We start from the raw sequence: 66,476 nt of genomic DNA, 5'->3' as shown, positions 1-66,476 counted from the left end.
GGAGCGTGAGAAGATTGAGGGTATCAAGAAGACTGTCGTCACGCAGATTGTGCATCAGGGACAACAGCAGGATGATGATGGTGAATCTACTGCCGAGGAGCATAATGACCGTGCAGTTAGCGAGGCGAGCTCGACTAAGCATTTGCATCAGCGGAATTATAGCGGTGTTTAGACAAGACATATATGGTAGAGGATTGATACACACGAGGGATATACCCAATAGAATATTTATATAGATTTTTTTTAATGTTAATGATTAGCCAAAGGCTTATTGATCTTCAAATCTGTTCACTATTGATGTCTCGGGACGCCTCGAGGCGATGCAGTCGAGGAGCAATTGTCATGTTGAAACCCCTTGAGCTATGACTCTTGATGAAGATAACGGAATTGGGTCTCGATGGAGGTGACCTCACGGAACATTCCGACCCCGCCGAAGTAATCGTAGCATCCGAGGCCTTCGCCGAACGCTTCAAGCCACAATCATCACAACAATCAATAAATCAGCTAAACTAGTCAGGACGTTGCAGAATTCTAGGCAACCAGACTCAAAACTCTCTAAGTAAAACAGGGTCTACCCTCCATCATGACTCTCGCCGCGCGTCCCGTGATTTTAGCACTGAACTAAGAGATCTAAGCTATTTTCTCCCCGGTCCAATCGTTGAAGTGGTGCAAAGCCTCATTGAGCTCTAGTGCTTATTGGTCAGGTTTACGATGTACGCGGAATACGCTGCGATACGCTGCTTACATACGCTGGAGGGTGTGATTGGTCCATTTTGATTATTTGTCAATTGAGGTGAGTTTGAGGCCGTAAAGAAGGTATCGCCAACTGAGGCTATGCTGAGGGCATTGTCGCATACGCAGATTTGCGCAAGATCGCAAATTATCGTACTTGTAGACGCGATGTAGAAATCAAGATGTTTTCTATAAAGGCTCGGATAGCATCGTCTTCAATAGACAATCTCTATACTCACCATTAGTTCTCAAGACATCGCGACTTCAATCACTTCATCTTTGACTACTACATAATACCTAAGTAACAACAACCAAATACCTTTACCAAATAATACAATACAATCGCAGATCATCAAAATGGGCCTTTTCAAGACTGCCGATCTTCGTGAGGAGTGCGAAAAGAGCGCTCGTATCCTCAAGAGCTTCGTCGGTATGCTTACCTCGACCCATCAACGGCTTCTCATCTAACAAACAACAGACAAGAACAAAATCCCCTCCAACGTCATCAGCAACGCCAAAGGCCTCGCCATCTTCACCGGCTTCCGAGCAGGAATGTATTTCGCCGGCGCAGGCGGCTCAGGCATTGTAATCGCCCGTCTCCCCGACGGATCATGGTCTTCACCCTCTGCCTTTTCCGTCCGCAGCGGTAGTGTCGGTCTCGTCTACGGCATAGACGTGTACGACTGTATCTGTGTCCTCAACACCCAAGACGCAGTCGACGCTTATAAAAATTCAGAAGTCAACCTTGGAGGCGCCGTTGCTCTTGCAGCTGGACCGCTCGGTGGAAACGTCAACGTGGGAGAGGTGAAGCCTGTTTGGACGTATACCAAGTCTCGTGGTATTTATGGTGGTTTGACTGTTGATGGGACAGTTATTAAGGAGAAGAGAGATGTTAATGCTGAGTTTTATGGAGCGCAGGTTTCGTCGGCGCAGATTCTGGAGGGAAAGGCCAATGGGGGTTGGTCACCGAGGATTATTGAATTGTTAGAGGTTGTTAAGACGGCGGAGGGGAAGAGTGCTGATAAAAGTGTTTTGCAGGGGATTAGCACTGAGCCTACTCCCGGTGACTTGACGGAGTAGTTGCAGCAGTTGGATCCTCTGGTGGTGTTTGGCTCGGAGTTTGATAGACGGGGAGGATTTTTTGCTTTGCATATAGACATGAAATGAATACTTGAAACTCCTCTTTGCGTCTCTAATGCACTATGGCTGTCATTTCAAGGTATAGTCAGAAGATATTAATACCTTTACGGTGGCATGAGTATCCTTTCATTTTAAAAGAGATTACTTAATCGTCTCTTATGAAAGAGCTAAACAACTAGTTTAAGGGTATATCTCAGAAGTCAGACAGTAAACATAACTCTTATAAGTAAGCTACTATGCTGTCTTTATAAGCTCTTTAAATTGTGAAGCTCAAGATATAATAAGGGGTTGATCTGTTTGCCGGAACCTTCCCCTTCAGGGGTCTTCTATAACTACTCCAAATCCGACTCTTCCTCTTGGGACTTGTATGGTGTCCATGATGTTGACCTCCGCGTATATTCTCACATCAGCACTTCCCATCATTTCGTTTGAAAGATACCCGTGTTCGCTCAAGGCAAGATCCATTTGGTCGGAAATCCCCATCTTCGTCAATTGCAAAAGTTCCGCCCAAACCCCCGATACGGTAACCCTTCTAGTCGTAATGATTGAATTGACCCAGTACTCGCTATATGGCAGTATGAAAGACCGGATGTATAAGGACGAGTAGGGAGCCAGCTTAAGAAGAAACGGGACCTACCACTCCTCCATCTCCAGTATCTCATCGTCTTGGGTGGTCCACGACGTTCGCCCAATCTCCCATGCCTTCGGCATAGACCGGCTCAAAAAGTTCCTTCAAAAAGTTATTCTGATAGCCTGGAAGCCTGAGGTATGTATCTCTTACTACCATAACCTTCTACTCCCATAGACTGTTCATTATCGTGGAGCAGTGTGACAACCAAATTCGACTTCCATGTCTCGCGAACGTAACTACACTGGCCGCGGATCAGCATGCATTTGTACAAAGAAAGATGGAGAGACAGATCATGTACAATTCGGGAGGTCATTTGTCACTCATCAACTGCATCTTGGTGCATACATGTCACCCATATCTGCAATGCTCAGTAAGAAATACCACGTTCTCCGCATTCTGGATGCTGGATGCTGGATGCTGCATGGTACAGGGTGAGCTGACGGTCAAGTCAGGCAGTTGTCTTTGCTATCTTGCTCAGTACGATTATCATGCAAACATGAGCAATTCTTCAATATGAGTCGGCATGGAAGAGCAGGATTGGCAGAATGTGACATACCTATACTAAAGCTATGATTGATTTTAACATCGATTGCTGTATTTTCTAAATGCTATCATAGGATCGCCGTGCATGATTACTCAGAAATCGGAAGTGGCAAGTTCCACTATGGTCAGCATCAGCGTCTCTATCAAGCAACCTCCAAAGCAATGCGACACTATGGTCAGACCAATGTATCCCAACAAGTTCCTCTGCAGTTCAATGAAACACATGCAATTCATTTCCTCCTACGCATTCCCAATCCCAACAATCATCCGCCCCAATAATAACACGGGCATTATCGGAGCAGTAATCTGCTCGGGATCAGCGGAACAGCATTTACATTGTGTAAATCAATGCACCCATGAAACCACAAGACCTCACGAGCTTTCAAGATATCCATTCTTCGCCGCCTTCCCCCAGGATTCATTACACGGCGACCGCCGCGTCGCCGCACGACTTATCAATCTGCGGGCCGCACCACGCCGCAGCGGCGAAAGAGTGGACTATCAGACGATTACGCCGCCACGGACATTTTCGGTAAGGCCTCTCCGGCAATTCTCCATGTGCGGTAGATCTTGGTGTACTGATTCTATTGGCTGAAAGGTCTGGTATGCATGGATGCTGTATGTGACGGTATACATCATGGTGCAGATATCATGAAGGTCGTGCAGATACGGGAGAGCTCGGTGGTTCGGACTGCAACGTTCATGAGATAACAGTCAGTGCTTTGTATACATGTACTGATGCTCATTGTTGTATAAATATGATGGTGCATCGCTCGAGTTTGGTCTCACTCATCATCTCACAGAACTTCATCGCAAACACCAATCTCATCAACAACCATCTTGACAACCTTCAACATGGCTATCACCAAGTACAAGGCCGCTGCTGTCACCTCCGAGCCTGGAGTGAGTTTCAATATACCAAATACTCAAACACAACTGACAACATCTAGTGGTTCGATCTTGAGGGCGGTGTTCGCAAGACCATTGACTTCATCAACGAGGCCGGTCAAGCTGGCTGCAAGCTCGTCGCCTTCCCCGAAGTTTGTAAGTCTCATCTCATCCCCTCACTTCAACCTCACTACTAACAACCACCAGGGATCCCTGGATATCCCTACTGGATGTGGAAGGTCACCTACCTCCAATCCCTCCCCATGCTGAAGCGCTACCGCGAGAACTCCATGGCCGTTGACTCTGAGGAATTTCGCCGCATCCGTCGCGCAGCTCGGGATAACCAGATCTACGTCTCCCTTGGCTTCTCTGAGATCGACCACGCAACTCTGTACCTTACTCAAGCCCTCATCGGCCCCGATGGTGCCGTCATCAACCTCCGTCGCAAGATCAAGCCCACTCACGTTGAGAAGCTTGTCTACGGCGATGGCTCTGGTGATACCTTCATGTCCGTTAGCGAGACTGACATTGGACGTGTTGGACAGCTCAACTGCTGGGAGAACATGAACCCCTTCCTCAAGTCTCTCAACGTCTCTGCTGGTGAGCAGGTTCACGTCGCCGCTTGGCCTGTCTACCCTGGAAAGGAGCGTCAGGTCGCTCCTGATCCTGCTACCAACTACGCCGATCCTGCTTCTGACCTGGTCACTCCCGAGTACGCTATTGAGACAGGTACCTGGACCCTTGCTCCTTTCCAGCGCTTGTCTGTTGAGGGTCTCAAGATCAACACTCCCGAGGGTGTTGAGCCAGAGACCGATCCCTCTGTTTACAACGGCCATGCTCGTATCTACCGCCCTGATGGTAGCTTGGTCGTCAAGCCTGAGAAGGACTTTGATGGTCTTCTCTTTGTTGACATTGATCTCAACGAGACTCACCTCACCAAGGTTCTCGCTGACTTTGCCGGTCACTACATGCGCCCTGACCTCATCCGCCTTCTGGTTGATACTCGTCGCAAGGAGCTCATCACTGAGGCTGATGCCAATGGATCTATCGCTACCTACAGCACTCGTCAGCGCCTTGGTCTTGACAAGCCTCTTGATGATAAGAAGAGTGAGCAGGAGACCCCCGAGGTCCTCTGATTCTGGGCAAGCTGGAGACATGCGTCTCAATTGGAATAAACTCCCTTTCTGGTGGTCGGATGTAAGATAGATGTGTTAGATACAAATTGAAAATCTGAATTGTGGATGAAATTACCACTATTGCTTGAACCTCGTCTTGTACATGAAGTGAAGCGTATATGGAGCAGGAACTGTAGCTGAATTTCCCCATGTGATGGCACTAAAATACAATAAAGAGCCACCGGTTTAAGCCATCGTCTTAGCGTATACCCTTGCTGTCTTCTCTTCCTAGAACGAAGTCGTCCCTGTCGGACCTCATATGATTGGCTGGTAATCGCGAACGTAACGAGTCGAATCCTGACAACTATCGTTGAAGATGAAACTTAGTACGCGTCAACGACAGGTGACTAATGTACTCACAATGGTCTTTTAACAGTCGTAGTAGCATACGTCGTCGTCCAAACCTTTCCCAGTACAACCTCCATTGTCACAACCCTCTGAACACTTGCGTGGAGGTGAGTAAAGGCATTTATTGGCTTCTACTGCATGGAGCCCAGCAGCCAGGAAGAGGAAGATAGTGGCTAACTTGATCTGCATTGTCGGTCTATGCTGAGCAATAGGATAGTGTCTGGTAAAGAAACCACAGGCCAAGTAAGATGTTCTGTAGGCTGAAGTCGGTAGGTTGAAAGACATGCGCTCATTCCAGGCTTATATATGTTTCTTGTATGGGGCACAGCTGTTCCTTTTACATTTTGCCGATGTCTTTCGACGGGGCAGTGGTGGATATAGGCATCTCGCTTGCACTTCTTGAGATAGTTATGATAAGCAGTTCTCATACCCTGAGCGGAGAAGAGGATTATAAAATACTCCACGGCCCCATTGTAGACTGTCAGGTGTATATAGTAAAAGCCTTGGCAAAAGTTTAAATGCTATGATTCAAGGAAGGGAGCGAGGCGTTGTGACTCTTAAACTTTATAGATCCTGGGAGGTTATACTCAATCTGGAACAGGGACACGCAAGTCTGTTGTCTTCACTTACTCAAAGGGTGCAGTACGGCTTGTATACCCATGAGTTTATGAGGAGCATAGCTCCAAGTCAGTGGGAACAAACGACCTGCTAGTCAATCTCATGCCTGTGAATTACCAAGCAATTCATCCATAAGCTCACGTCTGAAGCCAGAATGTCATCCAATAAGATCAGGCCGCGTGGCCTAATGGCTAAGGCGCTAGATTTCGGTCCTCAGCAACTGATCCCTCTAGAGATTCCAGGTTCGACTCCTGGCGTGGTCGATTGACAAAGCTGATGAATTGTTTTTGCAACTGTCTTGATTTTTTAATTACCCAGTTGGAAATTTACTTTTTTTATATCCTTCGATCCCATTAGCAACACTTGATATATGTAACTTGTGTCAAGATGCAGAATTTAAACATATCCATCTTAAAGAATGCCTATCCTCCCTTGAGAAATCTCCACCTTTTTGCTTGGAATGCGGCATCAATCATGACGCGACATATTGTCAGTAAAAGCTGCATCAGGCGTTAGACATGTCTTGGAGTCCCTCACCTTAAGTTCTGTCCATGCCCAGCTTATTCGAAAAGATGGCCGTCTCGCCAAGAACGCCATTTCTCACCTTCAACATACAAGCTTTTTTCCATTCCCTTCACGTTGTTCGCATCGCGATGAAGTTCACAGTTATCGCAGTGGCTTGCTCTGCAGCCTCGGTCTCTGCTCGATACTTACACATCCAAGAAGAAATTGGCCGCTGTCACAATCGAACCGATGCGCGAAGAGACGCACGCGCTGCAGGGTGCATGCACGTCAGTAATTACGATATCAGTGGGACATTATGCAATCCGTCTGGGTGCAATTGTGATTGGGGATGTATTGAGAGCGACGGCGTCTATGACACATGGAGATCACATATATGCCCCGACAGAGTAGGAGTAAGTTGACCCCCAAGACAATCGAGTGCTGGGAGGTTCCTGACATTGCATTATTGCAGAGCGACGTTTGTGGTGATCACTGGGCCTCCGTATTCTAGGCGAAGCGGAAATGGGATGAGTTGCGAGTAGCCTCCCTGTATTTGTTTCTGAGATGGAATGCTACCAGACGCCATTACGCATGTTGACTGTGGAGGTGGAGCCGCATACCAAAATTAGCATAATTTAAGCTTATGAAGAAGACCTGCCTAAGATTGGCATGAAACGAAATGCCATCATCATTTATCCGTTTCCCTTGAAGAGGCTGAGATCTAAAACAGAATTGATCCACCTGACATGCTCCCGCCAGTCTTTGGAATCTTCAATAAGCCAAGCCCAACAAGATCCTGAGCCAGCCTGGGCACAAGCCCATCGCACCCTCTGGCTACCATGATATTAACACTAACGGGCAAGCTCTCATTTCTACCGGTGATATCGCTGAATTGCGATACTTCCCCAATTGGATACACGCTGTCAGGTGCTTCGCTGAAGATGGAAATCCTACTTAATGACCATCCGAATGGAACGCTCGGGGGATCTAAGTAGACATCGCGGCGGCTGAAGATCCCTGGGCCCTGGGTATACAGCAAGATACTAGAAGAGCATCTTTGTGAGTCTTTGTCTTTCGGAAGAACGTTTTGGTTGAACCAATCCATGAAGATGGTTTTGTTATGAATGGCGTCATCAAGAATGGAGTCTGGTTGGCTTTCTCCCCATGCCCATCGCGCGCTGGGTGCTGGATCTACGTAAGGCGTGCGGCCATCATGAGCGGCTACAAAATTCTCGAGTTAGCCATGAAATCTAGTTGTCTTGTATATATCTGCACATACCAGCGTAATCTTTAAAGAACGGCTCTTTGACTAAAGCAATCTGTTGCTTGGTGATGAGAGCAGCATAGGTTACGTTCAGTAAGTCTGCCAATGGAGTATTTCGCACAGACTCCGGCCCTGTTGAATCCCACTGCCCGCTAATGTTATACTCAGTTACATTGGTGGCGAGAAAGTCAGCGAGATCGTTGGCAAATTGGTGCAGTATTACGCCCTCAGGTGTATCGTTGGCCGGAAACCCTGCCGTGTAAATCGTCCGCGGGTACTTGACTTTCTCCTTTGAAAATGCCGTGTAGTTCTTCTTGTACATAGCGGCTTGTGCTGCACTCCAGATCTCGGGATCCCGAGTCAGGAAACCCGCTGTGTCCATCTTGGGTGAAAGCGGCATCACGTTATCCAGACTGACAAGGCCGTGAGTAGGTCTATTGCCGAAAATGCCTGAGACTCCGGCAGGTCCGCGGATAGAACCTCCTGTGTCACTTCCAACAGCAAGGTCAAGCCACGGATAAGATGCTACAGACGCTCCCGCACCCGATGAGGATGATGATGGACCTTGGTAACCATCTCCGCGGGGGTTGAACGGCGCAACGTACGAGACCCAATCTGCAGTTGGATTCTCCCCATTTGCGAACTGTGAGAGCTTCTGCGTACCGACAATAACGGCTCCTGCGTTGATCAGGTTTTGGATGGCCGGTGCTGTTTTATTCGCCGCGGGGTAAAGGTTGTACCAAGCTCGGTTGCCGCGCGAGCTTTTCACACCTTTGAGGTCATAAAGGTCCTTGACTCCAACTCTAACACCAGCTAGAGGCCTTTCTTTGGTGCGAGTAAAATATAAGCGCGACGGAACTCCTATGGTGAGAGAACTGCTACCCGGAGCGTGCGCCGACAGAGTCTGAAAGGTCCCGTCTGGGGATTGGAGAATCGACTCAAGAAAGCTACCGGAGAAGTCATCGTAGAGCCGGTACACTTGATGCAGGCTCCCTCTGTATGGATCTAGGAAGTAGGGCCCTGATGGGACTTCGGGGGCTTTGTGCCAGCAAGAAATAGCTGATTTGATACCACTGAAGGTAGTCGTTGTTGATTTACAACCAGGCGACTTCAAAAGCACCACCAATTCACAGAATGCAGGTTGCCAAACGTCGTCCTTTTGGGCCCAGCCTTTGAACACCTTGGTGAAGTCCTTTTGAGCGGTGTTGTTGCCAACGATGGTAATGGGCATAAATGCCAAAGAATCTGTAGTGATGCTTGCTGGAATGAGGCTTTTTGGTAAAGTCGCTTGAACAGATGGCGATAAGAAATAGTTCGTCCCGTTCAGGCTCAAGGATATGCCATTGGGACGGAGTAGCCCTGCCACTGCTGAGACGGACAGGCTCAGTAACGCGATCAACTTCATAATGGGCAATAAATATGTATAAAAGTCCGCAATGCGGTGAAAGGGAATACGTGAAGTTGCGAAATGGAAGCCTAATTCTTATAGGACAAGAGAGAGTCGGTCAAATAAATGCCGATTATACTAGGATGCTGATAGGTATTTACTTTGCCCGGGTATGTCGGATCAATACTACCGTTTATTTCTATTACATAAATTGGAGCGATATAACATTGACATGGTAGATCTTGTCCTTATTGAGTATACTTTTGATAAGGTTGCATCTTGGCGATGAACTAGCTTCAATTGAGCGAGTAAGTAGAGATAAGAGGCTTATCGCTAGAATATCTATGGGATGACTGCAGCCCAGTTCCTGTTCAAGAAGCCGACCCCTCCACGCTCAACGCTCCCTACCAACGATCCGGCTTCGAGCTATCGAAAGGATACTTCAGGACGCTAACACTGTTGGAGTAGTTTGACAGATCGGGGTTGAGCTGAGCCTGCAGAAGACAAATTAGCGCTGTACAGAAGAAAGAAGGTAAAGGACATACCAGGTCAACAGGGCACGTTGCTTCTTTAGCTCCATATCTCGTAATCTCAGGCTTGCCGTCCGTAGTCTTGATGAGAACCTGCTGCGAACTAGCCTGCGATGGGTCACCTAGGAGATAGTTCATAGGCTCAATCAACATAGAGGAGTGAGCGGTTGAGAAGACTGTGTTGGGGAGATCGCCTGTGTGAGGCATATGATGCATTCCTAGGTTGAACCAAACGACACTGGTCTCATCAGCTTCGATCCAAGGTGTAAGGGATGAGGGTAACTTACATGTCTTCTTGGTCGAGGGACTCGCCGTTGAAGTACTTGTCAAAATCAACCTGGGGGTCTTCGGGTGTGAGAGAGTTGTAGGCGCCAGCGGCGTATGTCTCGTTGTCTTTTTGGCGGGTGACGTAGAGATGGTGTGTTGTGTGATGGGCTGCGTTCCCGGTGATGCTGGAGTTTTGGACGGTGAGGTATGCCACGCCAGATGCTATTCATGTCAGTGGCCGAATCAAGTTGCAGAGGCAATCAGAGGAGCTTACCTGGTACGATTCTGTATCCTGGGTTTTCACCGTAAGGATTCTTCTCATCCTTGTTGACAACAGCATACATCGCTCCACCATTAGGCGACCAGTTAATCTTGCCGTCATCCTCAGTCTTGATGAAGCTCTTAACCGCCTTCATGGTGCTACGCGTCTCGCCCTCCGACCACTTATACCTAACCCAACAATCAGTAACCCTACTCCACTCAAGCATATCTAAACTTACTTCTCAACTGTAGGCTCAATAGCAACCTTCTGCAGCGAATTCTTCTCACCCAAGATATCGAAATCAGCCTTGAAGGTAATAACATGATCATGCAGAGACCCAGAAAGACTATCATGGATCTTGAAGCCGTAGTCTTCGTTCTCGGCGTAGAATGCAGATGAGATGTAGCCCGATGCTCTGACGTCGATCTCGATGGAGCCGTCGAGATGGAATTGGTAGGTGGTCATGTAGTCGTAGTTTCCGATGGTGTAGATGGCGCGGATGTTGAAGGCGATGTTCTTTGTCACGGTTGTGTGGCCGGCCCAGGAGTGGCGTTGGATGGGGAAGCCCTTGTCGATCTCAAACATGCCTTTGTCTGTTAGATTGTGCGGATGATGGGAGGTGGTAACTTACAGAGGCCGTCTTTCTGGGTATATGTTGTCTCGCCTGTGGTCTGGGTGACGTTGACATAGTGAGAGTATGCGGGGCAGTCGTAGCCTGGCTATGTCAGTCATGAGCGGTTCCAGGGTCAGGCTGGGTCTTACCCTTGACGAGAGAGATCATGGTGGGACCAAAGCCATTCATGCTGTCGAAGTAGCTAAGAGGTGCGCGTTAGTACAGCAAGAGTCGTAGAAGATCGGATATCACTCACCAAGTTCCAGACTGCACGGGATCAATGCCGCTATAGTGTTGTTAGTAACAAAGTGACGCGAGATCGCATAGCACCACTCACGCATAGTGGGCGATAGCCTCATCAAGTCCAAGCTAAACAGAATTAGTCAAAGCCGCGAAAGGCTCGAGATGAGAACACATACCTCATACATGATCCTCTTGCCCTTGTATCGAATGTCGTAAAGTCGTAGTCCGTTATCACGCGTAATACTAACATAGAAAGCGAAGTCCACTAACACAGTCTGTCAGCAAGGTATCATGGTAGAGTCCAGTATCAGGCTCACTCCAAGTAACATAGCTCTCCTCAGCATCAACAGAAAATCTCTCCTTGCCAGACTGAACAGACGCAGGTGGAGGGCTGTCGTCCAGAGGGAGAGCATCACCATGCTTGTTAGTATGCGCCCAAGGCTGGTCCAGGTTGGCTCCCAGGGGCTTGAAGTCAGGCTCGGCAATGACCTTGCGGAAAGCATCGAGGTCTTTGTAGAACGTGTTGTTGTACACCCAGCCTGTCACCTTCCACTTGCTGGGATCACGGCCTGTGATATCTGACCTCATGTACAAACCCAGAGGAAGCAGCGAGATTGTGTCGTAGATGCTGGTTACGGGTGCGTTGAAGCCCTGCCACATGATGACCTTGTCTTCTGTCACTGTGAGGGGAGCTGCGAAAGCCAGCGGCATCTGGAGTCCATCCTCCACGGTCTTTGCTCTGTCAGCTGACTGCACACAGGGCATTCAAGACCATGACTTACCAAATTCCAGAGTCGTTTTGTGACGTCCTCTGCGCCCTTCATGATCTCAAGATTGAAGTTGGCATAGTCCTCAGCGTCGGGGTTGACAACTGGGATCTTGCCATCACCTCGTGTGTTTGTAAAGGTGTATGGCATAACATACGAGGCGTTGGTGATAGGCAGGGGGCCAACCTTGAACTCTTGAACGTAGGCACTTTCAGCTGCCCCAAACATGAGAGAAGCCAGGGCATAACGCTCTGGGGTGCCGGTGCTGTCCGAGAGGAGTGGGAGGACATCGGTCTTGTTGGGCATCATGAGCTCAACAGACATGCTGCAACCGTGGTTAGTTCGTGATGTCAGTTATGGCCTGCAAGACTTACATCTTATTATCCCGGCTGTGAACGATGTTAGTCATTTTCGGCGATACTAGGATTCGCAACATACCTCCCAGCATCCGCTGCGGCAGTCAAGTTGAAGCCTGTTGCATTGCTATGTAGAAGAGCAAGCACATCCTTCGTTTCCTGGGTAGTCAGACTACCCCAGAAGTTCTTGTGAGGAGCACTCGCGGTGGTCTGGTTGAGAGAACAATCAGTTCCATGGCCTTTCTTTCGACTCTCGAGCCTCCCAGTAGAGAAGGCTGCGCCGAGAGCGAGATTCCCCAGAGAGGCTGAGACAAAGAAGTTTGAGAAGCGCATCTTGTCAGCTGGATGTCTGAGTGCGAATAGACAGACGAGGATGGGTTGATTCTTTTCATATTGACGACGAACATGGTGATATATATAGGGATATACAGATCCATAGAGATATATCTTGACTCGTGTGATATGCCTATACCATGTCGGTGAGAATATCCCCACGCTGTTTATCGTGGAGATAACACATGATCCGACTACTAGACTCCTCCAAAAAGCTCTTTCCAAGACCCTTGGCATTATCACGACTAAGTGAAGTCCCTTCATTCCTCTTCAGCTCCCAAAATATCGACAAGGGTTATAAGAACTAATCCCCACGTTCTATATGATATCTGATAAGGTTCATGCTGACAAGGCTACAGTGCATATCGCAGTCCCCTCAAGCCACATGTTAAGCGAGCGCAGTAGGTACCTTCGGGTTCGCGGAGGTTGCAATCCGGAACAGATACAGACAAAGATAACCGATATATTCGGGCCACTCATGATTCACGCATCGGGAGTCTTATCTTCCGGATCGTTAGGCTAGTTTTTTTGAGTTTAACAGTGGGAAACAATGGCGTTTCAGGAGATGGAGAGCGTGCATGTTGGAATAAACGATACCACGTGGGACCGGTACTGCGAGTACATGATCCGGCCGGGCCTTTTTGGTGGGTGGTACTGAGGGATCGGAACCCGGAACTACTCGGAATGGGTATTGGTAGAGGGCCTGGTGATGATAATTACAGTTTTTTCAGCTTAGATTGGTGATTCTAAGAAAATCCTTGCTGAGAATACAGATCTTATCATACTGATACTGGTAGAGCCCCTAATATGCTGTAGCTTATATGCTGTTATCTTAAGCTTGAATGGAATTTGTTATTGTCCCGTAGTTACTCTCGCTACCGAGAGTCTTCCAAACGAACCCCACAAACCGATCTTCACTGTGGAGTCTTCAATATGCACGTCTAATTGCTCTTATTGGCTGGACCGTATTGAAGTCGGTTCCTATTTGCTCTCTGTTGGTCTGACTCCACATGTCACCCTAGACCGGGACCGGGGAGATGGGAACAACAAGTCATGATGAGAATGGAAGCGTTCATCAAACAATTTCATTAGATGCGTTACTCCATAGATAGAGTTACATCATAACAGGAACACTTGAGCAAGCCACTTCTCTAACCGATGTGCATTCTCGTTATTTCAGCCAGTGAATGATCTGGGTTAAAGCAGGGTACCTGAATGCAACCGTTTTGCTCCGCAGCTTCTTTCTTTCTAAGCACCTTTGTACCCGGCACTGACATCAGAACATACGATTGTGACAAACTGCAGACTTGCTCTTGACCTTCTCTCTCTAAATATAGATGAGCAATGACACTGTAGCATGCTTCAATATGATGCGGAGATTAAGTAATAGCAACAACCTTGCTCCAGTTCACAACGGAAGAGATCCACGCCACTGACTCAAACAAACAGTGACATAACTGAATTGAGTTCAATTCTATCTCCGCGTGATCTCCCAGCAGTGAGAGAACTATAGAATATGTTAACCGACTTCGACCTAGCAAGCCCGGCAGCACCGGAGGAGCGATTATGCAGTCACAATCTTGGTACTCGATAGAGAATTTATGTCTCGTAATTGAATCAACACAAGCTAGATCGTATCTCTTTACTATCAGCTCCTTATCAGTTGATATCAAGAGATTGCTGTTCGGCCCTGTTGAGATGTTAGCTTCTTAAGACGACATATGTAGCATCTGGATGCTTACAAAGTATGCTTATCTCCTGCGACCCCGGGCTAGAGAGATAAGATTGACGATCTTGGACGAAAAGGCTAATTGTCACTCGTTAAGCTTCGTTCATGGTGCACTAAAGAGACGCGGGGTAATATCGGAAACGGGAGGCTCATATCCACTTCCGAATAATGGTTCCGAGCATATTTAATATCTAGAAGCAGCACAGTCGAAAGCATTATGTATGGTAAAAATGCGATCTGTATTTATCCTGTCATTTTTCCTTTTGACGCGACTATTGAATGCAATGACACTGTAAAACCTTTTCGCTGCTTAAGAAGGACTATTCTTTATAGGGTAGCTATAAAATTTGTGATTTTGCCATGATTAAGTTTTATGCTCTAGCGATTAAGACCGATGATGAATTGACGACATATATCGTTTCTCACAGCTGGCGCGTGAGCACCTATCAATGAACTCGGCTCTCGGCTGATTGCTGAACTCGAGGTCATTATCTGACATCTCGGAGTATCGTAGACTCATGACCATGATCGTCAGGAGCGTTCCACTATGCACGGTCCGTGCAAGATGTACCAGACACGCCGATCAAAGAGCTGACAGGTTCAAGGTCACTGGACAAGCTGAATGACAACTAGCCGTGACTCCCCCTCAGATCCCGTCCTCGATCTTGGCATGTATAGATCTAGATTGTCGATGCTCTAGCGATCGGATTGTTGTCTGAATGTGGAAATTGGACGTTAGCATGAATGGTTGTAGGGCTGAGACTATCAGCAAACTGCATCTCTAGCTTACCCAGAGATGGGTTGCGGCCGTTATGAGGACGATCAGCCACTAAGCTTCGCCAGACAGATTGCGTCTACGAGTGACGCATGGACTCTTCCCTCAAGGTCGGAGCGCTGAAGCTGACAGGCTGCTGCACTGTTGATCGACGTGATTGAGTTTATACGGTGCGTGAGTTTGCAAGGGCTGCGACCAACTGCCATGCATGCGTCCCTACGAAGAAGTGGAAATTAATACGAGAATACCACAAAGGGGAATTCTTTATCAAAGACTTCCCTGCATGATCCAATTTCCACCATGCCATTATTCGATTTCTGTCAATGAAAAGTGGCGCCCCAGATTCCAAGACTGTTCAAAGTGGCGTTGTGGCGTCTCCCTGAATAGCGGCGCTTCTTTGATCCTCCTCCGCCCTTGACGCCTCCTAGTTTGACATCTCAAAGCTCGGGTATCGCGGCGCCATGACCTAGCAAAATACCTGTTTCTATTCTGGGTAAGTGAGGGGAAGAAGAATGTTTGCTCAATGCAAGGTCTGTGCTTTTCAGCTGTGTGTAGCCTCAAGAGCGAGATGGAGTGATAATCCCCTTGACCAATCACAGCTAGGCTATATTGTTCCTGGATCGAGAGTTAGTGTAAGGCACAGGGGAGAGAAGGAAGCGGGCCAACGGGTTCAAGACCGGTAGATGATTATGCGAGTTGGCGGGTCAGGATACCGTCTCTCGCTAAGGGAATAGCTCTGTGAGTGTGATCAACAGGAGGAATTGGGTAAAGGACATGCAAGGAGGCTGGACTCCAACAACACAGGGTAGGAGGCATATGTCCACTAGTTGTCGAACCCGGCTGATTCTACACGACAAGGCGATGATACATGCAAATGCGACGCAGATGATCAAGAAATAGTCAAAAATATCTGTACACCTGCCTGCCCTAAGGATTCCACGAGACAAGAGGATGATACCTGCAAGTGTAATGCAGACGGCTACGAGATAGTCAAGGGTACTTGTGTACCAGAGTGTCCTGAAAACTTGAGTCGCCAAGAGGACGGCACTTGCAAATGCGACGAAGATGGTTTTGAGATCGTGAAGGACACATGTACAGCTGAATGTCCCAGAGACTCGAAGCGTCAAGATGATGGATCCTGTGATTGTGACGCCGAAGGTTATGAGATTGTCAAGGGTACCTGTGTTCCAGGGTGTCCGAAAGATTCAACCCGTCAAGAGGACGATACCTGCAAATGCGATACCGAAGGCTTTGAGATTGTCAATGGCGAATGTAAGGCGGAATGCCCCAAAGACTCGGAACGACAGGAAGACCAGTCTTGCAAGTGTACTACCGATGGCTACGAGATCGTCAGTGGGGAGTGCAAGCCTGAATGTCCTGAGAGATCTACTCGTCAACAGGATGAAACCTGTAAGTGCGATACCGACAGCTATGAACTGGTTAAGGAAGAGTGTAAGCCCGCATGTCCCGAAGGTAGCACTCGCCAAGAGGATGGAACATGCAAGTGTACTACAGACGGTCAGGAAATTGTTGGTAATGAGTGCAAACCGGTATGTCCTGAAGGATCTACCCGCCAGCAAGACAACACCTGCAAGTGCGATACCGCTGGATACGAGATTCTCGCAGGAGAATGCAAGCCTGAATGCCCCAAGGATTCCACTCGTCAGGAAGACGGCTCCTGCAAATGCACCGCAGCCGGTCATGAAATTGTCAACGGCGAGTGTAAGCCAGAATGTCCCAAAGGATCCACTCGCAACGACAAAAACATCTGCATCTGCGACGACGCCCTCGCTGAGCTAGACTCTAAAAACACTTGCACCTGCAAGCCCGGCAACGAACCCGTCAAAGACAAATGCACACCCAAATGCTCCGACGGTTCAACCCGCGACACCGAAGGCAACTGTATCTGCGACAAGCCCAACACCGTCCTATCCGACAAAAAGTGCGTCTGCAAAGACGGCTACAAACCCACCAAGAAGGGCTGCAAGAAAGACTGTGGCTCACACGCTTACGACAAGGACGATGTTTGCGTTTGCAAAAAGGCAGGTCAGACGTTTAATGATGACAATACATGCACGTGTCCTACTGATACACGCTGGAACGGCAAAATGTGCGCTTCGAACTGTGGCTCCGACGCATGTTGGAGCAACTCCGCCAAAGGATGCGTGTGAAACAAAGACGGTATGAATTTCGACAGTGCCACGAAAACATGCTCTTGTCCTGATAAGCTAGTCTGGTCTGACGGACAGTGCCATATCGACTGTGGGAAGCTCGCCACACGGCACAAAAAGTCCCAGACCTGCGTTTGTGCTAAAAAGGGCCAGACTTTTAACCCAACTACCCTCAGCTGCGGATGCACAGGCGGTAAGATCTGGAGTGGCAAAGAGTGTATCACCGACTGTGGAGACTACGCGTCCTATAACTCTCGGTCTGATACGTGTATTTGTGATAAGAAGGGGCAAGTGTTTGATGCAGATGATAAGACTTGTGGATGTCCTGATGGCAAGGTTTGGTCGAAGAACCAGTGCACTGTTGACTGTGGAGATGCGGCGAGTTGGGATGGGTATGCGAGGAAGTGTGTTTGTGATAATGGGAACCTTGTGTGGGCAGATAAGAAGTGTACTTGTGGAAGTGGACGGAAGATGAGTGGCAAAGGATGTGTTAGATCTAGGTTTTAAGTGGCTGATGGATGGGGATGGGTGATACGTCGGTGGCGATGAGTTGGTGGGATCCCTTGTTATTCTTCTTAACTTTCTATGTTGTATTACTACTACCTCTTTACTTAGATTCCATCTCTATTCTGATTTGCGAACCTGGGCTTTGACTTTTCAACGATCCACGTGAGCTCTGAAGTACAGTTTGAAACCGAAACACTAAACATCGCAGGCAGTCAAAGTCAGCTGAAAGGTTGGCGATTAGGCAGCATCAGCATGACGCGGTAACTGTCAAATCATAAAGAAGGTGAGGCCGAATCTAAAAAGAATCTGCTCATGCGTGAAATTACCTGCCCAATCGAGGAGTCAAGTTGCATGTTGGCTATCTTTGAGTCTTTTACGAACTCTATTGGTAGTCATTTTGACTTCAAACCCAGAAATTAAACATGCAGTGTTGCCGAACCAATCGAGAGTGCGGCTCTGCAAATGCACTTAAACTCCAGATTAGCAGTGTTGTTTCTGAAGGTTGACCGTATCCGCCGTCGTGAACAGAAAGCTTACGGCGCATACCCAATAAGACTTTGATCCGACACATGGCGGTATGAAAATAAAGCCACGAAGACACTGCGGTAAGACGTCAAGCTTCTTCACAATGAGCAAGTTATCCATAGGTGGTAGTGAGGGCAGAGAGTATTTTGCCCGTATGTGTTTATTGGTGTCCTTTGTGCCCTGGTGGCTGAAGCCTCTTTTAAAACCCTTATCTTACGCCAGCAAAGTTATCTTGATAATAAATGTCACAGTGATCTTTTCTCCCTATAAATAGCCAGCTTCCCAGCTCCATCCTCCAAGAATTTCCTTTCCTTTAATTATTCCTTTCAGTATTTCCCAGACTCACTTTCTTCAAGTCTTCACACAAATTTCTTATTTCTCTTATAAGTATACTTCTTCACCTCACAAATCACCATAACAAATCTTTATCTCCTCTACCCAACCCTCTCCCCCACCACCACCTTCACCACCTTCAAAATGTCTCTCTCTGTTGACCAAAAGGTCCGTCTCCTCGCCCGCCAGGTCCAGCGCTTCCACGAATACAGCGCTGGGACAGGCCTGCCCAACAGCAAGATCATCAAGGCACCTGACGTCGAGCTCGCTGCTGACCTTGAGCCGGCCTTTGGCTTGTACGAGTCTGGCGGCACAAAGTCCACGGATGAGTCGTGACCGTTGTACTGGCAGTTGCATGGCAAGGCACGTCTCCTCACGCGAGACTTGGAATGGTTCAGATATATGGGCTACAAGCTGCTCTACAATGGCAAGGTGGGCGCTTCAGACTTGCCCAAGTTGAACTACGAGGAGCCGCCTAAGGAGAACTGGGATGGGTTGTACGGGCCTCCGGCCCCCCAGCAAACCGAACTAGAGCGGGAGGCGATGTGGGATGCGACTGGGAATCAGACATGGCCTCGCGTGAACGAAAAGCCAAAACCACAAGTTACAGGTTTCGAAAGCAGAGACCAATATACTCGGGATAACCAACCTTCCTCAGATCTGGTTGATCTGTCTGAAGATGGCGATCTCATCTCGCTGGCCACCGACATCGTGCCCATCAACAAAGCTCTTTGCGACTTTGAGCCACTATGCTTCCTATAAGTCAATAACAAAGATACTGGAGGAGTTCCGAATGAGATCAATTGGGTTAATAGATGCGAGGAAAAATGTACAAGGAGTCTACAGCATATTGGAGTTTCGAGTTCGGCAAGAAGAGATGTTAAAGGCATATGATTGCTAGAGTTACAACATGATATAGAGAAATACTAAAAGTTATTTTCCTTCTTAACTAAATGTTCCTGATTGTGAAAATGCTTGACCCTGATAAAAATCTCTTTTATGCTATTACGCTTTAAATGCCTAGTCTTATCATGAACTCCCTGATCGAGTATAATGCATGAGCAAAAGTTCATTTGATGTCAAATTAGTAAGTCATTCAAAATGCAGAATTTTCCCCTTGCAGAAACACGAGCTGCAGTCTCGGAGAAAATTAAGCATCTTTACCTAAGAGCCTCAATGCCGGGGTGATCAATATCTCGGCCCGGGCGGCCACTACCGGCTTATTCAGTGGGTGGAGTGGGGCAGTGCAGTAATGTTGCATCTGGTTATGGCTGTGCTCAATGGACTACAGAGGAATGTACCAAGCCTTCTCATCCGGTTGTTTCAGAGACTTGAATAATGTATTTCAAGCCGGAAGCTATCCCCGAGACAAGACATTATCTAGCTAAGTTGATGAATTTTAAAGTCTCTCCTTGCTAGTCATAAATTACCTATGACGCTACTGTCTTATTCCTCCCTTCACGAGGCCTCATGACCATCTTGGCATTGGTGGATCCTTGAACATCGAATGTCATATTGCGGCGTGTACTTTTATGAAAACTTTAAACATCCGTTACCAAGAAAGATTGATCAGATGGCATGTGAATGTAACAGGAATAAACTCTATATAAGACCTATGCTTCCGCAGCTTCCGCAGCATCTCGTTCTCTGCTCCTTACCTTCACACCTCGCTCACAATCTCACCTACTACCAGCAATCTATCTATCACGCATTCAAAATGAAGTACTCTCTCTCCCTCATCGCCCTCTTCGTCGCTGGCTCCATTGCCATTCCTGCCGCTACTACTCCGAAATGCAAAGCTGTAAGCATTTCTCTCCTCGACTTTGTTTCTTTATTTAACACAGATCTATAGGGTGAACAGTTCATTGAATGCGGCACGGCTTGTCCCTTGACTTGCAATGAGCCTGAGCCCCGACCGTGCACCCAGCAGTGCGTTCCTGGCTGCTTCTGCAAGGAGGGTACTATTCGAAGCCAGGTGAGTTTGAATCCTCGCAATTACGACTTCAACTAATGCAACTTAACAGTCCGGATCTTGTGTCAAGCGCAACAAGTGCGGTGCTTACTAGAGGTTTTGCTCCTGCCCGCATCAATGGATTGCAGGCCTATAGTGGGAAAAGTTGGAAAAGTTACTTGACGCATCTTGGAAATTCCTTTCTGTATGATATGCTCCGTATTACAGACAAGACGTACGGCATATCTTTAATAATTACTTATTCACTATTTGATCTGTTGTGATTGAGCGTGACTCCATATACGATAAAATGCTAAGAGTCTCCATAGGACCCAGAGAGAGATCCATTGAATGCATGCTACACCGGCCTCATTGACAGTATGCTTAAGACCCATAAAAAGGCAATTTAATCTAGATTGCCTCAACCTCAGTCTGTCCGGTAAGCCTTCGCTTCCCATCAATCAACTTGACTTCCCAGAGAATCACATTCGTCTTCTTCGTCTCCTCGCCTGTTTCTTTATGCTTGGTTCTCCATTTACTCAAAACAGCAACAACACCATCTCCCTTCTCTCGATCCTCCCATGTGAGGATCTCACTGAATTCGTCTTGGACAGCTGTAGTCGAACCACGGACGTAGAGGAGACCTCCTTTGAACTGCTCGTAGGTGTACACATTGTGATTAATCCTGGGACGTCACAGGTCAGATAGGTTGTCTCGAACGTTGCGAACGAGTGATCTTACTTGGTGACAAGGCTTGGGTCAACCTGTTGGTCTATAGCCTTGATAGCGATTTCATCGTTGGGTTGAATGAAGAGGGTATCATTGAGCTTGGCAATCCACTCAAACAGGGAGCCTTGTTTAGCCGGCATTGTTGGTAATTATATGGTAAACAGTAGTGAATTGATGAATGGATGATAAGTGAGTTCGAGAGTATGTAGCGTCGAGACAAGAAGCTCCTTTTATCATTATAGATCCCGACACTGTCGGCACCGTGCTCCTTTGTAAACTCACCTTTCTCCGACTCCACACATTACTCCACGTCTTTGTTTCACGAGATACGAAGTCCTTGCCGACTTCGCCAGGCACATCCAGATTTCTCATTACCATGAGGGGCAATCAACGCCTTGAAACTCGACGCCGATTGGAGATAGTCTTGCAGTGGACTTGCAGTGGAGTTGGCGCGGAGTAAGTGGAGATGAATCGGAGTGGTCCCACCTGCGACAGCCCGACCAGTCCGAGAGGAGTGCAGCCGGTCCCCGAGTGAAGACGGGGGCCACCTGTCAATGTCTCCATCATTAGTGAAGATCTTTTTAGCAGACATTAACAGCTACTCCGAGAAATGAGCCAGGGCTCTCAGACTTGTCCACATTCTTCAGGGTGCTTTGTAAGACATTCTTTGTTGAAGAAGACTTAGTTTCCGAAAAGGTTTATAAACGAGCATAGACAACCAAGGAGGTTTTTTTTAATTTGATAGTGATTGGAGTTTGAGTAACTCCAATTCTGCATTTGCTCGTTCTAGTATACAGCAGAAACCTCGTCTCCAGTTCTCACAGCCCAAGTCTCTACCTTTTCTAAACCCCACATAATAGTGAACAAGTGTCGCGCAAATTCATCAACCTGGGCAGCACCAACACCTCTATCCAGCAGCATCTGACCTTTTAGGGAATAGATAAACAACGGATCGGTCTGTCGCGCAACAGCTTCCCATCGTGCAGATGAAGAAGCCTTCCAAAACTTGGCTTGTGCTGTAATGTGGATGTCGCCACCACATGACTGTATGTTGCTGCCTTTCAAGCCACCATATACACCGGTGGCAATGTTACACAGTAGCCCGGTACGGCGGATAGACTCGGAGAGGATGAAAGAGCGGTACAGGCTGGGGACAGGATCTAGTTCCCCGACAGCTGTTCCACCAGAAGTCGCCATGATCGGCAATGGTGAGGCTAGTGTGCTATCGTTTGTTGCAGACTCCCATAGCTGATTCTTCCAAGAATGTAGAAGGCTAATGAGATTCTCACCTCTTCCACGACGTTCAATTGAGGGAGAGAACAGCGCGAGGAGGATGTGGATGAGAAGAGCTTGGGTGCGGGCCAGATGATCCCTAGTGGAGATGATATTCGGGCCCCTAGTTGGTTGAGCATTCAGTAGATTCGTGATGTGAGTAGCAGAAATTGCATTGACGATCGTTTCATTCTCGCTTGTGGCAGAGCTGGAGATAACGCATGCTGAGTACGCATCTTGAATGCATTGCGGATATCCGGAGTCGGAGTACAGATGTCGGTGGATAAATGGGTTGTGCCCTGTCTGGACAAAACGGGTCAACCAGTTCTGCAAGCCGCGGATGAAATTGGTAAAGACGGAAGCTGGAGGTATCACATCTGGGGCGTTGTAGTGATATCCTATAGTCCATGCCTGAGGTCCCAAAAACCAGCCCAAGTCCCGGGATGTATACGCCAGCTGACCAGAAGCCTCAGCTATCCCATTCGAGGATGAACCTGGTAATGACGATGGATCTGATAAAGACGGCGTCCATGATGGTATCGAGGGACAATTTAGACCGGCGCTGAAGACGGGATCCAGAAGCCATGGCTCGGAGATTTCTCCTACCAACGCAAGGCTATTTGCATCAGCCGCAGAAGTCCACATATCTCCGAAGCCTATATCTGGCGCAGCTTCTCCCTTAGTAAAGTCGAGAGCTTGTCGTCTTGGTAGTGGCGGATAAGTGCAGACCGACTCCCGATCGAGACAGCGCGAGCATGAGGGATATCGCTTGTCGCAGCGGCGCTTGGTCTCAACGCAAGCGAAGCATGACTTTTGCTTGGTTTTGCGACCCATTGTGGATGTGCTTGAATGATCTGGAGATGAGTAGATGGTCTAGTTCGGGTTTTGGTTGCGGAGGTGCGGTGGAGATGAGATGGAGGCTAGCGGAGCTGGATCGGAGATGCTAAGTTAAGCTTCGTTAGAGCGACACTTGGGGCACTGACGGTGGGGGCATAGTGTTACATTGAATGACGTGCTGGGGTTAGATATAGAAGCTATACATCTGACATACGTAAAGCACCGGTGACTGTTTAAATATGTCTTTACTCTGCAGAAGGTTAATTTTCACTGGTTTGTCATCCTTACAGTCCTCGACCTTTACCCCATCTCGATTCTATCCGCAGCTTGGTAGCCAAGACACAATGGGAACACGGCAATGGAATCCCTCCACAGATATGCCAGATCTGAACGGCAAAGTCGCTGTCGTGACTGGCGGCAGGTGAGTGTAAGCTCTACGGTTGATACTGTACGACGACTGACACAGCTCCAGCTCGGGAATTGGCCTCGAGACAGTTAGGTTCCTGGCTCTCAAGGGAGCAAAAGTGTACTTGACCACACGAAGCGAAGCGAGAGCACGACAAGCAATAGACAAACTCACCGAAGACACCGGTATCAATGCTAGAAATGTTCAACATTTGGTCATGGATCTGTATGATCCCGTCAGCATCACTCATGCTGTCGAAGACCTGAAGCGGAAAGAGACCAAACTGCATATTCTGAGTATGTTTAGGATAGTCCTCTTCCCTGATGATAACTGACGATGTCGAAGTCAACAATGCAGCCGCATCGACGTCCTCTACTATGTTAGTTGACGGTAAATACGAACAACACATGGTTGCCAAGTATGTGAACCCTGAACCACCAATTTAAGGGTAAACAGATCACTAACCTCCGTAGCCACATGGGACCTTTTATCCTAACCAACCGTCTTCTACCCCTTCTCAAAGCCGCCGCCAAGAATCCAGATGCTGACGTCAGGGTCATAAACCTCAGCTCCACGGCGATGAACAGCATGCTCCCAGCTAGCTTCAAGTTCAGCTTCGACTCCCCCACATGCTTCAAGGAACCAGTTGCGTCATACCCTTGGCAATGGCGATACTTAGGAAGATTCATGTTTGGCTTCGACATGATTCGATACGCTGTGTCCAAGACAGCCGTGGTGCTGTTCACACAAGAGCTCCAGGCAAGACTTGAGCAACAGAATCTGCCTATTACTTGCGTAGCTGTACATCCTGGGAAGGTACTCACAGAGGGTGTCCTGTCTATCAATAACTTTGTTGTCCGGGCTATAGCTCGGGCGTCTTTTTTGAGTGCTGAGCAGGGTGCTGCCAATTCTTTGTTCGCAGCGACGGCGGAGGATGCTCTGGAGTTCAAGGGGAAGTTTATAGTCCCGTTGGGAAAGTTGGAGGAGCCTAATCCTGTAACCAAAGATGATCACCAGGTGAAGGGACTCTGGGAGAACACAGTGGTTGAGGTGAATAAGTGGCTCGCGGAGAAGAAGCTTGCTCTGATGGAGGCTTGGTAATTATTATACTAGGTAGTATAAAGGTAATATGGCTTTCTATGTAACCCTCCGAGAAGATACAGTATAGTGTCAGAGTCACATACATCACTCTGTGTGGCAGACAGGGCTCGGCAAGAAGGAGTACTTCTCTTGGTGGAACGAGCTCTTTCTTCATGACTAGCGCGCTGGAAATGTTGTCATATGCACTAAAATATAACTACCTACCCATAATGATATACCCCGTCATTACTCAAGCCAACGCATTGCCACCAAGCTTCGTGTGTTCGGCGCATGATGCGAGCCCTCAACTGTGGGGAATATCAACTCAAAATAGCACTCTTGTAAAAGCCAATCCGGGCAGTTTACCAGCAGCAAGTTTCTATAGAAGTGACTTCTCGAGTAGAAAGGAAGGGTTAAGTCCGGCGCTATTACATCATATTATATCCCCTCTCTAGATTATATCCTCAACCCCTAACTAAACACCAAAGGCCGGATACACCCTCTTGCCGACGAAAGAAGTCTGGCTCAAGCTCGGAGCTTCTCAAATCGCCGACGAAACGGAAGTAGCTCGAAACCGTTCGTCACCGGTAACTCATTCCGGAGAAGCAGTCCAATCTCGCTGGGGTGATACCAGTTCATCCAAACCATGACAATCCAGATCAGAGTAGCATCGAAGACGAAGAGGAAGGCCTCTAGGTTCTCTCTGCCGGAATAAGCTCACAGCCACAAATCTCAACTGCAAATAACACTTCTAGCCCACAATTTGAGGAAGGCCTCAGTCCTCATGAGATATCCGTCGTTACCATCGAGGTACTCAATGACCCGGAACAAACTCCTAACCCAAATGAAGCCGCTTGTGACGTAGATGGTAGCGAGGTAATGACGCCACCTAATCGAGGGCTCTAGGCTCTTGTTGGTAGGCGACCGGCTCATCCGAAGATGGAAGATACTGGCGACGACGATAAAGATACCGAAGATGGTAAGCTGGAAGAACAATCCGCCGATGATGACATATTCACCAATTTTCATGAGGTTGTTGCCTTCGTTTGCTCCCAACATCATACTTCCGCCTGTATTCGATCCAACAGTTAGTAGAGGTTCAATATCGCGGTAGAAGGCTGAGGTCTAGGTTATACACACCTGCAGACTGGAGCTGTAGTGATACGATATCCCCAATCACGAAGACTTTAGTCAACCATCGCCTCTTGATTACGGCATGTACCTCCCCTTCCGTGAGGAGGATGACACGACTCAATATCATGTATATAGAAGCCGCCATCAATACTGGTGCAATAAGAAGCAACACGCTTTGAACGACGTAGGGGCCCAGCTTCCAACAGCCATGGTCCTCAGTCGAGTTGATCGCACGGCCAATGTATCCCGCTATTTCAGCTACAGTAGCCAGTCAGTGAATGTTTGAGTACAAAGTCTCCTAGAGTGACTCACAAACTCCGCCTAAGCAGAATGCCAGCATATACCAGGTCTTAGTCTTGATTATCTGGTAGACATGGATAATCGTTGTGATGTTGAATAGTATAATGGCTGTTGAGGGGTTCGTAGCGATAGAAGGACCAGTCGGCGTGTCGGTAGTTTGGGTCCCATTTGGCAGCCATGTTCGGGGTCGTTAAGAAGTGCTACAATGTTTATTTCTTCTCGGGCAAAAGATGAGCCCGCGATAAATGACTTTGCTGAGATCTGAGCTTCTGTTCAAGGGGCGGACTTTATTATGGAAGAACAATAGTCAGTTTTAGCAGTGGAGCATCTTGAGCTTTTTATATCCATGAAAAATACCACTCCAAATCTCTATAGCCTCTGTGCTTTTGTTTCGAAACTATAGCTTAATTATGGAAATGACGATTGAGCCTTAGAGACGATGTGGATCTATAGCATATCCATTTCAAATCTAAGCTAAGCCCCTATTATTCTATTGGATGCCTATCATGCCCGGCACTTCCGAATCCCGCGTATTCGCGTTTTATGCTAGGTTTAAGCTTATAACTAGATTCTCTCCCGCCATACGATCCAACAAGTCCATTTTGTCCGAAGCCGCGGTTTGACCTCTACATCTTCACCAATATCAACCACTCTGTCGGAGGTACCAAGAGATGAAACCATGACGCTCCCATACAAAGTCACGCAGCGGATGCCGAGAGTGCAAACGTAGAAAAGTCAAGGTACGTGTGTCATGGCCACGATATTATGGAGCTTCCTTATTAGATCTTCCTTTGGCCAACTTTGCTGACATCTCACAATCTTTCCGGCATAGTGCGATGAGAGGCTCCCTTCTTGCTTTAACTGTGCCCGTCGTGGTATGACATGCAGCCTGACCTCATCTGAACAGTCTCCTCAGAACGTAGAGCCAGTCCGCCGGGCAGGCATAAATAACACAGAGACTGACCCGAGTCATGATGCATTATCAGTTGCTGGAATATGGAGTACTCCGTTGCCGGGCGCGTCTCTGGACTTCCAAGATCACGGCCTGGAACTGATGCACCATTACTCCACTATTACAGCCAACACCCTTGCCTTGAGGCTGGACATCCAGCACATCTGGCGCACGGTCCTCCCTGAGATGTCATATTACACACCCTTTCTATCACACGGCCTACTGTCCGTCGGAGCTCTGCAAAAAGCTCATCTGCTACCTGCAAGAAGGGACAGGTATCTCGATCTCGCAGCCTATCACCAGACCCGCGGCATGGAAGGCTTCCGCAGCATATTTCCAAGCATCGGCGAAAGGAACTGGCACCCTGCGTTCTGCTTCTCATCCACAATCGTCATATATGCATTTTCCCCGGCGGACCGGACAGCAGATGCCATGGCGGATATTCTGCAGATCTTTGTTTTGATACGTGGTATTCGCTCTAGCCTCTTGGGTGCGGGGCGCAATCTTACGCAGACGCCGTTCTCGGCATGGGCACATGGGATCTGGATAGTCGGAGAGAATGATGAGGCTTCTTACGAGTACGTGATCCTGCTCCGTCCACATGATCAATTTGCGCTGACTGTTGATATAAAGCTTCGGCCCGCCGTTAGATCACAGCGCTCTCCCCCAGACACATTCCAAGCACTGCGTCGTCTCTTCGCCTTTTAGCGCACTAATCTATCAGACTGTAACAGGGAAGACTATGAGTTTGCTACATTGCAGCTGCGAAAGTCGGCGATCCTCATTGCACACGCTGGTTCCCAGGCGGAGATCGGTATGGTCATGTTCTTTCCATATGTCATCTCTGCGAATGTCATGTCAGACATCCAAGCCAACGACCCGTGCGCTCTTGTCCTGCTCTCTTACTTCTCAGTGCTTCTAAGCCTCGTCGAACATCAGTTTTGGTATGTTCAGGGCTGGTCTTGGAGACTCATAGAGGCCATTGACTTGCAGTTGGATGGTGACACCAAGTTTTCTAAAGTGGCAAAGTGGCCTAAGAGTATCATAGCTAGACATAATAAGAGTTAATCTGGAGTCCGCTGGGGTGATGACAACTCGCTGTGTAGAACTGTTTCTGTCTTAGTGCATGCTGGAGATTCACGCTAACAGTGCTAAGACGAAGAACCCTGGGGTATCAGAGTCGGGTTAGGAAAGTAGTATAAATAGATATGAGGCTAATGATATATGATTCAAACTAATCGTCTCAGAGGGCTTCACCAGGAATTAGGAGCATAAAGGATAGACTATGTAGTGTAAGGAAGAATAGCATGGACGCGATTACACAATGAATAAGCCCCATATACGAGCACTAAGTAGCATTTGAACTCTCTACTTGGCTCTTGCAAATCTCGCCAGCAAATATGTAGGAAGATGGCAGTTCAAGAGAGGATCTTAAAGAGCCCATTTGACACCTTTGTGCTTACTTTGACAAATTCACAATCAAAAGGAACCAGAAAATCACTGCGGCTTTGCTGTATCACCCTTTGGGCGTCTTCACGAGCATCGCCGATTCTGTTCAGTCTGAACTCGCGAATCTTGCCATCCTTATCGTAAATGTACAGAGCAACCCGATTGTGACCCAATTGTTCAGCGTGAATGGGAGTTTGCGCAGATTCTGTAGCCACAATGTCGTAGAGATTTGAATAGACATTTTTAGTGAGGTTGATGTTGAGAGAACGGCCATCATGCTCATACATGGGCTCGAAGCAACGAAGATAGCCCTTATCACCAATAGGCCAACCCTGACCTAGCCTGTCATCGTTGGCAAAGCGCTGATAGCGAGATATCAGCCCTTCGCTAGGAGACACAGCGGAGATATGGCCGTGCTTAAGATCAATGGAATAACCCGGAGTCCACTTGTATGGGGTTAGACCGAGTTCCGTTCCATCAGCAATGGCGATCTTGTACCAATTGTCCGGTCCAGAGAGGATGGCATGGCCTTCGGTATCAACAAGATTCTAGATCAATAGAGAATAAGTAACGAAATGTAAAGGACAAGTCATTAAAACTTACCACCATTGTAATAGCTTTCAGAAAATGGTATAGTTAAGGGTATGATATCGAAGACAAAAGGCAGGGTTGTTTGTTCTGTCTTTCTAGCAGCAGAGCAAGGCTTGTTTAAGTATTCTTTACTGCACTTCTTATCCCGTCTTGACTCTCTATCTGTACCTCTACGCGGCAGAAGCGGCATTACTCAATTCGCCAATCACCAAGCAGTCTCCTCCATGACTGCATTTCAGTTTCAACCCCCCCATGCAAATATTGAACTCAAACTTGCATGGCGACCAATGTGCCGTATAAGTTTATCAGCTGTGTACTGTTAACCATATACATGTCGTGGCTAAACCCTTATGACATATATTGCAGAAGCCCAGCGGCCTGCTAGAGCTGAAAACCCGAATAAGGTACTTCTTCAACGATTATGAGCTGATTAGCTTTGTGCATTGACCAATCTTCTGGGTAGAATGGGCACATTTGTAAAAGGCTTCAGTGTTGAAGGTAAACGGATCAGTTGCACGGGATCATTTTACAGACGTAATCGTATATAATCAGCGGTTGAGGAGAGCTGAAGGTGGAGTTATATTGGTCCCCCTGTACCAATCACGTCTATGAAGCAGTGGTGCCTTTCAATCAAATGCAGCTGAATGATAGTTTGTGCAGGGCCTGTACTATTCTGTAAAGACTGGAACATGATCTGTTACTACAAAGAGTGTGAGGGAGTTGCGATCGCATCTCTCCATAGTGGAAGACGCAAGATGACCAATTGTCAATTTATCATGCTCAAACTGAACCTCCACTCTGTTCACGTCCAAAGGCAGTTGAGAGACAGACCTTCAATCCGCCAGGGGTCTTGTGACTAAAAAAGGCATCATAGTTCTTGGAGATGTTCTCAAACTTATCTGCAAAGAAAAGTTAGACCGCGCCGGTTGATAGACACGAGGAGGCTACTGTACCGTGATGGGTAAACATGAACGAGGGGTCGTATTTCCCTTCGACGACAAGGTCCAGAAGAAGGGGGAAGTACTGCAAGACATTTAGTACCCTTGCATAATAAGTAGGTTGGGTATGCTACCTTCTGAGCGTAGAGCTGTCCTCCTCGCAGGGTAATGCCCTTTTCCATGAGCATTCCAATGGGAAAGTTGTTGGTATTGTAGAAAAAATCGCCGATCAGCGCGACATTGCCTCCCTTACGCGTCGCCTTGATCGCGGCGCTCACCGTGTCAGAGCTATCACCCTCGACTCCCAAAGCTCTCATGGTAGCATGAGCAGTTGAATTAGTGCTCCTGAAGCCGCTCGCCTCAATGCCGCGGTCCAGCCCGCGCGGTTCAATGGACAAGATGTAGTCAGCGGGATCAGAGTGATCCTTGACGTTAATGGGAATTATGCCCATTGACTTCGCGATTCCGAGACGGTGCTCGTCTTTGTCAATTGCATAGACCTTGCTGGCTCCACGCAGCTTCGCGAGACGCTGGATCGAGAGTCCAACAGCGCCACAGCCCCAGACGCCAACGACATCTCCCTTGCCTACCTCAGCCAGCTCATTGCCATGCCAGGCGGTAGGGGTCACGTCAGCGAGGCCAACAAGCTTATCAGCTTCTATATCCTTGGGGGCCTTGACGCAGGTGAGGTCAGCGTTAGGCACACGACACCACTCAGCCTGATCGCCAGGATAACCCCCCGTGATAAGGGAGTACCCAAAGATACCCGACAATCTATGCCCGTACATCTGCTCCAGCTGCTTGGAGGGATTAGTCTTGTCGCAGAGCGAATATTCCTTTTTCTTGCAGTAGAAGCAGTCGCCGCAAGCAATGACAGCGAGGATAATCACTCTATCTCCTACACTGAGATTCTTGACGTCAGGTCCAACGTCCTCAACGATGCCGATGGCTTCGTGGCCCATGATAAGGCCCTTCTCCATGGCATTGTTCATATCACCGTTGTACATGTGCAGATCAGAGCCGCAGATGGTGCAGTGGGTGATGTGCACGATGGCATCAGCGGGCGCGGAGATGGTTGGCTTGGGCACGCTGGTCAGCGTGATGGACTTTGTGCCTGTCCAAGTGGCCGCCTTCATCCTCTCGCTAGGGTGAGGCTTGTAGGCCGTTGTATAGACTGGTCTTGTGGCACATGTTACATACTGCTCTGTTGAAGGAGGGATGTAGGAGAGCTCACTTAGCTACTTCTGCCATTGTTGAATTCAGACGATGTTTGTGATTGAAGATTGTTGTTGGATCGATTTCTTCAGCAACGGATCGTGTTTTATCATAGAACCTCTGTATAGTATCACTTCCCGCAAACACCTCTCGTCAACTAAGATGAAGAGAATGTGTCATTCTGCGTAATTACCTGCATTCTCTCATCATCGTAATGCAATCCCAATGCAACCGTCGTGTAATCTGAACAGCATCTAATGATCCGCCTCATTACATATCATCATCATCATACCTACGCCTGTGTGCAGGAGATTGATTATCCTTCGCATCCGGACCCAGACCGACCCGAGTAAAGTCCGTCCCTTGATTGGTGGATCTCGGATCTGCGTGATATAACCCCAGTCTGGGGAAAAGCTGTAATATGCAGCATGTCATACGTACTACCCAATGCATATATGTCACCCCCATCTCAATCTAGGATCTAGCATGTGGCGATGATGGATGCTGCGGCTAACTGCATTGGCTGTAGTGACCGATATGGTTATGCTTGTAAGTGCTGGGGGGGTCAAGCAGCCGCATTCCTGACTGCGATATGATGTAAGACATATTTGACATCTCTGTTGTCAAGTTGGAATATGATTGGACAATGCCGTGTTCTGCCGATCTGCCTCCATCAACATGGTTATGTCAGGATGATCCTCATGATCGACTATCCTGCTTGATGCGGCTCAAACTTAAGGGACTATCGTCAGGGCGCTTATCTGATGTAACGGTGCAGCACTCTCAGCAAGATTGGCCGTTGTTACTAAGCTGATTGATAGGTCAATGCTATGACATCTTGACGGCATATGAGGCCACTACACTGTAGAGTTCCAGTTAGACCGTTAGCAATCCATCACAGGAGAGAAAAGTTGCTCGAGTAGACAAACACCATGTTTTTCGTGACGATTCAAGCTTGTAGGCATCAGTGTTCATTGCAAATTTAGATATTGCTATAGTCTTATAAGGCAGAATCTCAAATGAAGAGGCCATTATAACATTCTAGATCTTATATGAGTAACAATCATTAGTATAGTCCCCGCCTATCCACTCGTTTCTTGAACATAACGATTCGCTTCATTACCAATGTACTCCTGAATAAGAGTACAGTCACAGGTTCCATGCTGGAGCAACTGCATCTTCAGGTCGTGGACCTGATGAGTTAGCTCCTTGACACATTCCGTCAGCCTGTGGTTCTTCTCCTGCAGGTCCTTTTCGGCAGACTCAAGACTCTTCTCCTGTTCGCGCTGCTTGATGCGGACCTTTGTCGCAGCCCGCTTGTTCCTCTCCCTGACCTTCTTGAGGTATGTGATATCCGTCTTGTTAGCCGTGTCGCGCCTTTTGGTGGACGGGGGAGCTTCTGATTCTCTCTGGACACTCGCGGTGAGGATTTCGTCGGGCAGACTCATCGTGCTCTGTACACCGGAGCTCACCCTGCGTTTCTTTGCTTCAGGCTGTGGTGGTACAGGGCGGTAGTGCTCGATGTCCTCTGGGGAGCTAGGCACATAGGTGATTTCTGAGAAAATTGGTCCCTTCGATGGCTCTGGGTGATACTCGATGGTGCTAGAAGAGCTCGATAGGTGAGTAGATTCTGATCGCAGTTGAGGCACGGAAGATTCGGGATAGTACTCGACATTGATGGGCGGAGTAGTGAGGGCTGTGAATGACGGATCCTGATGAGGCGTCGGATATGGTTGAGAGAATAATGGCTCCGGCCACTCGACCAGAGTCGGATCGTTTAGGTATCTGGGTATGTACTCTGCAGTTTCGTTGAGGGCATACTGGGGATGGTTATCGTTGGATGTGTAGAACCATGGAGTTCCCAAGAGATGAGAGGTATCATCCAGGTGCCCAATAGTTGATATGTCGAGCGTCTGGTCTGTATGTTCGCCGGTGCATTGCTCCATAGTAGTGACTGAGGATCCATCTGTTAGAGGCGTTGCAATGACAGAGAGATACCGCGAGCCTCATTTCTCGACAACAGTCTTTTGCGAGGCTCATGGCATGTTCATACTTACTTTGACTGTTCTGTTGTATTTTATTCTGAGTTAATTTCTTTTCTCTCTCTATCCATGGAAAAAAACCTAGTCTTGATCGATCCGGTAGGCAGCCGCTTAATACTGTAGCCTAAAAGCCAAATGCGCACAGGCGAGTTTTTGGTGTTCACAACAACATCACAGTCTTTTACAGTATTATCTTATGGGATTGTTATAAATGTCACCTGTTGACAAAAGGAGAAAATATTTCCGGCACATAAACATGGTGTGTTGCAGTGCTGGTACTGCAAGGAACACTAAGAGCAGGCATGTCCACGGTCGATAGTCATTTAGTCGTCATGGGATGTCAGATTCGGTTGGCTCAACTACCCCGCTCCAACATCGTATCACATTCAAGGTTCTCTAGCGTTTATCATGAAATCCGCTAGTCATCGGCAGGGTATCGTTAGGCAAAAAGGAGATAACTATTAGTCTTGATGCATTCGGCCGAGATGTGAAAACGGGCCGCTAGCGAATTTATCCCCCAACGACCTGTACAGGCCATGCTTTTGTCCCGAATGAAAAAGAAAAGGTTTCCATCGATCGCATCAATACACTCATCACTTGCATTCCAGCACCCAGTGTGTGGTGTCTCGGTTACCAAAGATCCGGGATACTGCCACTGCACTGTGATATTACTCAGCCCATGGGATCGTCGTTGATGAAATGTGATGAGAGTGGAGGCTAGTAAGCGAGGGTCTTGCAAACGGTGGATCTAAAAAGCTTGACGTGGTTCAGGGTTCATGAGCCCCGTTTATCGCCCACCAATAGAGCGTCACATCGCCCTGCCCCTCCAGACCCTCCAAAGGATCTGGACTCATCCTCGGCAAACCTAATTAGGCATGAAACCAATCAAGAGAAAACGGACGCAGCACCGATAGTGGAAACACCTTCTGGAGGACTCCACAAGCTGACGCTGAAGATGGTGTGAGCGAAGATCCCTCGTCCCTCAAGCGGAAACCAAAATGTTTCCGAAAGTCAAGCTATGACCTGTCACAGAGTGTGATGGGCGGGAGTTGTTCGCCCAAGGGGGATTGGACCAGTAGCTCAGGCATTATAGTTTCAACGGGAGTTAGCGCTATCAAGCCAAGATATAATGTCGATTCTTTGTCGCGAGAATGACGTCGACACGTCCCCTGCCTCTCAGTCTCAGCACAAAGGGTCTCGGTATCCCACCGACGCGTAGTATGTCGTACTGTATCTTGGGCATGAGCGTACATATTTGCTGTTGGTCCGAATAATGGCACCATAACGGCGGAAACATGAATTGCCTCATGGGCGGCAAGACATGCTGCTACCCCGGAAATCAACGAGCTCGCGAACGGGGATGCCGGCGCCAATAGCATAACGCCTCTGCCTTGTGAAAAAAGAGGAGCTTTCTTCCTGCCAACACGTTCGCGCGATGATATTGGCTGCAATGGGTGGAAACAGTCGAGTCCGTAGAGGTGCCAGTTATGTAGACTAAAGCATGATATCTGGATCACCGTCAGGCATGTCATGTCGCCAACCGTGCAGACAGCGAGTGGCACGATGCAACGCAAGCTAGTCGACGATCAGTCCCGATTTCACTTGGAGATTGTAACAGTATACACTGAGTTATACTCGGCGCTCCGGCAAGACTGGGGCATGGAAGTCAGGAATCCCTCGCGGCCTATCATGGCTAGAACCAGGTGGCCTTCGAGAAGTGTCTCCCTTATCATCTTGCCCATCGTCTTGCTACTCCTCGTATTATGAGACACCTCAAGGGGTCCACGAACAGTACTGACGGTCTGCCGAAGAACTGTGCCCAGCGTCAAAGCGGTATTCCATCGTCTCAGGCCCTGAAACACATTAGGATATGTGCTGAAGGGCATTCATTGCACAGCAACAATGAGACAGTAGTAAGGACAACAGACTAGGGATATGGTGGCAAAGCTGACGGCCCACAGCCGGACCCGAACAACCTTGTAGAGTCCGAATCAGCTTTGATCTCAAAGTCTCCCCTGTAGCTTGTAAATCTTGCCCTTGGCGCCAATCTCCGTTGACCTTCCCTGCAAGAACCCATCAAACGCCCGCTTCAGGAACTATCTTAGGAATGATGTTGGAGCTAGAGACAACTCTAAATCAAACCCAACGCGAGTTTCTCCCCAGCTCAAGGGGATCAGATACACGCGGAAGCAGTACCGGGCCAATCCATGATACGATACACTGGTCCAGATGTCGATAGTACCAACGCACTCGTACTTATCAACCGGCAACCAAGACCCGATGTCAAAGAGCCCTGCATGGAATCATCCAGCAACTGATTTCCCCACGATAACACGACCCAATCCTGGCAGCCAAGCTTTGTTGGGCAGAAGCAGAGAGTAAAATCAAGACATAACAGCCACTGCGAGCCGTAGGATTCGTACAGTGGGCCACCCAACAAAGACTCTGTACGAAAGATGCATGAGGAAAGGTGGCGTCGTCAGCTAATCAAAATGCCAAAGTCTTTGGGGATTGTCTGAGCATTCCCTGATGTGATGCCACTGGCGATACTGTCGTTTGGCAATAATAGCACAGTGATGGCTGTAACCGACCGGTTTTTTGCCAGTGACCGATGTCCGGGGTTTCTCAACGTCCTCGTCGGCAAAACTGTCTCTAGTGTTGATTGATTGATACTTAAAGGTTATGACGCCTCGGCGAGACATATCAAGCCACCACACTGAAAAATCCCATTTAACTTTAGCTTTTGGAAGGCAATATACGCATAGCCTCAACAAAGATAAGCCTCTCAATTAAAAGCAGAATAACTCTAGTGTTGGGCGCACAGATCCGCGGTTGGTGCAGCCCAGTATCTGTGCGCACATCTCGTGAGGCCTTCGACAGAGCTTGCTGTGAGAAGTTTGTGATGTGCAGGCCGGCTAACCAGGACTGATGATGTGAGAGGAATAAGTTTCCCGCAGAGCTTATGACTGATGAGATTTGAGTGCAGTTTTTATTCTATTACCTTTGTAAAGAAATTTCTAACAGAGACTAATCCCATCACTACGTGTCCATCATTAGTAACAGCTACGCGCGTCATTCAAACAACATACATGCTTTGTTCACGATGCATCCGTCCGACATGGAAATTCTCTCTTCATGATTTCCCCGGTTCTATTCTAACAATTAACCAAAGCCAAAAGCTGGTTGTATTTTCTGTACTCTAACTCAAAGGAAGCGACACAGTTCAATGTAGTTTTAATAGAGTTTCCATCCACAGGTCTCACGGAGATTGATTACTTATTTTAAGTTCATGTACCTGGCACCTGATCCTTCAGCACGAGACTCACTCGAAGTTTAATACCTAGTCTTTCCTATGGTCGATGGTGCAATTTGCATAGTTTAATATATACTGAGGTTTATACCCCAGTATCGCCGCATTGATTGGGTCAAGAGGAAAGGTTCAATCAACACAATCCCCGCGAGATGCTTCACGCTTATTGTTGAATGAAGCAATCCACCATATGATCTGTGCGACAAACTTATTTCTTGAGAGCAAAGTCAGTTTTGAATCTTATATGTCAGCAAACTGCAACTTAACTCTATCCTTCCAAGACGCCTTGCGCAGAGTTCATGTCGGCGACACGCTCAACATCCCAATGCTAACAATAATCTTGAGGCGCCTCATGATATCTGTCATGCTGTACAACTTACTCACTCGTCAGAGATGACATTCATACCATTTATCGTGGTGAAAGCCTTGAATGGTAGGGACAACAGATGTTGTGAACAAGCGATACCGCAATTGCGTCACTGTGAAGGTTTCATATAAGGCTCTGTGATGAGAACTCTAAGGCGAATTAACGCGACTCTACGTATTTATGTTTAAACTTCCCGACTGCGGACACTTTGCCCTATTAATTCACTGAGTAATCCTTTTTTATTCTTCTAAAATGTTTTCCCAGTTTTATATAATCCTCATTGATGTCATTGGATATTTACGTTTACTAATCTCATTCCAAATCCCTTCACACCACATCGCAGCTATCTCCCGGTCTCTCGAACCTACCCAAGTGAAACAACATGCGCGTCTTTCTCATCCAGACAGCAAAGGGCCTTTTTTCCTCCTCAGGCGGTTACAAGGCTAATCACGCGCTACTGCGCTATCTCTCGTCTAGAGGCCACTGTGTCCGCCAGTTATGCTACTCCTATCGTGGCGAGGCGGAAAGCTACATGGATAGTAGCGGCGATATTGATTCGAGACCGCAAACCAGATTCTTGCACATGAGGTCGGAGAGCGATAAGCCCGGACAAGATGTGAAGGTTCATGAGCTGTGTATGGAAGATGGTGTTGAGACGCTGGCGCTTGACAGCGAGGCTTTTGACTCTGCATTTGGGGGTAAGTTCGACTCATCGAATCAACTGGCTAAAATGTCGGCTGCATATATCGAGGTAAAGATTCCTCTCGCTCAGGTTTGAAACTCACATTGCTGACTACTCCTCTGTAGAATGGAACTTCGCCAGGACCGCTTATGGATTTCATCTCTTTCCTCCAAGAAGAGATCAGACGTTTTTCTCCAACACACATCATCTCCAACGACGGCCTCTCCATGAAAGCTAGTCTCGCCCCAGAGCTGGCTCATCTAACCATGTCTCGCATCGCAGTCGTGCACACAGCCGAGCAACTCCCTTTCGGTCCCTTCGCCGGTGGCTTGCCTGGGCATTCGAGCACAACGCGCGAAGCAGATCTTTTCAAACAGCTCGACGGGATCTGGAGCGTGTCTGAAACGATACGCAAGTATGCGCTTGAGCACGGCCAACTACAAACACGCTTCTTGGTGCATCATCCCTGGACTTATCTAGTCGGGAAAGATCATGCCATCCCAGATCAGGTCTTTAACTGGGACAAGAAATTTGTTGGGATGATTAATCCCTGTCCAGTAAAGGGTGCAAGCATCTTGGTGAATCTGGCAAGAAGGTGTCCGCAGTTGGAGTTTCTCACCTACATGAGTTGGGGCGCTGATAGTGCAACTGTGAAGGAGATGGAAGACTTGTCTAACATGACGTAAGTGCCTCCATTTCCGATGTATCTTTAGACATTGAGTGTTATCTAACTATTTTGCAGTGTCCGTCCGTGCTGCGCGGTAGAAAAAGATCTCTGGCGCGATATCAAAGTCCTTATCGTTCCATCGCTATGGTGCGAGGCCTGGGGCATGGTGGTGGTAGAAGCTCACCTCCGGGGCATTCCAGTAGTGTCATCGAATGCAGGTGCACTGTCCGAGTCGATGCTTGGGCTGGATTATATCATCCCCGTGACGCCTATCACTGGACAGCGAGACGAGTCGGGGCGATACACTATACCCGAGCAGGATGTAGGGCCGTGGGTTAAAGTTATCACCAAGCTCATGGAGGATCGGTCAGAGTATGAGAGGGTTTCGAATACTGTGCGGAACGAAACGATTGCATGGTTGAAAGGCAATAGTGAGGCGGATATTGAGACATGGTTGATGGGTATGAGGACAGAGTCCAAGATTTGAACATGGGATGGATTGACTGCCAGGTTCGTTTTACAGCATATTTAGCATTGGTTAGCGCAATACACGCAAGCAAGCAATTTTTACCTAATCTGCAGTCTTTCTGTATAGACAAGAGGCTTCACTATAAAGACGTGATGCCCAGAAAGTTCCAGCCACAACTGGTTGCTTGCACCAGCTTACCAAGCTTATAATTGCACTCTCCCATCGACCCAGTCTTCCAATCGCTTGGGCCAATGGCATGACACTTTAAGTGCGCTTTTTTCTGTCACATCTTGAAGCATAAGACCTAAAGGTGATTGTATAGCGCCCTCGCCACGCTGATCCTTGTAAAGCAGCTCGCAACTGGACCTTCATAGAGCAACACGACACAAGACAACAGGATCCTGAGGTTGACTCTTATCACTCGTCGCTTTCAATGGGCCAAGCTTACAACGTTAACCACTATGGAGCATGATATCACAAGATAGTGTATGATACTGACAGTCTGTGGCATTCTGTACTGACTATATCAAAACAATCTTGTAGTCATAGATACCAATCTGATACTTCCTTTTCAAAATGAGAGATCCCTCAAGCAATACCAAGCAAGCCCTCCCAAGGCAAAAGCTGTATCTCCCCCGTCCAAGGCCTCTCCAACGACAAAACATCATAACTCCCGAGAGCCCAGCCCCTGACCCCCTCACCTTCCGGAAACTTGAAACTCACCTCCTCCTTGCTAAAGTTGAGGATCGTGATGGTATGTCTGCCGTTACTGAGTCTCTTGAACGCAAAGACGTTGGCGTGCGTGCCATCAATTATCTCAAGGTCTCCGTACACGAGCAGGTCTTTGAACTTTTTGCGTATCTGGATACTTCGCTGCCAGAACCTATAGGGTGACACGAGCATGGTGCGGTCGGTTGCCCGGCCTGCGGAAGTCTGTAGAGCTGCGTTGACGATTGTGTAGTCGTCGTTTACGCGCATCCAGGGCTTGACTCCCGCGGGGCAGAAACCACCGTTGGATGTAGAGTCCCACTGCATAGGGGTCCTAGCATTGTCTCGCGCCTTGAGGCGCAGAAGGTCCTTGGCCTCTTTTCTTTCGGCAGACCCTTCTGGGAATTGAGCACAGACACTGTACCATGTCAGTAGGTGCTAAAGTTGATAAGAGTAATGAGGCTTACTTCTTGATGTAGGCAATAGACTCAATGTCTTTGTATTCCTCTAGTGCCCAGGACTTGGGCACGTTTCTCATACCAAGCTCTTCGCCCTGGTAGACGTACAGGGTACCAGGGAGGCTTGTCTGCATGATGGAGAGGAGCTTGGTGCCTGCGACACGATGCTCATCCGAGTCGTCGCAGAAACGCGTGACAGAACGCGGCTGGTCATGATTCTCGCAGAAGAGCGTGTGCCACCCATCCTGGTTGACGAGCTTGCAGGCCTTGGCGACTATGTCCTTGAGCTCACAGACCTTCCACGCCTTATTGCTGAAGCGGCCTTTCTCGGGAACGATGTCGAGGTCGAGCATCTCAAAAGTGAAGATCATGTTCAGCACGCCTTCTTCAGCCGCGACCATCCTGAGTCTCTCCTTTTCATCGTCAAGGTACGGCATCTCGCCGACCGTGACGGCGTCGTACTTGGAGAAGACGGCGGTCTTCATCTCCTGAAGATAGTCCATGAGTTTGACCCCATTGGCGAAGTAGCATTCACCCGGCTGGTACTTCCTGCCCGAGTGACGGATCTCTGCGTCAGGGAATCTCTGGTCCTTGGAGATGAGGTTGATGACGTCCATCCGGAAACCAGCGACGCCCTTGTCGAGCCAGAAGAGCAAGATATCGCAGACTTCCTCTCTGACGAATGGGGTCTCCCAGTTAAGATCGGCCTGGAATGGACTAAACAGCGAGAGATAATACTCATCTGTCTTGGAGTCGTAGGTCCAGGCTGATTCAGTCTCGTCAAAGAGGCTGCACCAGTTGTTCGGTGGCTGCCGATTACCCTGCTGGTCGTACTTTGGCTTGCGCCAGATGTACCAGTCTCGTCGCGCGCTTGTGGCGGACGAGGCTGAGTCGATGAACCAGGGATGCTATAGCGTCAGGTGAAATCAGTCACGTTAAACAGGACACATAATTTGAAAGGCTATCTTACCTCGGTCGACGTGTGATTGACCACCAGATCCATGATGAGCTTCATGTCGCGTGCTTTGAGCTCGTCAATTAAATGGTGCACGTCCTCCATGGTGCCGTAGGGGCGATGGATATCGCGGTAATTCGACTGCGATAGGGTCAGTAAGTGCTACATTAATTTTCATGGGGAAACGTGTGTCGTACAATGTCGTATCCCATGTCCTTCTGGGGACTTTCGTAAACTAGAGCGCGTGTTAGATTGGAAGCGCGTCACTATGGATGGGATAGGTCTTACTGGGTGAAATCCAAAGAATGTCCACTGTGAACACTCGCGCGTCAGATCATGAGCATAGAAGTAGGGAGATCAGCTCTTACCGCCCAATTCTTTGAGGTAGTCCAGCTTAGCTGTGATCCCGTTGATGTTCCCGACACCATTAGAATCGGTATCAAGGAACGATGCGGGATAGATCTAACGATTGTATAAGTCTATGCAATGACAAGAGGAAAGTAGTTCAAACCTGATAGACGATGGCTTCCTTCCACCACTTCCTGTCAGGCGTTCTTCCAGAAACTTGACTCATTTTTGCAGCTTCAATGTTGGCAAGCTTGAAGTTTGGTAGTCGTTGACGTAGCCCATCAACTCTGACCGTTCGTTTATGCGGTAGATTATATAGACTCCTCGACCAGTGCACAAAGCTCCCTCGAACAGGTTTTCGCAAGAGTGCTAGCATTTTCACGTGTCTAGGCGGTCAAAACCATCATAATGCGTCATTACTTTTGATCGAGGGCTGTAGGTATTACGAATGCAGAGTAGCGATATACTTGTACGCGATAGATGTTTGCCTAATTGAGAGAGTGCTTTGACAGAAGAGGTGATTGCACTAAAAACTGCCGTGAATGACCCCGCGTTGATTACAGTCCATGATGAAAATTAAAAGTCATCATGTATGTAAGATGGTCTGATACACTTGAAGTGTGTTGGAAACTCTATGCTGATTTGAAATATTTGTTTGGGTGAGGATTAAATGACGATATCTTGAGTTGTCGTCAGGTTTCGTATAGATGCCCCGTATCTTTCGGGTTACAGTCAATCATCCCCACTCTGCACTGCACTGTGCTGAATGCATGAAACGAGATATGACGTGCGTCCAGCCAATCAAGTATTTCCCTTTTTGCACGGAAGCTCGTGTCAATCCTTGATTTTCAGGGTACTAACCAGAGCTAAAATAGCCGAATGAGCCCAGACAATCTTATCGAACGACTCCCGTTGTCAATGTCTTTAGTGTCCCCACTGCACGTCAGTAACTTCGAGCACTCGGTGTGGACCATTCTCACATACACCATCCTCAAACGGGACACTGAGTTCTCTGTGCTGATTTAAGTTATCAGCCACATGTCTCAAAGGAAGAAACACGTGAATGGAGATATTGAAAATATCGTGTTGTCATTCATTATCTGTGTTCACAGTCTAAGGCTTAACCTTATCGGCTGCCGTCATTCATAGCTAGCTACTTGCGCTAACCTGGCGAAATAACTCAACTGGGACACAATGGAAATAGAGCATCTTATTACGTGCTAGTACTACCGGCCTAACATCAAGCAGTAGTCTTATGAGGACCTTCACGGACAGCCCGCTCATCAGCCTTGACAGGCGGCAGAGACTCCGCTCCATCAGCAGCCAACCCTCCCTCTCGTCTCCCGGAATATCCCCTCTGGCCCTTTTCGACATTGGGCTTATCAGCAACCGTATCCCTAACCTTGTCGAACACAGAGTATTCTGTACTAGCACCGACACCCTCCAGACCACTGCGCTCCTTCTTTCTCTTCCTCGGATGGACTCCTCTGATCTCACGGTTCTCTTGGCCTATCAGTGGCCTGCCGTGAAGGGTGTCAGTAGAGTTGTAAATATCCTTCGACGTCGCGCCTGGCATGTCTAGAGCAGGCATGTTAAGGGGTTCAGTTGTGTAATTGGTCTCGGGATTCGGGTAGAATGTGTTCTCTGCGGGTGCAGTTCCTGGTGGGAAGGTCTCGGCGTGGTACTCTGGTGCGGTATCGTTGCCCTGCTCATTACCTGGCTTGTGCTAGAAATGGTGAGAGAACGAAATAATTGGGAGGATGCGGCTACTCACCCACTTGTTCACTGCAGGGTGAGATGGGTTGACGCGGGCGTGGAAGGGTCCTTGGCCGACGAGGGAATCAGGGTTTTTGGCCGCCATGTTGATTAATGTTATTGGTGTAGATGCGGGTGATAGCAGGTCGGGACGTAAATCAGAGCACTTAGAATGTTAAGACACAATAAATGATAATGGAGGAGAGTTTCCCTTTCCGCTGGCTTTGTGGATTTTTAAAGAGTGTCCAGTAGCGCCAGTGAGAGAATGACGATGAGCGACATGACATCAAGCACAGCGTATACTTTGCATCCTTAATCGCACAGAAGAAGCGATCCCAAGTGGCTGATGACGGCATACGTATTGCTCTCTCATACTACCATCATCGTGATTGATGGTTAAAGCTTATAATATGTCAGCAAGATGACTATAATGTTGACGTCATGATGGCAAACATATCTATCACGAAATAAGCACTGTTCTCTAACGCTTCTTCTGCTAAAGGCTAGTGTTGATGTCTAAGTTATGGGCTAGAAGTGTTATTTGCAGTTGAGACTGGTGGCTGTGAGCTTATTCCGGCAGAGAGAACCTAGATGAATTATAATGACTAAATGGTTGACATGCAATATTAAAATGGATATCCAGATATTGTCATTGGGCATGAGGACGAGGTTAAAGATTTGAGCACGGAATGGCATATCTCCAAGACTTTGCGGCGCGGAAGTTAATTCAAGTCCGCGGGGTGGAGCCATTTGATAAAGCTGACAATGAATATTGGCAAAAGATTCGTTGTCATCATTCAGCGTGAACCCTATAGCGTATTGCACAGCCACGTGGCTAGGAATGTTGAGATATGACCCGACTAAAGGGCGGCGGAGGGAAGATATTAAATCGCGTGAGGGCGGAACATAGTATGGCGCCAACGCAAAGATAAAAGCCGCGAGGCTGTAAAGTCCATCATTCAACCACTATCTAGAGTAAGTGTTAATAAAGAAATACATATAAATACGCTGGCGGTTTAGGATTTTGCATGATATAAACTATTTGCAACAACTACCTGGCTTCACGTTGTCTTTTCAAATCGACTCAGATTGATTCCCAGCTTTCAATTCATACCTATCTAATAAAGGGAAATGACAATGGATACCCCTAACCTAGGTGGAAACATCTTCTACCTAGCTTGTCATGCGTTCCTTATCGTGCCTCAGATATACTGGGGGGTACGCCACAAGACCTGGGGTTATCTCTTTGGCATGTTTTGCGGGCATGTTCTCGAGATGGTAGGCTTTGCAGCTCGGATCAGAATGCACTTTGGTCAGAGTGGTTTCTTGACGTAAGTCGAGACATCCTGCCATGACTTGAACGGCCCTTACAGTGCTGAACTCTAGATACATCATCACCATAACCATAGGTCCTGCATTCTTTAGTGCTGCAATCTACCTCTGCCTCGCTCGAATCATCACAGTCTATGGACGGAGTTATTCTCGCTTCAGCCCCCGCACATATACCATCACCTTCATGCTCTTCGACTTTATTGCGCTTGTCCTTCAAGCCACTGGTGGTTCTATGCTCGGCAGCGATGAGCGAGATACATTCAACATTGGTCTCGCGATCATCAAGACTGGACTAGCGGCGCATTTAGCAGCTATCTCAATATTTGTGATTTTGGCAAGTGAGCTTGCATATCGCATCTTTCGCCGTCAAGAGGACTGGGACCCCAAGTTTCATCAGCTGCAACGATCCTGGAAGTTTAACCTGTTTCTGTCTTGTAAGCTCAATCTCCCCCTGAGATTCTCAGGACGTCCCTAACAAAGTTTTAGGTCTCACAATCGCTACCGTCACTATTCTGATCCGAACGTCGTACCGGGTTGCTGAGCTGAGTGCTGGCTACCATAGCGCTCTAGCGGAGAACGAGACCGCCTTTATGCTTCTTGAAGGCATGATGATCGTCATTGCCACGAGCGCGCTCGCGATTGGTCATCCCGGTCCCTCGTTCCAGGGCCGCTACCAAGACGCTGATTTCCAGCTGAAGAAAGAAGATCATGCTGAGGAAGCTTCCAAGTCTGATTGCAACTCCCAGGAGCTTGCGTAAAGCACTCCTGGTCGAGAGGGCAAATGCCGATATGGACAGTCTCGCTGAGACTTACTGAATAGCAATTTCTATATATATAGAGCTGGTCTGGAGGGTTTGTTGAAGAAGCCATCGATCTGTAAAGAAACGATGATCGAAGGTTTTTGAAAGTAACAAGCGGGCCAAAAGCTATAGTTGCTATCATACAAGATATAATTTAGTTGGTATTAGAGGACATCAAATAAGTAGTATCAACTATGTGAAGTCCGGATAGGCAGCTCATGGTGTGATTTGCCACTTTTCTTTTCTACCTTTGTTTTCCTGGACTTTTCCTCGGGTGGGTAGGCCAGTTGAGCCACACGTTGCCAATCCTCATCAGCCTCAAAATCTCTCCTGATTGGCTCCAGAAGCTCGTTGAGTGTTTTTATCAGGGCAGGTTTGATCATCTGCGGTGTCAGAACATCGCTGGCGTAATCCTCTTTGAGCTGACAAATGTCTTCGTAAACCAAAGTTTCACCGTCACTTCTTTCAACCATGAATCTTGGCTTGCCGCTTGTCTTTAGCGACTCAACCCGGAAGATGACATGCTCTATAAACGCAATGACGCCGTTGCCTTCGATCTGCCTTGGGGCGCATACAGCCTTTCTGAGCTTTTTGGTGACTTCTTGTGGACTATCGAGAATATTAATCTTGGAGCTCGGCTCACTTGAACTCATCTTCTGTGCCTCTCCAAGACCGGGGACCATGGCGTTCATTAAATGTGCTCGCACTTTGTAGCCAAGCTTCGGCATATGGTCGATGGCGAAGGTGAACAATTTGCGTTGATCTACACCGCCCAGTTCTGCGTCGACATCGAGGTACTCTTCGTCGAGACTTTGCCAGATGGGGTATTCCACGCTGCCCAGCGTTGGATTCTCGCCTTGCTTTACGACTTCAGAACCAGCCTTGATCAGCTGTGACACGGTGACGTTATTCGAGAATCCGAAGCGGTCGTTCTGGTATTCTTTGCTGTCCTGGAATGAGCTTCCCACTATAAACTCAAGCTTGGAGACATCGACGCCAATAGCCCGAAGAGAGCTTTTTATGAGGAGTCTGTAGTATTCGCATCGGTGTTTGATCACGTCGAGGGGCGCGTGGCTGTCCATGTGTGCGTGTTTGTCGGCGAGCAGGATCTTGACGTGGCACCCAGCGTGGAGGAGCTCGGCGATCTTGACCATTGGTACGAAGTACCCGCAGTGAGGTTTTCCTGTTGGGGCGGTTCCCCAGTAGACTCGGAGGGGTCGCTTTTCTTTGAGGATCACATTGTCGATGATCTCGGGGTTCAGGACTTCAGCCAAGTTGGCCTTGATGAGGGTGATTGATTCCTCTGGTGACATAGTGGTTGGGTGTCGAGGGGCGCGATGGGGCAGGTTGATGCAATCTCAGAAGAGTCGAAGGACTGTAGCCAAAGTGCAACATCTTATAATATTTATTTGTGACTCCAGGGTGAGTCACGCCGGCATCTGGAGTCGGCCCTGAAAGTTGAATATGAAGTGGCGTAAGGTTAGGGTTTTAAAAGAGGCTTCAGCCTCCAGGCCACAAAGGCAAAGTACACCAATAAACACATACGGGAAAAACAGTTTCTTGCTACAGTTTGACATCGGCGACCTCCCAGTAGATTCCACGGAGGCCTCGTGATCTCCAAAATCATCACAACGTCATATCAAAGTTTACATCAGCAAGAATGCTATCTATCTCCGCGGTGGTCAGGCCCATGTCAGGATCAGGTGGCATATCCAAGGATATGGTCTGCTCCTGTTGCCATTGACTGAACATCCACGCCTTGAACTTTTCAAGAAGACTTGGATCATCTGCAGATGTCTTCTCTGTGCCAAGAATCTCGCGGCCGCGCAGCTTGAGGGCCTCGTCAGAAGGGAACCCAGCGCCACGTGCCATCTCTGCCTGGCAAAAGTCCACGAGACCGTTTTCGAGCTCCCGTGAGCAAAACACTGTGGCGGGGCGATCGTAGCGCGATGCAAAGGTCTCGATATATCCGTCCAGCAAAGCCTGGTTTGTCTCGAAGGGCGCTTCGTCATTCCCGACGAATATTTCAACCTTGTCGGAGCTGTGAGACGTCGTGGCTGCGCTGGACGAGGTCGGTGAGGATGAAGTAGCGTGCAGCAGCTTCTTGTGGGGGAAGGCGAATGGAGGTGCGAAACCTGTGCCGCCGTCGATGATGCTCCAGGAATTGATGTCCAGCGGGAGGCCAGGCCCCGAAGGCAAGATACCAACATCACGCTTGAATCGTAGCAGCCACTCGGCGTTGTCAGCAGCAGTCTGGTTCCATGGGTCGTCGCTGGAACGTGCTTAGTAGATATCGATCATAGAAGTGAAAGTGGGCACTAACTCATCGAAGATTATGCACCGAGCCTGATGCTGAATCTCGGCATCGGTGGGTACATGACAGTTCGGATTATTGAGCGACATGATGGAAGTGACCCAGCGAGTCAACTCGCGATTTAGGCGTCGGTAACAGTTGACATCGGTCAAGAAGAAGGCTCCCGCTTTTCCTGTAACTATTTCAGAGCAGGGATGCTTCCGTGCTATCTCATTCAACTCCCGGCGTCGAGCCTCCGGATTCATCAACTCATACGAGCTCTCGGGCGTCTCGGCTTTCGCGGCGGTTGCGATATAAGGGAACGGAGAGCGGCGGTCATTCTCGATCAGATCTGTATAGATGCACCATGTAAGTATTCGATCATCCGTGAGTCTTGATGGGGGTATTTACACGGAGGAATGAAATTTTCAACCATCTTGAGCACTGGAGGGTCGAAGCCCCAATCTCCCCTCCAAGAAGCCATCGTATCGTCCTTCCTGAAGTGTTCCGCGAGATGGTCCACTCGAATGGACCAACTAGACATTGAGATACCGCAAAACCCGCAGCGCGATCGGATATCAGGACCAGTGACCTTCCAGGACTTCATGCTCCAGTCGAGGAATTTGACGTTATGCATAAGCCTTAGGTGTTGATTCAGGTGATCCTTGCGATAAAACGTCCTGTCTTCAGGCCTCCTCTCCATGCAGGCCAAGACGTTATGGCTTTCGATATGATCATCGCTAGGCTCAACTTCGCCGCAGAAGGCACAGCAGATCTGGTTACTCTGGGGATCCGGGACCCGAGGACCTTTAGGGGCACACATCCATCGTTCCAGAGAGAGGTGCAGAGACTTCTCATGCCTCTGCCAGTCATACTTGGTCCCAAAGGTATCTGTGCAGAATGTACATTGGAATTTCTTGAGGGCCACGGCTGAGTAGGCTTTCTCTTTGCGCTTAACAACAGGTCTCCTTCGGCGGCGGCCACGCTGTCTTGTCATGGAACCGAAGGAGGCACCACTCGAAGTGCCAGCACTGCTCGCCGAGGAGACGTTGTAAAGTGAAGGGTTGGATCCGTCATCGGTGGAAGCCAAGGAGCGTGGACTGTTCTGTCCAGAGGAAGCATGTGAGTTCGAGGCGACAGCACGAGCGATAGCGGTGACCGAAGCGGGTTCGTTCTCTGGAGGTGAATCCACCCAACGCTCGAGGGGATTCATGCTGTCTGTATTGTTCTTGAACGCAGGTGTGTCGGGACGCCGGGGAATGTCTATAGGGCCAGTCCATGTGTTGCGGACATAAGGTGAGGTAGACCTGGGTCGTTGTACCTTGCGTCTACGGCGAGCATTGGTGAGCCAATTTGAGATTTGGGTTTTGTTAAGGCCTGTCTGACGCTGTAGCATCTCCCTGTCTTCGTCGTCAAGGTAGGGATGATCGTTGTGAGAGGAAAGCCAGTCTTTAAGAATCTTGAGCGTCTCTTTAGAAAAGCGAGTTCCGTTCTTGGGCGGTAGACTTTCGTAGGCCGGATAACGTATTTCGGCGGCACGTTGACACTGCGGGGGCTGGGAAGAGACATCCGGGAGGCTGGAGGGATGGTGACTCTCGTGAGTTGTAGTCCATGATAAGTCAAAAGACAGCAAGTCATCAGGCAGAGAATCGACGAGAAACTCGTCTGGGATGATGGACTGAGAGTGGTCATCATTGAGAATTTGTCGGCACCAGATACTTAAATCATCGTCATCGCAATGGGGTACAAGCATGCCCCCTTCGGGATCAGCAGGCATGTCGATTTAATGATTCAGGGCGGGAGACAAACAAAGACTGTGCCGAGCAAAGCCGGGGTCTTGTCCTTGCGACCGAAAGTTGGGTTCTCTTGGCGGCCGGACGGATACCCTATGTGTTGATGTGACGGCGAAGGCGTCAGATGGCGGCGCTGAGCGGGGTTTGGTCAGCAGATGTGTTAAAATAACTAATCACTCAGGTCAAGCGCTGTTCAATGGGTGCAAGGGACAACGCATGACACGAACAAGTTTGAGGAGTGTAAAGGTGAAAATCAAGCACCAGGTTAGTCTAGTGGCTCGAGGCTCGATACGGAAGAGATAAGTTAGTGCGCCCTTGTGTCAAAGACAAGTGGGTTCTTGTGGGGCATATGTGAAGCTAACCCGATACGCAGTGCGGAGTAGTTGGCGAACTAACAACTTAACCTAGACACATTTGCGCATGTCCCAATTGATACAGTTCCAGGGCTCTTGTATATACTAGTATGCAATCTAATTCAGAGATAAATGCAGAGATAAATGCATTAAGATATATAAATATACTCAGTTTATTCTTACAGATCATTCTCGAGTAGGGTTAGGATTTTTAGCAAAGTAGATGTATAAGCAGTGCGTCATTGAAATGACACTTTTCTATAGAGCTTCTTAACTAAGCTCCTTCATCTTAGCAATTTTAATATAAGAAACCTATATGACAGCCTTTAACCTATAGGCTGTCTTGTTCTAAGTGCTTCAAAGGCCACAGCCATGATGGCTAACCCACTGGAGAAGTCCAGCAAATGTTTGGACAGCTAACCTATGCTGCTTTCCCACCAGATGATAAGCCAGTCGAAGGCATTATTGTTATTGTTCCTGATGCATTTGGATGGGAATTTGTGAACAACAGGCTTCTTGCTGATCAAATACATTGAATGGCAATTTCCTGGTCTACCTTCCAGACTTCATGGATGGCAGACCAGCCCCTACATGTCTTCTTGTACGTCGGCACTGATGTCAATTTTGACTGCTGTACTGACTGGTTCTACAGGACATCGTGGGTCCGCTGACTGACACAACTCCAAGTTGGAACTGGATCTGGAAGCTGTGGGTGACTCTGATAGCTCTACAGATAATATGCTAACGTTTTGTAGGTGGTACCTTGCGCAGACCATATACGGAATGGCGCCCTTCTTTTACTATAACGGCTTGGCAGCTTCATGGCCCAGAATTCGGTCCGTTTTCCAGGGCGTCCGTTTGCACGAGGATCCTTATCGACGCATGGGGGCCGCAGGATTCTGCTGGGGCGGCAAACCCGCGCTGTGGCCTTGGCGCATCCAGAATCTATTACTGAAGATGGCATGCCCCTTGTTAATGCTGTTTTTACCTGCCATCCAAGCGGCATGTCGCTGCCTCAAGACGCAGAGCCAATCGCCAAGCCTGTCTCAGTGGCCATTGGAGACAGGGATATCATCACGCCCCCCATGTCTCAGGTCAATATGATGAAAGAGACTTGGAAGGATTTGGATACGGCTACAGAAGTGGTGGTGTACCCCGGAGCCGGGCACGGCTTCTGCGTGCGGGTAGATGAGAAGAACAAGAATCTGTTTCAACAGAGCAAGGAGGCGGAAAAGCAAGCTTTGGATTGGTTTGCGATGCATTTTGGTTAAGTCAAGGGCCTTTTGTGCGACACGGCTGACAAGGTTGAGCTAGACATTTTGGGTTAGTGGTGTAGAAGATCAGTGAGACACTCTTGTCACTACGTCATAAAATACTGCATGCAGTTATAATATTTTCTCTGCCGTGCTTTGTGATCCTTTTGGGCAGTATTTTAGGTTAACGCATACCAGACCGAATTTTAACGTCCATCAACCGGCCAGAAGATCACTTAACTTTCGGCAGTTATCAAGCCACCAACGCCATTGTGTAACGTTGCGCCTTGAAAATCACCAAAACGCATAGGTTAATAAACAATAGTGCATGACAACTTTCCATTGAGATCTTCATGATGCTTCTTAGAATGTACTGCAGGTAAAAGTTTAATCTTCTAAAAGCTATAAAATTTATTTCTTAATCCTTGGCAAGGACTAGTCGTCACCGATTTTCTCAGTAACTCATGGCCATAAAAGCATATAGGTCCTACTCATATTATAAGTTTACTACTTCCCGTATATAAAGCCTCCTAATGCCTGCTGTTTCTATATAGCATTCTCTTGCCCAGGTATATATATCTTACTAATTCACCCTCTCGTTAAAGACACCAGACACTCCGACTCTATCTTTTCATTGTCGCCACAATATCCGAATGAATACTTCCCACTCTGTTACAATGGCAAACCGACTTCCCACTCCCCCTGAGTGTGCTGTGTCGCATAAGATACCTATTCAGGTTCACAGGCGATTTATGGGCACCTACATACCACGTAAGAAAGTGGTACGAGCTTGTGATAGATGTCGAGTTAGAAAGACCAAGGTGTGTATTATTTACCTGACCTAAGAACATTGACTCACATCACAAAAGTGCAGTGGATTCCCACCATGTACACGGTGCCAGCGGGATGGTTTTGTCTGCACCACTGAAAGAGCAGTGCGGGGCTTTAGGCGACTGTCGCCAGGGTATGTATTTCGCAGTCATCAAAGGTCCACGTTACTGATTCTGAAATCAGAGATACAGAAGTGTTCCGGGAAACGCACTCTGCTCTCAAAGCAACCATTCAGTGTCTTTACCTCATGCTGCGCAATGGAGACACTTGGGACTTCGATGAACCTGAACGAGACGATAGCGGGGAACTCATAGTTCACGATATTGTTCATAAACTAGGCTTCGCGCTTCCAAGCCCGGAAGTTGAGTCACCAACATCCCCCGCGGTTTTAGAAAGTGAAGCGAGCCCGGAAGAGAGCGCCAGTCAACACGGGAAGGAAATTGAAGACCAAATCCTCAAGAAGGAGGCCTTGTCACTAGATACAGGGTTATTCACGCCTTGCCAAGAGGAGCAATTACCACCGGAAGAGGTTGATGAAACCTATACCGATAGTTCGAAGGAATCCATTGATCACAGTGTTGGTGGTGACACTCTGAGTACCTTGGCACAGCAATGGGTCGACGCTTTCTATATGGACTTGTCAGCGCCAACCTGGGGGGCAGATATGATGACTGTGAATTGGCCGCAACCAGCTTTAATGTCTGAGGTCACTACCGAGACTGAGACAGATAACTTGCCTCTACTGTTTCAACCAACAGGTTTCAATATGTGATTATTCGAGCTGTCTTGTATATTTCAATATCAAAAATAGAGACTATTTAATGACGCCTTTGGCCAAGATCCAGCATCCACTATCTTCATTCATGAGCTAATATGGAACGACATCTTCATGTAATCTCAGGATAGACTCCAAAAGCACCCACGTTGGAAGCTATTGAAGTCGCAGACGAAAAAAGCCGGGACCCTGACTATAACTGTTGCTATCAGAGCACAAGGAGTCTTTCTTTGGGTTTTCCTGATGACTAGGCTCTTCAGGGAAGCGTTGAGTAATGATGATAGCTTCGCCGACCGGAGAAGAGACTTTTAAGCATACCAATGGAGCTAGAAACATTCTTCCGACAGATTTTGGAGTCTATCCCAAGCTTCTATTATGAGAAAATGGCTGGCACACTTTGAGTCGTACTGTATGCGAGAGAGCCACGAGATTCCATGATATACAGCTTTGTCAGTGACGAATACAAAGACCCGAATTACTTCCGGCATTCTTTCATCCCAGAAAGCGACCTTCATCCTGATGAAATTCAGAACCATTTAGCAGCATGCCAAAATCAGATTGCTTGCCGACTTAAGGGCTGGTGTCGTGGGCTCTTCGATGAGCAAATGGGAAAGGTCCACTTCCTACACCGAGCAGTAAGAGAGTTGATCAGAACCAGAGAAATTTCAGATTTTCTTGAGTCGAAGCTCCCAGCACATTTCAGCACTGGGACTTCCATCCTGAAAGTATATCTGGCATGGCTCAACTTGTCCAGTCTCGAGGTTGGAAACTTCATGCTGTTTGGAGACAATTTTATAAAGAAGCTCGTCTTGTGCTATGCCCAATTGTATCTTGGACTTCAATCGGCTCTCAAGTATGCTTCATACCATGAGCAGGAGGACAGTGTTCCCAGGACATTTCTGGACTGGCTTATTGACGAAATGGATCTTAGGCTGGCAAGAATAGCGAGGTATATCAAGCCACGGCTTCTTAGGAAGTTGCAAAGATCTAATGTATAAGTTGTGTTGTAATGTCCAAGATGTGCGGAGTGACAGCCCCAAGTCGGGCCCAAGGGGCCAAAGTGTTGTAATGTTCGGGGGGACTTGGCCTGAACCGCGTCGTCAGGAGGTCATAATCACATCTAGGACTATGTTTAAGCCGCCTCATAGGGCTCGAGTGAGGTCCACCAAGCTTGGACAGATCGGAAGTGGCAGTATCACCAGAGACCGGGAAAGACAAGCTTCCAGTCTCCACATAACAGAGAACGCTTACACGATGACACCGAATTCGCTAGCTTTAGGTTGTGACATTGTGAAGGAAGGGGTCGAATTTAGTCCTATATTTACCGTCACGTGTAAAAGTTGTAGCGTTGCGAAGGAAAGGTTCAGAAGGTTAATGGCACTTGAATTGGACAAAAGACTCCTGACATCAAACCAGGCGGGGGTGGTAGAAGTATATACCTAGTCTAAGGTCTTCTAAATCTGTACTGACTTTATACTATGTTATCCTAAGTTATACTAAACTATAGTAAATTATACTAAACTACACTAAGTTAACCAAAGGCAACGGTCTGTGTTCCTTTGGCATTTGTCCTGTGTGTAGTTCAAGTTCCGACCCCGATGGATGATCAGAAGAAGTAGCGATAGGTGCTCGCTGCTTGAGAGACGGTACAGTAAGTGTGCTAATGAGATAGAATGTCGAAGGCATTAGGAGATGCAGTCTCGAAGGCATCGGGAGGTGCAGTGTCGAAGGCATCGGGAGGTGCAGTGTCGAGGGCGTCAGGGGTGGCAGTCTCGAAGGCATCGGGAGATGTAGTGTTGAAGGCATCATACTTTGCAAAGCTACGTTTTCAAAGGGTTTAAATCGATGCTAGGTGAAGTTGTTTTAGGAGTGTGCGTGTGGGAAGCAGTGTGTGTGGGAAGCAGTGCGTATGGTGGAGGGATAAGCCTGCGAGCCTACGGGAGGAAAAAGAACTTGGGATCTCATTTTCAAGGGCACCGAGTCAGGTTAGGAGGGGTCGGCGGATGCCCTCTTCCAGGGTGCCGAGTATCTCTTCCGGCCCAAATGGCCTTTATCAAGATGATGGCCCGGCTTCTAGTTGGCAGATTGGCTCCGTTTCGTCCCGTTTGCTGATTGAGCCACCACTGGTCATTGGATTCGGTAGACCCCTTTCCGGAAAGGGCGCAAGTATTTTGTTAAGTATCACGCTTCTCACTCGCATGCCTCCCCCCCCCTGATCTCGTTTCTCATCCCCCCTTGGCTCGTCCTTGTACAACACGCACTACTTGGCAGTCTTAAAACAACTGCTCCTACCAGCGACGATAGATTGAAAGTCCCCAAAAGAGCCCCTAATTTTGTGAACACTGAGAGACCTGGTCACAGAGCGCATCGCCAAGACCGAGGGAGGTCCACCGAGCTTCGAAAGATCGAAAGTATTACAGGAACTTCCCTGCAAACTAGAATTCCTGCGGTTAAAGTCAGGGCCGCCAAACAGAGGGACTAGAAAGGCCGATAGATTCAGCCAATGTATCGAGAAGCTATCAATAGAAGGATCTAGAGTTTTGATAAGAAGAGGTGGTTGTTCGTCGATAGCATCGAGATGAATTACGGATGAAGTGGTAGTAACATGGGAAGCGATCGTGTCGGTCGCAAGGAAAGATAAGTTTTCCGCCTTCACTCCAGCGGAAGCATATTGTCGGATTGCGCGCGTGAGAAACAGTGAACCAGAGCCTGTGACTGTGTTGCCATCCGTTATTTCATTAACTTGATCACTATTGGTCTCGTTTAACGTGTCCATAACAGCATCAGCGAGTCACGCAGATAAGGGCACGGCCCAAATCATCGGTACTGAAGAAGTCGTCGATATCCTGAAGGCGCATTCTCATCCTCGTCGGAAAATATACAGACGTTGATCAGTTGTTCTGATGGTTAGGAGTTAACGAGATGAAACTATCTGATGGATATTCGGTACTTCCGCCAATCTTAAGGCAGTTGCAGATATCTAATGCATAAGCTGTGTTGTAATGTTCGGGAGGACTGGGCTTGGACTGCGTCACCAGGAGACCGTAATCACATCTGGATTACAATAACGTTCCGTCTTCACGCCGGCCTAGCTGGTGAAGGCAGCACTAGATATGAATGACGGGATCCGCCATCGGGAGTGCGACGAGGAGGCGGAAGCGAAAAGCCGGTGACACATCCAGGAGCGGGTTTATTTCGTAGTCGCGGAGGATGGCACCGAGTCGGGCACAGGATGCCCGCCCGAATCCCAATCTTGTTTTCTGCCTTCATACTTTGTTAAAACAGATCATAGCTCTTTGCATCCACCCGCATGCAGCACCAGTGACCCAAGATACAGGCAGCGGCTTCTCCATTGGATGGCCTGTAAAGAAAGCACCAATGAGAGGCCATAATGGCGTACTCGTTGTAGCCATGTAGTCCCAGGTTTTTAAAAGACAAACCAATCCACTGCCTGAAAGTTTCAATGCCACCATGGTCCACCATGGTTGATCTGCATTCGCGCTCTTTTACCGAGAAGACACGACCTTGTGTATATAGTAAAGGAAGTTTCTAATCGAAAGAAGCGCGAACCAATTCGATAATTGCCTCGCTTCGGACCCATTCCTTTCGCATCCGAGAGAATTTCATTTGGTTATTCTAGTATCTTCTTTTTGTCTTTGGCGGTGACTCTAGTATGGTCTGTCGCGAACGTTCAACCGGCTATATTGAATGGATAATGGAAAGGGTCTAAGGTTAAAGAGCCATTACCTCGCCAACTAGAATCCTTTTGCTTTTTTTTTGACATCCCACACTTATCTTCGTTTCCGTTGACTTCCTTCTGTAGATCATTCCAGCTCCAAACCTGATGTATCTCATGATAGCAAATATGCTCAATGCCTTCCACTGCTCCGGCCCAGAGGTAACAGACAGGTGTTGTTTATCATCTCGGTTCCTGACAGCCGAAGGGTGATCTCCCAGTAAAACCCCTAGATCTCACCTCGTTTGTGACTATGGCATCGTAATTGTCATACGTTGAATGCCTAAAACATTCTCCTAGACACATGTCTTTGTTGCCGCGAATAGGAGGGTCTCGGGATTAATACCCCTTGATCAGAAGGCCCTGAATGATTTACATCCTGGAGTTGAATCAGATGGAGACTATGATCAGTTGGAGAGGAGAGGGGGTTGAAAGGGGGTTTGAGGTTGAGTGAAAGACATGAACGACATCAATAAACACATACGGGCAATATACTCACAGAAATCTCTGTTACTGACAGATTCCCGGAGGTGCTTGCGGGTACGATTTAATTGTTGTTTGCTGATCCGCCTCTGATTAGAGGCAATTGTTCGTCTTCCGTTGAGCAAGTCAGTTTGCAGTTGCGTTCTTCGGTGAGTGAGACGTGACCATTCCACCAAATGGTTGACAGATTGCTCTAGTTCAATGCGATAAATCAGACATTTTCCAGCGGAGAAATTTGCTTCTAGTCTAGTCAAGTCTCTTCTTTTTATAGGCGATAGTGTTTCCTCTCCAGATTCAACTCTCATTCTCATTTAGTGGTTGCGGCATCGACGACCTTCAAACTCGTACTGAGTGGGTTGACATCTATAACTTATTGATTAATCTGAGATAATCGCAAAGGTCACTTCACCAAAGCTGTTCGTTCAAATTGTAGACATCGCCATTGATATGAAGTTCCTTGTCAGACATGCAAAAGATCCAGCTCCATAGGATTGCAGTCGACTTGAAATGCTTGAGATCAGGACCAGAAGACAGATGCGTCCATTCGACTTGAATAGGGCTGTTGCAGAAGCTGTTGTAGCCCAAGATCGCACGGACTGTATATGTAGGAACGGCAGTCACCGGAGAACACGTAAAATATAGAGCGGGGTGGCTTTATTTATTTGACAACGTAAATGGAGATTCTAGACAATCTTGGCACAATTGGCCACATTTACAGCATCGCACCACCGAAGCTCTCCTCGCTACCATTCGCTAAACGATAGTTGTGGGAGGAAGATTGGGGCAAGACTTCTTCAGATGAAAGACGCTCGCCGGGGGGTTCCTGGCGCGTATAGCTTGCCATTGTGCCTCTTCGGGCGAAAACCGCTGAGCGGCATTGTTGGTTCTGATAGTAGGGCTATGGTTAGCATAAATCTTCTTACGAGAAGTAGATCAACTCACCGTCGATTTTGAAATGTCCAGTCCCAACCAACGCGGTAGATCCTGACAGCGGAGTCGAGGACTACGCGATTATACTTGCCCCATTCCTCAGCTAGTGTGACGTCTGGATCATTGGGGCTTTTGTGGACCGTGTACCACTGGTCAAACTTATCCAGCCGGTCGTACACACCCTTATAGCTATCACACCACATGCCCCAGATAGTATCGTTGTTCATGTAAGAGAAAGTAGGGCCTGCGAGGATGAACTTAGTGAGTACCAAGCACTGGTATCAAAGCCGGAATAATGCTCACCTATTTCCTTAACTGTCGCCCACTGCTGGTCGTGCGTCATGTACGGGTAAATGCTTGGTTTGTAAGATTTGGCCAGGGCGAAGACCTAGGATTGTTAGTGCTACAATTTGGAGTCCCAGGATAAAGAGGCGCCTACATTCTCCTTCTTGCGGTTCAATCTCTCTTGCAAGATTGCAAGGCGGTCCTTGTGGAAGACGTTGCCCAACTCCGTCCAGAGTGTGCCGAACAAGGAGTAAGGCTGCCAGGGCCTGGAGGGGTTGAACCACGGGAATTTGGTACCGTCGACAGTCATGATATACTGATCTATCCATGTGCAGTCAACCTTACCCCTTGTCCTTCCTGGGGATGGCTTTTGCCTTCTAATCTTGCCTTTAGTGAGCCACTCAGTAAAGAATTGACCCAGATTCTGGCCCTCATAAACATGCTCCGCTTGAGAAGGCACCAAATGTTAGTAGTTGCGTTGATGTAATGGGATTCAGCAGTCAACTTACTCTGATACGCTGAGGGAATGAAACCGCGGGTGGGGTGATGTGTCTTGTCGCGTGTATCATTACGCCCTATACTCCAGTCTGCACACTCGGCCGAGCTATTTCCCCAGTAGCTGGAAATAGGGTCATAGATACCACCCATGGCCCCGTCCCATACCTTGTTCACGTCCTTGGGGAACTGCGGGTACTTGAATATTGCCGACACCGTTGTTGGGTCGGGGATATGGTACAGATCCTTACAGACCTTGACATGCTTCCAGGCAGAATTGATGTAAGGGGCACGAGAGTGTAAATCGTTCTTGTGATCATAAACCCCCCCATCACCTTCGTGCTCGGCAACGTCGTTGCCACTGGTTCGGTCCCTTTTCACGAGAGAACCTGGCCATGGAGCTTCACTCCAATCTCCCTCCTCGTAGCACTCTTCGCATGGTTCAATATCGCCACGAGGTCCCCACTTGCATTGCATGCAAACACAGCCACAGCATGGGTCAGTCCCAATCGCACCATAACAATAATCGCATCGTCTGCCATCGCAGCTGATGTTACCGGGCATTTCATTGTGGACGCTTCGGCTTGTGAAGAGATAGGCGATGACGGTGCCAAATATATCGAGCGGTCTGAGGCGCGCGGAACCAAAGGCGTCTTTGGGATTGTTTAAGCCTCTCTTATTGAGATTCTTAGTCAATATAGACGAAGACTCGTTTCCAGGTGAAGGCAATTCGAAGCTTGTTCGCTTTGTCTTGGGCGAGTAGTGGCAGGGTTCGTGAAAAGGACGGTACTAGATAATTTCAGTTAACATGGGATGCCAATGTCCGCCGAATGTCACTTACGACGTCATGGTAAAATGTAGCCGATCCATTATTGTTTCTCCAGCTAAGAAGGTCTCTTGTTTATTCGTCAGTGCGGTTCTCAGAAAGCCATTTTCAGTATCAGACTATACTTACTTGCCAACAACATCTTGTTTAAGTAGACTCCTAAGTCTTGTTAGTTCACACTATATAGCGTGTGCGATCAGGAGCATACTTACGAGGCCGAAGATTGAGGGCAGGTTCTGTGGTTCTCAGCTGGTGGGATATCCCATCTAGAAAATGTTTCGCTGGTAACAAGTAACTATAGGAGGTGTAAGCTAGCACCTAGATGGTCTGGAGCCAGAATAATCAACCGGAAACTTACAGATGATTCCTGGGGCTGGAGAACAGGCTGTTGACCCTGTACTTGGGGGTATACCTCAAAGTCCATGATGAGCCCAAAACCGAGGTCATGTCCGATTTCGATGGTGCTGCCTTTCTCGCCTCCGTCTCCATAAACGTAGTTATCTCCATGCACTTGCACCTCGGTTGCCTTATTCTGTTTTGTATAATGTTCTATTTCTTTTGGCAATAGGGGTTCAGGAAGCGATGCTGGAAAGCGGCCCAAGTCAGTCTTGACTCGTGTTCCCAAACGTCCGTTCAAGATCGCCGGGTGGCCAAATACGGTAGATGGGGACTCTTTCATGCGAGATGTGGACAACCAAGTTTGCCGAGAGATGAAGGGAGTGAGAGCCATGAAGCCCCAGAAAGACCCTGCACCGATCCTATGTGTGTTAAATATGTCGTAATATTTCTGGCTCCTGGCAGGGTTGCCTTTTCCGGCCATGCCGATATCGAGACGACCCATTCCGCCAACTCCAAAAGTCAGATCCGTCTCGCCGGTGACTCCAATCCAGCCAGTAGCTTCCTTGACATCAACTCTCGAAGTGCCCCGGTCCCCGGTTGCCTACAGTTCCGTATTAGCAAGATCGTAAGAAAGATAGAAATAACATATGAAATACTCACAATCACTGTAACAGCATATGACATTTTGGCATCGACGTTGCCCTGGATGTAAGCTGCGATGCCTTCACCATACATGTTGCCCCCTATGGGACAGTTCTCGGCAGCTTGCCAAAAGACCGGCGTACTTAGGTTACTCCTGACTGTTATTGGCGAGTAACTAGAATCATGTATGAACCTGTCTCCGTTCCGTAAACCCTTCTTCCAATCTCTGTAGAGATGCGAAAAATATCTGGGCTCGACATCACGCTTCTGAATACTGGGAGAGTCGATAAGACTGTCCCAGTATCCTTTGACGCTCGTCATATCCATTCGTAAGGCTACCTTCGCGTCGGCCCGCCCCTTATGTTTGTTGAAGTCAAAGGAGAACTCGTAGATTGGGGACGTGGGGGTATGTTGCTTGGCCAGGTGGTCTGGCATAGTTTGGTCTTCAGAAAGCTCTAGTGAGATAGCTCGAGCAAACGAATTCGGTGCACACTCCTCACTGTTGCCTAAGACCTCTGTTTTGCGACAGTCATCAAAAGTGTAATTTGGCGAAACGCGGCGTCCATTCACATGCCCCGATAAAGAGATCGTCCTGTAGCTGATTCGTTCTTGAGACTTGTGGCTGAGAGCTTGAATTAACAGACAGAACTTAGTTAGACCCTGATATCCACGTGATGAGTCAGCGCCATGTACAAAACATGAAGGAACCCCCAAAATAGGTTCTGTTGATTTTTCTCCCACTCAAAGTTTTTGTGACATGGTAACATCATCTCACGGGACAACGAAATACCACCCTCTACAAAGTTTCCCCCTTCCCCCCTTGGGCCTCTTCAGCTATCTATCATTTACATCTTGGAAGACTCTCAATTGCAACCATGGGCTTGCCCGACGATGCAAGTCCCTCGCCTGCACTTCAAGGACTGCCAAATGAACTGCTTGCCTCTATCTGCTCTCTACTTTGCAATCTCGACGTCAAGAGCTTACGTCTTACTTGTCGAGCCTTGAGAGACAAGTCGTATCTGCGATTTGACCGCATTTTTATCTCTGCCAATCCACGGAACGTCGAAGTCTTTCTCGCAGTCGCCAACCATGACGTTTTCCGTCATCGCGTGAAAGAGATTATATGGGATGACACCTTGTTGAGGGAAATTCCCATTACGGACGACCGTGGCTCTTGTGGCTATAGCGAGGATGAGAGTGACTCTGATGCCAGTGCCGAGGATGAGAGTGATTCTGATGCCTGTCCTGAGAATGAGGACAAGGAACAGATCTCGAAGGCTTTTGTTCGTCTTTGCAAAGACAGCATCTTTCTTACCGAGGGCAGATTGACGTACAGGGATTGGTACCAGAGCGACAGCGAAGCGCACATTGGCACCCTGAACGAAGTGCAGAATCAGCGTGATAACCTGATGCCCACTCGAGACTCACTGGCGTACTATACAGATCTCTTACATCAGCAAAGTGAGCTGCTGTCATCGAGCGCAGATGAGGAGGCTTTTCGGTATGCCATTCAACGTTTCCCACAGCTCACCAAGGTCACCATTACACCGGCGGCACATGGATTTCTCTTTATGCCACTCTATGAGACGCCAATGGTCCGAGCATTTCCATCTGGGTTTGTATACCCAATTCCTCGTGCCTGGCCACGTGACGACATCCTCCGAGGATGTCCAGAGGATTGTCCTGAAGGATGGGAAAACGACGAAGAGAGGAAACAGTGGCGCGGATTCTGCATGGTTTCAAAGGCTCTAGACGATTTTGCAGACAAGCTTCAAATCTCTGAGTTTGTGGTGGATGGCCACAAGCTCCCCACTGGGATTGACTACACTCTCTTCGACAAGCCAAATCAAGAGTATGATAGCCTGTGCAAGATTGTGGCACGGCCAGGATTCAAACGGCTTGTTCTCTCGCTAACAAATGGGTACCGTGCGTTGAACTTTCCTGGTTCCGAAGATTTGGGTATCTATAAGAACGGCAGGATATCCAATCTTCTGGCAAAAGCGACCGACTTGGAGGAAGTTACCTTGCAGATCAATGATGAATTGAGCTCTTGGACTTGCGACATGGAAGACTTTATATCGCTCTATGATATCTTTCCAGTCGACACTTTCTCGATTGGAAAACTAAGACACTTTGGGCTTTCCGGGTTGTCAGTCAAACAGGATGATCTCATTTCTTTTCTCGGCAAGCTCCCGTTAACACTAAAATCTGTCGAACTCAGCTTTCTCGCCTTGGTCAGGGGTCATGGAACCCACGCTACCATGTTGGCTGATATTCGAGACAAATTAGGGTGGAGGCATCGACCTGTCAATGAAAGGGTCAAGGTCAGCATTTCAATGATGCTCAATGTACGCGCCGAAGGGCGCTACGTGTGCCTCGACAAGGAGGTTCACGAATACGTCTACGGCGATGGCCCAATGCCCTTTATCGCTAGCGAGAGGTGGGAAGTGGCTCACTTTACATAGGGCACCGGCGTTATTTGTGATAAGTTTGATCCTGGCTTTGCGGTACCTTACGAAGATCACCTAATGCGCCGCGAGAGACAGCTCGTTTCTGGTAGTATAGCAGTTTGATAGAAATAAATCCCTGTTTGCCTTTGGCGGTCTATATAAGCTCTGCTTGTAATGTCTTGATGATAGGTCTGATCTCTAAAATCTGTGTTTTTGGTCAGTTATTTACGAGCTAGTCGGAAGAATAGATTGCCGAGTATGATGGTTCAGATTCAAGGTATTTTCCATGCTCCATACGTATTTATTTGTGCCCCTTATATTTATGTATTGGGGCTAATACCTCTATTAAACTCTTATCGCATGACATTCCGTGGAATTACTCGTCATACAGAGAAAACACTCGTAACTTAGATATGTTATTCGCGGATGAGACTTGTAGCTAGGAGCTTAAATCATTTACAGGGAACTTAGTTCTTGGTTTTTTCCCCCGCACTTCGGGAGTCTATAACCCCCCTCCCTACTTAATCACTATTCCCAGAGTCAAATTAGAGGGGCTATAAAACTCAAAAAGGTCCTCTCTACCAGATCCCGATTTCGTCCATGGTTAAAGTTTTCTGTCCACAACTAGCAAGTTAAATGTCCTACCAGAGCGGTAAACACGTCTGCCTCGTATACAGTAAGTCTTATGAAAAAGCCGACTACCTTCGGCGACATGCCCAATCTCACCAAAATTACCGACAATTTCGCTGTTGCCTCTATCTAAAGGGTTTCAATCGCATCGACTTACTTCAGCGGCATAAGTCAGCTCACGTTCGAGCCATGGATAGACTATACGGGTCAAGGCGAATAGATCGTGCTTCATAAGCCTGCATGGCTTGTGTACAAGCGAAAGCGAAATGCAATGACTTGAAGCCTTGTTCACGCTATCATGCGAAGAGTTTAGAATGCCAGCTATCGGATCCCAGTTTTGGCTTGACCTGCATCGAACTGAGGTCTTAAGAGAGACAGAGCAGTTCATTGGAAGTTAGTTAAGAGTTTAGAACCTTGGACTAATAAGAAACACTGACGGGGAATAAGGACTGGGATCAGACTTTGAATGATACTAGTATCAAGTCGCAGTGTGCTGATATTGGAGATGTATGCCCGATCTTATCCATTTTTGAGGACATGGACTTTTTATAGTTTGATTCCGGACTTTTAGATCTTACTATGGGCACACCCAGTGACATGAACAGTTCTGAGGCTACAGTAGCTGTCTATAACCAGACCGGCGAGAATGAAGGTTCTACGCTGACTAACAATGATTCTCCTGGCCCTTCTTTCAGGAGCTGGTCAGAAGTATACCGGCGCTGTGCCTAGACCTCATGGCAACCTTCTAGGTTTCAGCACTCCTTCCATAGCCAGGACGTCATTAACCTAGGCTCAGGCAACAGGAGAGAGAGATCTACTCTACTTATGAAATCCTTGACAGGACAAATGATCAGTAGCAAGCTAGATGATGCATACAGGGATCGCTTGTTGGTGTTGGTGACCGCGATGAAGATATCTTACTTCTCTATATACTCGTTTCTACCCGCCGAGTTACTAAACGACCTCGTGCGATTCTTCTTCATCCAGGAAAGCGCATCTTTCGCACCGAGCATCTATCCAGGCATATTCTTGTGTTATTACGCGCGGCTAGAGTTACTTCTTGGAATTATTGCCGCTAGTGCAGTTATCGTTCCGGAGCGTCGAATCCAGGTGACAGGACTCGTTATGCATGAAATCCTTTGCAGAGCGATAGGATAGCTATACAAGAGTGATAATAGCACCACGAGAGATTTGCAGGCCCTCTAGGCATACTTGAGGGCCCTGGAGGTCAGAGCCTGGAGCGGCCTTAAGCGAAAGACTGAAATTGCGTGCAGCTTTATGCAGCCGGGATATACCATGCTATTCTAAGCGGGAGCTTTCTTTTCACTGACTGAGAAAGAGTTGGTAGGAGATATCAACCATGGGGCTGAAGAGCTTAATGCAGCGTGGAAGGGCTGGGCCGCAAGGGAGTCACTGAAGCGCCTGGCAATTCGGGCCTTTATCCATGACTCTCAGGTATCGATGGCTTATCTCCAGACACTGACGATTAGCTATACCGAGTTGAACATGGCGGTTCCATACCCGCCTAATGTATGGCTTGCAGAGAGTCCCGAAGAATGGAGATATGAGTTCTTGGGCTGCACTAGTAGCTCGCGGCGTCTGCTACTTACCCAGGTTCTGGCTAATATCACAGTCCTCGAAGCGTGCTGTGGGCAGGCTGATCTACACCTTTGTTGCTTTGCCGCTATCCACGCACTTGCTAATCAAGTATGGGACCTTTAATAACAATTCGCGCTACAATTTTCAGCCCCCGAGGCTAAATGACGCTGAATGGATTCATGGTGTATGAGCCGATAACGTAACCTGTACCAAGATCTGATCACTCTTTGTATATACTGTGAGAGGCATGTCACACAGCACGAGATTTAACTGTTACTTGAATACGTTATGATGGCCCTCCATGCTCCTATGGCCTATATACAACGTTTTGCTAGTAGAGATGGAGAAAGCGAGGCGAGGAGAGTAGAGCTGATCGTAAGTGAGTGAAGGCAATCATTAGCTGCTAGAGTTGCAGTATGGCACGCGGGCCAAGTTCTAAGAAGGGCTTGCGAGTTTCCGCCTACAACCCTGCAGAACTTTTATGCTGTGGCGACGTATTATGCTGCTTTTGCGCTTTGGACTTACAGTATACTTAGTAATAGAAGTCTAACGCAGGCTGAGAGTGTAATCTCTAATCACAATAGCTTAACTAATTGCTGTTCTGTAATTCCGGTTATACTAGACAGAAAGGAAAATGACAATATCCGCGCATTCTGCACACTAGGGTATAGAACGCCGGGCCTTAGCCATAGTGTGTAGCTTGGAGTAGCAGAGACTTTCAGTACACTCACAGATGCTGCATTAATTATGCGGTTATTAGCCGATATTCTACACGGTAACCTACTCTCTACAGACTATGCCCCGCCGTTGTTAGTGGGCAGTCTGATTAGCCTGATGGGGGACCTAGGCTCTTTGCTAAGTTACTCTAGTAATGGTAGTAGTTCGCGGACTTCTACTACGGGGTAGTCCACTAATGGAGCCGATAGGTACCTCCACCTTGGCCGGCAACCCAGCCGCCTATACGGAAAGTCGCAGCGCTTCGGGAGTCCGGGGCAATAATAAAGCACGAATGTCAGATTAAGGAAGCCAATGATAGCAATCAGTTGGAGCGAGACCCTACTCATGGCAGATAAAGTGTTGACGAGCAACGGTAGATGAGAAAATATTAATCAAATGTATCAGTCTATGTTAAAAATCTGCTATAGCAATCTCACTATAAACCACATCATTCAAATCCGATCTCTCCAGTTGCGTCGCTGACGATCTTCAATGCTAGCCCATATATATACATCAGGTCCACCGCTTCTTCAGCCACTTTATAACCCCAGTGGTAGTCACTGTATATCTGCGCACTCTTGAACTCAAACTCCTTCGAATCGGTGGCCCTCGGTGCTATTTTCTTTGTGTTCTCTATGACCTTAGTGATGTGTAGGAG

The 66,476-nt window shown here is 48.0% G+C and overlaps 26 protein-coding genes across 26 annotated transcripts in view; 13 read left to right on the top strand and 13 right to left on the bottom strand.

Moving 5' to 3' along the window:
- FTJAE_1860 (uncharacterized protein) overlaps nt 1-172 on the top strand; it is a gene marked incomplete at both ends in the record, with an annotated part of 1,207 nt that extends 1,035 nt beyond the window's left edge. The window contains one exon of the mRNA XM_037347994.1: nt 1-172. This exon is cut by the window's left edge and continues 243 nt beyond it. Within this exon, the coding sequence (XP_037211069.1) occupies nt 1-172 (172 nt within the window).
- Nucleotides 173-1,089: 917 nt separating this feature from the next.
- FTJAE_1859 (uncharacterized protein) lies at nt 1,090-1,812 on the top strand (the record flags this gene model as incomplete). The annotated part of the gene is made up of 2 exons (XM_037347992.1): nt 1,090-1,162; nt 1,211-1,812. The coding sequence occupies 2 exons, from the start codon at nt 1,090-1,092 to the stop codon at nt 1,810-1,812; spliced, it is 675 nt and encodes a 224-aa protein (XP_037211068.1).
- Nucleotides 1,813-3,901: 2,089 nt separating this feature from the next.
- On the top strand, nt 3,902-5,070 carry FTJAE_1858 (cyanide hydratase; the record flags this gene model as incomplete). Its single annotated transcript, XM_037347991.1, has 3 exons — nt 3,902-3,949; nt 3,997-4,090; nt 4,142-5,070. 3 exons carry the CDS (start codon nt 3,902-3,904, stop codon nt 5,068-5,070), a joined length of 1,071 nt encoding a protein of 356 aa, XP_037211067.1.
- Nucleotides 5,071-7,300: 2,230 nt separating this feature from the next.
- On the bottom strand, nt 7,301-12,601 carry FTJAE_1857 (membrane primary amine oxidase; the record flags this gene model as incomplete). Its single annotated transcript, XM_037347990.1, has 16 exons — nt 7,301-7,800; nt 7,859-9,114; nt 9,639-9,724; nt 9,776-9,998; nt 10,048-10,249; nt 10,302-10,477; nt 10,528-10,876; nt 10,921-11,004; nt 11,052-11,104; nt 11,159-11,188; nt 11,240-11,271; nt 11,322-11,410; nt 11,463-11,877; nt 11,928-12,237; nt 12,287-12,301; nt 12,351-12,601. 16 exons carry the CDS (start codon nt 12,599-12,601, stop codon nt 7,301-7,303), a joined length of 4,071 nt encoding a protein of 1,356 aa, XP_037211066.1.
- Nucleotides 12,602-15,879: 3,278 nt separating this feature from the next.
- Nucleotides 15,880-17,276, top strand: FTJAE_1856 (multiple epidermal growth factor-like domain protein; the record flags this gene model as incomplete). Its single annotated transcript, XM_037347989.1, has 2 exons — nt 15,880-15,910; nt 15,964-17,276. The coding sequence occupies 2 exons, from the start codon at nt 15,880-15,882 to the stop codon at nt 17,274-17,276; spliced, it is 1,344 nt and encodes a 447-aa protein (XP_037211065.1).
- A 1,509-nt stretch (nt 17,277-18,785) lies between these two features.
- FTJAE_1855 (uncharacterized protein) lies at nt 18,786-19,403 on the top strand (the record flags this gene model as incomplete). The annotated part of the gene is made up of 2 exons (XM_037347988.1): nt 18,786-18,937; nt 19,040-19,403. 2 exons carry the CDS (start codon nt 18,786-18,788, stop codon nt 19,401-19,403), a joined length of 516 nt encoding a protein of 171 aa, XP_037211064.1.
- Nucleotides 19,404-20,358: 955 nt separating this feature from the next.
- FTJAE_1854 (trypsin Inhibitor like cysteine rich domain protein) lies at nt 20,359-20,707 on the top strand (the record flags this gene model as incomplete). The annotated part of the gene is made up of 3 exons (XM_037347987.1): nt 20,359-20,442; nt 20,494-20,616; nt 20,666-20,707. 3 exons carry the CDS (start codon nt 20,359-20,361, stop codon nt 20,705-20,707), a joined length of 249 nt encoding a protein of 82 aa, XP_037211063.1.
- Nucleotides 20,708-21,003: 296 nt separating this feature from the next.
- FTJAE_1853 (uncharacterized protein) lies at nt 21,004-21,461 on the bottom strand (the record flags this gene model as incomplete). The annotated part of the gene is made up of 2 exons (XM_037347986.1): nt 21,004-21,277; nt 21,334-21,461. 2 exons carry the CDS (start codon nt 21,459-21,461, stop codon nt 21,004-21,006), a joined length of 402 nt encoding a protein of 133 aa, XP_037211062.1.
- Nucleotides 21,462-22,107: 646 nt separating this feature from the next.
- Nucleotides 22,108-23,427, bottom strand: FTJAE_1852 (RNA polymerase II mediator complex component; the record flags this gene model as incomplete). Its single annotated transcript, XM_037347985.1, has 1 exon — nt 22,108-23,427. The coding sequence occupies one exon, from the start codon at nt 23,425-23,427 to the stop codon at nt 22,108-22,110; it is 1,320 nt and encodes a 439-aa protein (XP_037211061.1).
- Nucleotides 23,428-23,774: 347 nt separating this feature from the next.
- Nucleotides 23,775-24,937, top strand: FTJAE_1851 (carbonyl reductase; the record flags this gene model as incomplete). Its single annotated transcript, XM_037347984.1, has 4 exons — nt 23,775-23,851; nt 23,903-24,132; nt 24,182-24,254; nt 24,310-24,937. The coding sequence occupies 4 exons, from the start codon at nt 23,775-23,777 to the stop codon at nt 24,935-24,937; spliced, it is 1,008 nt and encodes a 335-aa protein (XP_037211060.1).
- A 504-nt stretch (nt 24,938-25,441) lies between these two features.
- Nucleotides 25,442-26,529, bottom strand: FTJAE_1850 (RTM1; the record flags this gene model as incomplete). Its single annotated transcript, XM_037347983.1, has 5 exons — nt 25,442-25,619; nt 25,677-25,986; nt 26,057-26,308; nt 26,363-26,371; nt 26,424-26,529. The coding sequence occupies 5 exons, from the start codon at nt 26,527-26,529 to the stop codon at nt 25,442-25,444; spliced, it is 855 nt and encodes a 284-aa protein (XP_037211059.1).
- Nucleotides 26,530-27,186: 657 nt separating this feature from the next.
- FTJAE_1849 (sterol uptake control 2) lies at nt 27,187-28,491 on the top strand (the record flags this gene model as incomplete). Its single annotated transcript, XM_037347981.1, has 4 exons — nt 27,187-27,225; nt 27,267-27,880; nt 28,037-28,246; nt 28,452-28,491. The coding sequence occupies 4 exons, from the start codon at nt 27,187-27,189 to the stop codon at nt 28,489-28,491; spliced, it is 903 nt and encodes a 300-aa protein (XP_037211058.1).
- Nucleotides 28,492-28,720: 229 nt separating this feature from the next.
- On the bottom strand, nt 28,721-29,360 carry FTJAE_1848 (uncharacterized protein; the record flags this gene model as incomplete). The annotated part of the gene is made up of 2 exons (XM_037347980.1): nt 28,721-29,299; nt 29,355-29,360. 2 exons carry the CDS (start codon nt 29,358-29,360, stop codon nt 28,721-28,723), a joined length of 585 nt encoding a protein of 194 aa, XP_037211057.1.
- Nucleotides 29,361-30,122: 762 nt separating this feature from the next.
- Nucleotides 30,123-31,531, bottom strand: FTJAE_1847 (NAD-dependent aldehyde dehydrogenase; the record flags this gene model as incomplete). The annotated part of the gene is made up of 4 exons (XM_037347979.1): nt 30,123-30,241; nt 30,296-30,365; nt 30,415-31,459; nt 31,515-31,531. 4 exons carry the CDS (start codon nt 31,529-31,531, stop codon nt 30,123-30,125), a joined length of 1,251 nt encoding a protein of 416 aa, XP_037211056.1.
- Nucleotides 31,532-32,577: 1,046 nt separating this feature from the next.
- FTJAE_1846 (uncharacterized protein) lies at nt 32,578-33,441 on the bottom strand (the record flags this gene model as incomplete). Its single annotated transcript, XM_037347978.1, has 1 exon — nt 32,578-33,441. The coding sequence occupies one exon, from the start codon at nt 33,439-33,441 to the stop codon at nt 32,578-32,580; it is 864 nt and encodes a 287-aa protein (XP_037211055.1).
- Nucleotides 33,442-37,596: 4,155 nt separating this feature from the next.
- On the top strand, nt 37,597-39,050 carry FTJAE_1845 (glycosyltransferase family 4; the record flags this gene model as incomplete). The annotated part of the gene is made up of 3 exons (XM_037347977.1): nt 37,597-37,965; nt 38,022-38,578; nt 38,639-39,050. The coding sequence occupies 3 exons, from the start codon at nt 37,597-37,599 to the stop codon at nt 39,048-39,050; spliced, it is 1,338 nt and encodes a 445-aa protein (XP_037211054.1).
- A 570-nt stretch (nt 39,051-39,620) lies between these two features.
- Nucleotides 39,621-41,727, bottom strand: FTJAE_1844 (glycoside hydrolase family 13; the record flags this gene model as incomplete). Its single annotated transcript, XM_037347976.1, has 7 exons — nt 39,621-40,158; nt 40,208-41,106; nt 41,169-41,294; nt 41,351-41,388; nt 41,442-41,465; nt 41,522-41,615; nt 41,665-41,727. The coding sequence occupies 7 exons, from the start codon at nt 41,725-41,727 to the stop codon at nt 39,621-39,623; spliced, it is 1,782 nt and encodes a 593-aa protein (XP_037211053.1).
- A 1,014-nt stretch (nt 41,728-42,741) lies between these two features.
- Nucleotides 42,742-43,362, bottom strand: FTJAE_1843 (uncharacterized protein; the record flags this gene model as incomplete). Its single annotated transcript, XM_037347975.1, has 2 exons — nt 42,742-43,227; nt 43,276-43,362. The coding sequence occupies 2 exons, from the start codon at nt 43,360-43,362 to the stop codon at nt 42,742-42,744; spliced, it is 573 nt and encodes a 190-aa protein (XP_037211052.1).
- Nucleotides 43,363-44,531: 1,169 nt separating this feature from the next.
- Nucleotides 44,532-45,346, top strand: FTJAE_1842 (RTA; the record flags this gene model as incomplete). The annotated part of the gene is made up of 3 exons (XM_037347974.1): nt 44,532-44,587; nt 44,643-45,022; nt 45,075-45,346. 3 exons carry the CDS (start codon nt 44,532-44,534, stop codon nt 45,344-45,346), a joined length of 708 nt encoding a protein of 235 aa, XP_037211051.1.
- A 230-nt stretch (nt 45,347-45,576) lies between these two features.
- Nucleotides 45,577-46,701, bottom strand: FTJAE_1841 (tyrosyl-tRNA synthetase; the record flags this gene model as incomplete). Its single annotated transcript, XM_037347973.1, has 1 exon — nt 45,577-46,701. The coding sequence occupies one exon, from the start codon at nt 46,699-46,701 to the stop codon at nt 45,577-45,579; it is 1,125 nt and encodes a 374-aa protein (XP_037211050.1).
- A 313-nt stretch (nt 46,702-47,014) lies between these two features.
- FTJAE_1840 (homeobox 4) lies at nt 47,015-49,458 on the bottom strand (the record flags this gene model as incomplete). Its single annotated transcript, XM_037347972.1, has 3 exons — nt 47,015-47,660; nt 47,712-48,033; nt 48,093-49,458. 3 exons carry the CDS (start codon nt 49,456-49,458, stop codon nt 47,015-47,017), a joined length of 2,334 nt encoding a protein of 777 aa, XP_037211049.1.
- A 937-nt stretch (nt 49,459-50,395) lies between these two features.
- Nucleotides 50,396-51,098, top strand: FTJAE_1839 (dienelactone hydrolase family; the record flags this gene model as incomplete). Its single annotated transcript, XM_037347970.1, has 4 exons — nt 50,396-50,428; nt 50,480-50,535; nt 50,583-50,663; nt 50,723-51,098. The coding sequence occupies 4 exons, from the start codon at nt 50,396-50,398 to the stop codon at nt 51,096-51,098; spliced, it is 546 nt and encodes a 181-aa protein (XP_037211048.1).
- A 659-nt stretch (nt 51,099-51,757) lies between these two features.
- On the top strand, nt 51,758-52,683 carry FTJAE_1838 (zinc cluster transcription factor; the record flags this gene model as incomplete). Its single annotated transcript, XM_037347969.1, has 4 exons — nt 51,758-51,817; nt 51,861-51,901; nt 51,950-52,044; nt 52,103-52,683. The coding sequence occupies 4 exons, from the start codon at nt 51,758-51,760 to the stop codon at nt 52,681-52,683; spliced, it is 777 nt and encodes a 258-aa protein (XP_037211047.1).
- A 1,663-nt stretch (nt 52,684-54,346) lies between these two features.
- FTJAE_1837 (uncharacterized protein) lies at nt 54,347-55,462 on the bottom strand (the record flags this gene model as incomplete). Its single annotated transcript, XM_037347968.1, has 2 exons — nt 54,347-54,506; nt 54,948-55,462. 2 exons carry the CDS (start codon nt 55,460-55,462, stop codon nt 54,347-54,349), a joined length of 675 nt encoding a protein of 224 aa, XP_037211046.1.
- A 2,196-nt stretch (nt 55,463-57,658) lies between these two features.
- FTJAE_1836 (uncharacterized protein) lies at nt 57,659-60,857 on the bottom strand (the record flags this gene model as incomplete). Its single annotated transcript, XM_037347967.1, has 10 exons — nt 57,659-57,791; nt 57,848-58,079; nt 58,139-58,223; nt 58,275-58,441; nt 58,630-59,404; nt 59,457-59,511; nt 59,571-59,600; nt 59,654-59,736; nt 59,800-60,381; nt 60,441-60,857. 10 exons carry the CDS (start codon nt 60,855-60,857, stop codon nt 57,659-57,661), a joined length of 2,559 nt encoding a protein of 852 aa, XP_037211045.1.
- A 440-nt stretch (nt 60,858-61,297) lies between these two features.
- On the top strand, nt 61,298-62,887 carry FTJAE_1835 (uncharacterized protein; the record flags this gene model as incomplete). The annotated part of the gene is made up of 1 exon (XM_037347966.1): nt 61,298-62,887. One exon carries the CDS (start codon nt 61,298-61,300, stop codon nt 62,885-62,887), a length of 1,590 nt encoding a protein of 529 aa, XP_037211044.1.
- Nucleotides 62,888-66,476: the final 3,589 nt, after the last annotated feature.

The sequence above is a fragment of the Fusarium tjaetaba genome (genome assembly GCF_013396195.1).
Source record: "Fusarium tjaetaba strain NRRL 66243 chromosome Unknown NRRL66243_c0000033, whole genome shotgun sequence".
Taxonomy (NCBI): Eukaryota; Fungi; Ascomycota; class Sordariomycetes; order Hypocreales; family Nectriaceae; genus Fusarium; species Fusarium tjaetaba.
The sequence above is the reverse complement of the archived record's forward strand: the minus strand, read 5'-3'. Positions and strand labels throughout refer to the sequence as shown.